This window comes from Gasterosteus aculeatus, chromosome Y (genome assembly GCF_964276395.1).
Source record: "Gasterosteus aculeatus chromosome Y, fGasAcu3.hap1.1, whole genome shotgun sequence".
In the NCBI taxonomy this organism is placed as follows: Eukaryota; Metazoa; Chordata; class Actinopteri; order Perciformes; family Gasterosteidae; genus Gasterosteus; species Gasterosteus aculeatus.
In genome coordinates, this window is record NC_135709.1 from 3906517 (window position 1) to 3970593 (window position 64077).

Here is a 64077-nt window from a genome sequence, read left to right on the forward strand (position 1 = left end):
ATAGTTATACACTTATTCTTGGTCTTCTTGGTTGTAGACAGTCAACACAGATCACCATGCTCTGGGTGTCTGTCGGTCAACTGTCCGTTGAGAGTGCGTTTGGGGACCCTGCGGTGCCTGTTGCCGCCTCTTGCTCCTGATCTTTCAGGACGTCCTGGAGTGTGCAAGCTGGTTCCTCTGCAGTGGCATACTGTACCAGTGGTACCAGGTATCACCTTTCCCTCTCAGCCTCACTGCATGTGAGGTTCTCTCCTCCACCTGGTACGGTCCTGTCCAGGGGCTCTGACCACTTTCTCTTAATGACCCTCAGGAGGACCCAGGCTGCCGTGTGATGGTTGTGGGCGTTCTGATCCCCTGTTTTGTCTCGCACCTGGTCCGCAAAATCTGAAACGAGAGCTCGTATTTCGTTATAATGACTTGCATACTCACGTGGCGGAGTTTCCGGGTTGGGCCTAAGTTTCAGGCCGGCACTGGGTCCAGGGAACTGTCTCCCGGTGGTCAGTTCGTACGGGGTGAAACCTGTACCCTGATTTACTGAGATTCTAATGGCCATTAACACGAGTGGGAGCACCTGAACCTAGGTTAAATTTGTCTGTGCACAGATTTTAGCCAATTTTTTTTTCATGTTTTGGTTCATGCGTTCTACTTTGCCTTGAGATTGTGGGTGATGTACTGTACCAAACGTGTGTTTCAGGCCCAACATCTTCTTCACTTCTTGCAGGTCTTGATTCTTAAAATGGGTACCATTATCCAACCTGATCTTTTCTGGGAATCCGTGTCTTGGTATGTAATGGTTTACTAGACATTTGATCACAGATTTGCCATCCTCCTTTTTCGTGGGCCACGCCTCTGGCCAGCCGGTCAGAGCGTCCACGCATACTAAGAGATACCTTTTTCCTTTTTCCTCAGAACGCAGCTATGGGAATACCTGGGGGGTGTCTAATGAGTTTCAAGTCACACACAGGATCTAGAAGACGCACCTCTACCCCTGCTGGCGCAGAGAGGGATGACACAGAAGAGGAGAGACCACCTGTCAACAACCTGAGCGACGCCAAAGGGAACCGTGAGCAGTGACCAAACAACCGCCATCTCGCTGAGAGGAAGGACTTCCTCAGCCCAGAGTCTGCTTGACCACCGTGCAGGACCAGGAGGAAGCATCAGGACTGACCACAGCAGAACCAGCACCGCAGAGAAGCAAGACAAGCACCGTTCTAGGAGACCAGAAGCAAGACTAGGTACGATTCAGAAAGGGTCCAAGCAACCTCAGTCTCCCTTTTGAGGGACAACACAGTTCCAAGACCACCTCACACTAATGGGGGACAACGACAGCCCAGCACAGGCATAACCTCAGACCCATGGGTCACATCAGAGCCATCGATTTCCAGTACAGAAACTTCCAAGTTCCCGAGCCCCTCTACAAACACTGCCCCATGGACAACAACAACAACCATTTAGCATAAGAGATCCTGAAATGATCGAGAAAACACCCGCACACAAAAATGGAGGTGAACCACTGCTGAGAGCTCTCACTGAAGAACCAGCAGAGAACAGTGACATTGCCAACTGCTTCTCGGGCTTATTGGACTCATGATTTAGTAAATACAAACAATTGTTTATTTCTGTGATAACAGTCTCCAGTATGGCCAGCATTCTATTCCTAGGTGGATGGGGAGGACATAAACAACTTAACTGACTGTGTCACAGAATACATCAAGTTCTGTGAACACACCACCGTTCCATCCCGGACTGTCCGCTGCTTCCCCAACAACAAGCCGTGGATTACCAGGGACATGAAAGAGCTTCTTAACAAGAAGAAAGCAGCTTTCAAGTCTGGGGACAGGGAGGAACTCAGGAGAGTTCAGCGCAACCTGAAGGTGAAGATCAGGGAGTGTAAGAACTCCTACAGGAGGAAGCTGGAGGCCAAACTCCAGCAGAACAACGTGAGGGAGGTGTGGGTCGGCATGAAAGAGATCTCAGGCTTCAAGGGAAGACGGAGTCAACCAGGCGGCTTCCTGGAGAGGGCAAACGAGCTGAATTGCTTCTTCAACAGGTTCATCTCACAGCCCTCATCTGTCTCCTCCTTACACCTCACCTCCCAAACACCTCAGCTGACTTCCCCCCTCCCCCCGGTCCCCTCTGGTGAGCTGCATGGACACAAAGCTCCCAACTTCAAAGGGCTCCTCTACCCCCCCACACCTCCGCTGCCTTCCTCCCTCCCCCCTCTATCTCCCCTAGTGAGCGGCATGGACTGTGAGGCCACTTCAAGGGGCCCTTCCCCAACTGACGCCGTGACCCCCCCCCCCCCCCCCCCCTCTCGGTGACGACTGACCAGGTTCGAAGACAGTTGAGGAGACTTCACCAACGCAAGGCTGCAGGACCTGATGGCATCAGCCCCAGGGTCCTGAAGACCTGTGCTTTCCAGCTGGCTGAGGTCCTTCAACCCCTCTTCAACCTGAGCCTGAAGCAACAGAAGGTCCCGGTGCTGTGGAAGACGTCGTGCCTGGTTCCGGTCCCCAAGAAGACGACTCCATCTGGCCTTAATGACTATCGACCGGTCGCCCTCACATCCCATGTGATGAAGGTGCTGGAGAGGCTGGTCTTGGCCCGCCTCAGGCCGCAGGTGAAATCTTCACTTGACCCGCTGCAGTTTGCATACCAGCCTCGTGTGGGAGTGGATGACGCCATCATCTACCTGCTGCAACGAGCCCAGTCGCACCTGGATGGAAAGGGTGGCTCTGTGAGAATAACTTTCTTTGATTTCTCCAGTGCCTTCAACACCATCCAACCACTGCTGCTGAGTGAGAAGCTGCGGTGGTGGGGTTGGACTCGTCCACCGTCTCCTGGATCACTGACTACCTGACAGGCAGGCCACAGTTTGTCCGACTGGGCAGCGTGCTGTCTGATTGTTGTCAGTGGTGCTGGAGCTCCACAGAGAACTGTTCTGTGTCCCTTCCTGTTCACCTTATATACCACTGACTTTTAGTACAACTCGGAGTCCTGCCATCTGCAGAAATTCTCTGATGACTCTGCAGTGGTAGGGTGTATAAGGGATGGACGGGGGGAGGAGTACAGGGCAGTAGTGGAGGACTTTGTGGTGTGGGCGGGCAGAAATCACCTGCTCCTGAACGTGGCCAAGACCAGAGAGATGGTGGTCGACTTCGGGAGGAAGACGGCGGCTCTGCTACCGCTGAGGGTTCTGGGAGAGGAGGTGGCCATGGTCGAGGACTACAAGTACCTGGGTGTCTCCATTGACAACAGACTGAACTGGAAGACCAACATCAACGCCGTCTACAGGAAGGCGATGAGTCGACTCTTTTTCCTGAGGAAGCTTCGATCCTTCCATGTGTGCAGCAAGATCTTGGAGATGTTCTATCAGTCTGTTGTGGCCAGTGCTTTGTACTTCGCCGTGGTCTGCTGGGGGAGCAGCCTTGAAGCCGGTGACACCAACAGACTTAACAAACTTGTTAAGAAGGCCGGCTCCATCATTGGCTGCAAACAGGACAGCTTCGAAAAGGTGTTGGAGGGGAGGTCATTGAAGAAACTGTTATCCATATTGGATAATCCTGACCACCCCCTCCACCACCTGCTACAGGGACAACGGAGCACGTTCTCCAACAGACTCCTTCAGCTCCGCTGTCACAAGGACCGATACAGGAGATCATTCCTGCCCAGTGCAATAACACTCTACAATAAATCATCCCTGGCTAAATAATGACAATAATAACCCTGTACTGCTGTTATGTTGCTGTTCTTTCCTCTTCCTCTTCTCCTTTTACAAATTATTATTATTGTCTCTTTTGGAAGGTTATTCTTTTGTTTCAGTTTATTTAATTTGATTTAATTTAATAATTTAATATTTCTCTTATTATATTGTATATAATGTGTATCTTTTTATTCTATTTTCTTCCCTGTACATGCTGCTGTGATACCAAAATGTCCCTCTTGAGGAATCAATAAAGTATCTATCTATGCTGTTGCATCCTCTGCATCAGGACTCTTATCATTAGAATCATCAGTGAAGACCAGCCCCGTGATGCCATAAGGTTTGGGTCAATTTATACTGTACACATGACATCTGTGATGAAATGTTAAATCCTGGGAGAAGATCTTTCAATCTCTCCGACAGATTTCTTCCTCGTTTTATTCCCAAAAAGGGTTTTCGAGTTTTTGTTCTGTGCCAGGTACAAGTTAACAAGTGGTGTCCAGATGCACATCTTATGTTTAGAATGTGTAGGATCAAGCGTGTCATATTGGATCGAACGTTATGCTAAACAAATAGAGACGACACATCTGACAAAACTGAAGAATTTGATGAACCGATCCCTGTTTTTTACACCAAAATTGGTGTAAAGGGATGGATTGTAGGATATCAGAAACATTGACGATCCGGTTCATAAAATTAATAAAAATGCATATAGTGTAAACCAGAATACAGCCATGATTCTGGAACTGTGTAATCAATAAAGTAATGACAATATTGTAAAACCACTGTAATTCTGAAACTGTACTAGAATAATACCAATGTACAGGTATGATTGTATTTGATGTAATGTAATTAACTGGAATGCATGCATGTAATACTTGCACCACAACTGATATTGACAAAGGGCCATTTGAAATCCGAGTTACATTGAACTCACCAGAAGACCACTCCCAGAGGTGTGGACACTGACTTTCACACCTTTAAGCATTGTTATAAATACCTGTAGCAACCATTATATTATATATCTCGGGTTCGCTGGTGGAGGCTACAGACGGGCACTAGGGATGGTCAAAAGGACTGACCTGGGGCCTGTTGGTTGCTGAGACCAGCGGACCAATGTTCTTTTTACCACAACACCATTACTTTTATTAAAAACATTTGATTTTAACCTTTTGATCAGCGATGACCTCTGTCCGTCCGGCGTTTCTTCATTTTTGAACACAACAATACTCTATGCCTGAAGAGGAAACATTGTGTAACTATTGATTTTTTCCTTTTCAATGTAATCTGAAAATGACCAGATGTAGTCTTGTGAATGATATTTTGGCTCATGTATGGTATTTTGGGAGGCTTTAAATTTGGAATAGTACATCAGAATGTCCTGCTTATCCCTGGGTGAGGCCTTGGGGATGTATAGGCCTACTATTAGTCTGAAGTGAAATCATCATGTAACTATTGATAGTTTCCTTTTAATTCTGACCTGAAATTGACCAAAAGTAGTCTCGTGATGGAGAATTAAGGAAATCTGCCCGTGTATGGTATTTTGAGAGGCTTTAATTTTGGAATAGTAAATCAGAATGTCCTGCTTATCCCTGGGTGAGGCCTTGGGGATGTGTACAATGAACCTGAAGTGGAATTATCATCATATTAAATACCATCTGAAATTGATTATAAGGCTGGTGAATGAGATTTAAGGGAAGGTTTGGTGATCTATGACATTTCGCATCGCTCCACGCGGTTAACGACAACTGACAACTGTGGTTCTTGTGCACCGACTACGGACCGCAACGACTATTTTACGCTTCGGCGAGTTTGAATGCGGCTTCGTTAGTTTAGCTCAGCTGTCACGGTTTAGCTGCCTGTTAGCGGGCTGAAGCCGCGCTGCTTCACAGAAACATGAAGACCCGTTTAACAGACTGTCGGACCTTTCTGCTCTGTTCTCTGGCGACGGCAGGCAGCGATTCCTCGCTGGATGAGACGCTCCGTTACAAACACGTCTAACATAATAAAGTCATTGCAGGTTCTGAAGCCAAGAAAATAATATATTGCACCGATTGTAGGACGTTACGGTCTCTTTTGTTGGAACAGTGGAAACAATAAAGGACCATGAAGTTTCAAAAGCATTGCAAGTAAACAGACAAAGACAACAAAGTGTTGCGTTTAGATCCCTGGTCCTCATGAAGTTGTTACACCTTTGCCAATTTGTTGTTAAAATCCAAATCCTTTCATGTAATGATTTTTCACATGTCATTTATAGTCGCTCACACAAACACTTCAACCCTTTGTTCTTGGCTCGGCTCCTCCGTCACATTTTACAACCCATTGTGGCCCGCGAGTCAAAAAGTTTGCCGACTGCTGCTATAGACCTGTCCTATGAGGGACATCTAATGGACAACCAAGTACTGCAAGCTAGACTATTATGCAGCTGTAGACACAACACAGGGGGTCCCTGGGCCTGAGAAGGGAAGAAAAGGAGTTTAATATGGCTATTAAAACTAGACTAAAATGTAATTGTTTTAGTCTAGTTTTAGTCGACCAAAACTAGACTAAAACTAAGAAGGATTAAAATGACTAAATGTGACTAAAACTAATATGCATTTTTAAATCAAAAATAGCTGCCAAAATTAACACTGCGCTGCTCGCAGCTTTAATTATTTTTGTAATTTAAACATGTATGTTAACTTAACGTAATCGTTTTATAAATACATTAAGAATCAGAAAATATACCACTTTTTATGTTTCACTTCACAGATCAGAAGGCAAACAGCAAAGTAATTTGTGGGTTAATACAATACAAATATATTCCTATTAATTAGTACGTTGTTTTGCCTTGCCACAAAACCACAAAAACTGTCATTGTGATACATGTTTCACAATGACAGTTTAAGTTAAATGGTTAGGGGATTTATACATGCATATAGAGGGATTTATTTGTCTGGAATTTATTATAACACATTACACAGTCTGAAAGGTATGATGACCCAATTTTGCTTTGAATGTGTTTTTTGACCCCAGAATACTATTAACTGTCACACGGACACAACAGACAGTGGGTGCAACCTCGCCTGATCTTATGTTTCATGAGCACCGTAGAAAATATTGACATCCTCATTACTGACAAACATGAAAATGATTCCATAGAATCAGATATCGACGAATCCAGCAGACGCCCAAGTAAATCACAAACTGGAGTGAAGGAATAAAAAAGGTGATTTAATCTCTCACCAATTTAAGCCGTTTCATTAAACAAACGAGCCAACGTGGATTTAGAGGTCTTGTACTGCCCTTCGTTGTAGTCTTATTGAGCCAGAACGGTCGCACAAGGGCTCTTGTTTTTTGTGGTGTGTGGAGAACTTCTGGCGGTGTGCTTTAGTAGAGCCGGTCTGCATTGCGTCGAAACCCTCCAACTCCTCCTCCCCCTCTTCCTTCTCCTGACGCCTCCCTCCCCTTCCCTCTCATTTCCCTCCCCTCCCTTGCACTTGGAATGCTCAGCAAAACTTGCGTGATATTGTGGAGAAAACATTTGGACCTCAATGCTGCACCTGACTGTCCCTCAAACTGTCCGTTTTGATGTATTTTATTCGGCCCGCCGAGCCGCGCGGAAATGCGTCCTGGATCTCATCTGGTCCGATCGCAAAAAACAGCAGATTTCTGCTGATGCAGTGATGTCTGGAAATGTCAAACGCTCGCTTATTGCCCCTTAACGTGTCTCCCCTTCTGAATTGCTGTGCAAGATTTTTCTCCTGCGGTACACCGAAAGCTGTTCACACCACGTGCCGTCGCGCAGCCACCGACGCTGCAGCTTTGCGTTTCTCTCTTTTCTCTCCTTTTTACCTCCGGCTTTCCTCTCCAGGTTCCCTTGATTTTCATCTTGTTAGATCTCATCTTGCTTCACCCGTCTACAGGAATCTGAGGGCACTTTGTTGAGGAGACAGTTAGGTTGGCAATGAGTAGAGTAAGTTTTTTTATTTTTATAAAAGTATAGGTGCAATGTGAAGTTAACCACATGAGACCCACGGCTGCGCTGCTGTTGGATGCTTTTACTCGAGGAAAGGACGCATTCAAGACGATTCAAGATCAGCCCAAGGTGAGCCCCGAAACTGCTGACTTATACAATAATGATGTCGGTCAGAACATTTTGTAATCGACAGCTGCAGTTAATGTGAAGATAACAAACAGTGACTGCATTATTTTTCTATCTCCTGGGTGTATTTCTGTCATTTTTGTCCCTCAGTATAGGCCATTCACTGTATGCATGTAAACATCAGTTGTAGCAGATGTTATGCGTCACATCATAGTTCAGGCTGTTTTGAGGGGCGTAGGGTAAACCACAGGCATGTGCCTCTGAGACGTAGAAATACAATATTTATCATTTAAACTAAAGTTCAGGAATACAATATGAGTGAATCAGAGAAACAGTTTAATCACTCAGGAATGTAATAAATGCCATGTGGTGCAAGTAGATTATAACATAGTCAAAATTACTATGTACATATATGTATATATATATATATATATATATATATATATATATATATATATATATGTATATATATATATATATATATATATATATATATATATATATATATATATATATAATACATGTCTTTATTATATAAGAAGTCACAGTCACTATTGTAATTGCACTAATGGTTGAGCAAAGTAAGGAAATATATGAACGGCAAAAATTGCTGAGCCGGGAAATGGGGCTGTTTGATTCCATTATTTCCTCCCTCTCTCTCTCTCTCTCTCTCTCTCTCTCTCTCCCTCCCTCTCTCTCTGGGTGACAGAGGCAGCAGTAACAACAGCAGCAGATGCTTTGGAGAGCAGCAATGGTCAAGTCAGTGAGAAACGCAGTGGAGCCGCACTGAGGCAAAGCAGCCAACCGCCCCCCTCCCGTATCTGAGGGACGTCTCTGACAAATTAAGGGGTGTGGGAAGGTGAGGAGTGGAAAATTTGTCCTGAACCTGAATGCCTGCTCAGTCAGACTAACTGGGAAACCCGACTCATCTCATCCTGCTCTTTTCCCTTCCGCCTCTCCCTCCTCCCAAAAATGACCGTGGTGGCAGGAGATAACATGGACGAGACCTCGGCTGTCCCCGGCCACCCTCAGGACGCCTACCCCCCAGACCCCAATGACCACGAATGCTGCGAGAGGGTGGTCATCAACATTGCTGGCCTCCGGTTTGAGACACAGCTGAAAACTCTCTCCCAGTTCCCAGAGACGTTGCTGGGCAACCCCAAAAAGCGGATGCGGTACTTTGACCCTCTGAGAAACGAGTACTTCTTTGACAGAAACCGGCCCAGCTTCGATGCCATCCTCTATTACTACCAGTCTGGGGGCCGGCTAAGAAGACCAGTGAATGTCCCCTTGGATATGTTCTCAGAAGAAATCAAATTTTACGAGCTGGGGGTGGATGCGATGGAGAAGTTTCGGGAGGACGAGGGTTTCATCAGGGAGGAAGAGCGCCCTTTGCCTGAGAAGGAGTTCCAGCGCCAGATTTGGCTCCTCTTTGAGCACCCGGAGAGCTCAGGCACAGCGAGAGGGATCGCCATTGTGTCTGTGATGGTGATCCTCATTTCAATAGTCATATTTTGTTTAGAGACTTTACCACAGCTGAAAGAGGACCCACGGGGTCGAATGATAACAGTTGGGAACACTACTGTTTATTATAAACCAAATATCCTAACTGACCCCTTCTTCGTCGTTGAGACACTCTGTATAATCTGGTTCTCCTTTGAGTTGATTGTACGCTTTCTGGCGTGCCCGAGCAAACCGGCCTTCTTCAAGAACATGATGAACATGATCGACATAGTGGCCATCATCCCATACTTCATCACGCTCGGCACCGAGCTAGCCGAAGACCCAGAAAAAGAAGGAATGGGGGAGCAGGCAACATCTCTGGCCATACTCAGGGTGATCCGTCTGGTCAGGGTGTTCAGGATCTTCAAGCTGTCGCGACACTCCAAAGGGCTGCAGATTTTGGGACAGACCCTCAAGGCCAGCATGCGAGAGCTGGGTCTGCTGATCTTCTTTCTGTTCATTGGGGTCATCTTGTTCTCCAGCGCTGTCTACTTTGCTGAGGCAGAGGAGCAAGGATCCTACTTTGGCAGCATCCCAGATGCATTTTGGTGGGCTGTTGTGTCCATGACAACTGTGGGCTATGGGGACATGGTCCCGGTCACTATAGGAGGCAAGATTGTAGGATCTCTGTGCGCCATCGCCGGAGTGTTGACGATTGCGCTCCCGGTGCCCGTCATTGTGTCCAACTTCAACTACTTCTACCACAGGGAGACCGAAGGAGAAGAGCAGGCCCAGCTGCTCAATGTCAGCAATCCCAACATCCCCTCTGAAACCAACTCCAGCCGCCGCAGTTCATCCACCGCCAGCAAGTCAGAGTACATGGAGATTGATGGAGACATAAACAATAGCATCGACAACTTTAGGGAGGCGAACCTCAGAACTAGCAATTGCACTATAGCCAACCAAAACTGTGTAAATAAAAGCAAGCTGCTTACAGATGTTTAGACACTAGTTAGGAACTTTGGGATCTCTATGGGACTGTCATATGTGGAGTAGACCATCAGTTAGGAATGCTTCATTTACCTCCCCAAAGGGCCCGATGGCATTAGGCCTACAACTATGCTCCGCTACATGGAAAGAAATCAGAAAAATTCAAACAAAGCTCTCAGAGTATGTGACAAGTAGATAGAATAATTAATTCTTCGGATCCTACAAACATATAATTACATCAAAAAAAAAAAGAATCAACTATTCCGCTTACACACAGCTCCCCGGAGGACGCATAGCAAACACTGTCTCATCAGACGATGGAGTGATGATTCAAATCTTAATCTGCAGAGACATGCAAGCACCTGCAGCCCAGTGGTAAGAAGGTAGGTGACCCCCACCCTGCCCCCCCCCCCCCCCCCCCCCAAACACCCCTCTGCTCCCTCCTCTCTCCCTACTAAGGATATCTACTATTCAGCAAAGCACCTTATAGGAGGAAGTCTGATCTCTCTGGTTTGGATGTAAACACACGCTGATCTACTCGCTTCACGGACATCCGCGATGCTGCTGTTTCCCAGCAGATGCTGTAATTGTGAAATCACCAAGTGATTCAATGCCATGCCCTTTAGACGCAACACAGCACAATGTTAAAGTGAGCTTCACATGAGCATGATTAGAGACTTTCCATTTTAATATTGGCATGCACGAGACATATCTCACATAATGGAAAGGATGTTATTTTGAATACCTGCCTCCACCCCTTCCTCCCCTCTCATCTGTTTTCATTCAAGTGCACTGGGTGAGTTTTTAATTTGAAATGCTAAATATTTAAAAGTATAGAAATTGAATGTTAAATCTTAAGGGAACAGTACATAATTGAGATCATAGCATGAGAAAAGTAACCTGTTTCTCAACGTGAGGAACATGTATTGTACTCTGCATGTTTACCAATTCAATTTAAAATGGAATATCCAAAAGTTTTAAAGAGATTTAATTTATGTCTTAGCTTTTTGTTTGTGCACCATGCATCCTTTCAGGGTCTCTACCTCAGTGAGGTCATTGCAAACTTGCTGCAGAGCTACAAGCTTCAATGCAGGGCTTCCTATAACCATAATGCAAAATGGAACCTTAAGTGTAAACTGCAGACACGCAACATTGAATGTGAGAGTCCCAAAGCATAGCCTTGACACAAGCACTTAGGACAAATAGTGTACCAGAATCCTGCTCCTTCAGTTCACTTAAAGCTACGCACAATCAGAACATTCATATGTAGAGGCTTTAGATGCTTGACTCTCCTATTGAGATGGGATTGGCTGTTTTATATTTGGTTTATTTGAAAACTATGGTATTTAAAGGTACTGTTGTGTCTCCTAAATGTGTTCCAACAGACACGAGAATAAGACAGTGGAAGAGTTTGTTGTTTTTTAATCTGTCACCCTGCAATCCTCGGGCATTATGATGCACGGCAAAAGTGCAGCCCGGCTTTTTGCACAATCATTTGTTTTTTGATGCTTGAACTATTTGTTTTTTACTCTGCTTATTCATATATAGTGCATTGCTTCTCAGCATATTGCTTCAGACTAACTGCAAATAGGTTTCTAAAACTTGTAATGACTACTTGAAAATCTCCAGCTGCTGTACATTAATCTATGCTCACTATTGAGATGAATGCACCCAAATGATTGACAAATTGACAAATTCCTGTAAAAAGATGCGAAAAAGTGCCACCACAGTGCTTCTTGAATGTCATATAGTTGTTTCTACATCTGTGAGATGGCAATTGTTTGTGGTGCTTGTACAGGACTAGGAGTGTTGTCTTGGTACCACCACATGTTATCTTGGACTTTTTTTGTTATTGTTGGCTGGTTGGTTGGTTTTGCGTAATGCCATTTTATTTGGTTGATCTTTGTACTGTACTGCTGAAGAGTGTCTGCCTCAGGCAAGCGAAACATTCAACAGCCTTGCTAGATGTCAGACACTTTTGATTATAGCAAAAAAAGATACACATTTATGTCAGGAAGTTTCAATTTCTATAGGTTTTCTCATACAGAAGGACACAAATAACACCCAATACCATATATGATATTACTTTTATAGATACAAGGGAATTATAGTAGTCTTATTAATGCAGCTGGAAATGCTCCACGAAAGTTTCTTGTACAAGTGATGCTTGTCCTGCGGAGAACAGCTGAGGTGAAGAAAATACAAATTGCATTTCACACATGCCCTCACATGAGCAGTGCTGTGAGGGCATGTGTGAAAGGTGCTATGCATTCAATTAGCCAACAGAAACATGCATTCTCAACAACAATAGAATAACAGACACTGAACCGAGCTGTTTCTTAGATGCTTTTTGTAAAAAAAAAAAAACACACACACACACACACAGAGAAAATTTTCAATGTGGGAGAAACTGCGATCTTGACTTGATGGATAACTTACAACAGGGCTGTTTATGTACCAACCGATTTCCCTCCGTCCTGTGGTTTTGTAAAGTCAGTGGAGTCAAACAGTTTATTGGAAGAAAACCTTGAAATTTCCAAATATAGGCATCGTAATAGTGGCAGTCCCCATTAACCACCCAGGTCAGACTGGAGTTGTTTTGCAGTCATGAGCCTGCAGAAGGGTTCAGACGAACACAGTCCCAAAGGAACAACCCATAATGCACTAAGAGAAGATCTATCGTCAGTTCACTGTGCTCAACAGATGCGTGAGAGAAAGTATGAGAAGGGATCTAAATTGTTTTGAATATTACTTACTGTTAGATGTTAATGCTTCTGCAAACAAACATGAGTGAGAAGAAAAACGATTACGACATTAACGTTACTAAACAATAAGAAAACAAACAAAATGCAATTTAGCTACAATAACAGGTAAAATAACCACTGTATACAGCAATTATGTATGAAAAACTATTTTAATGTGTTTTAATTTTCGCCATTTTTCGGGTGACACTAACGTGACTGATTTAGGCAGAACATGCCATATACGGGAATATCAAAGATAATATGTTCCTTTGGCAAGCCATCATATGAAACTACAGATTCAATTGCTATACACAAAATTATATGGACAAGAAGTGTACTATTTTAGAAACAAACTAGTTTTTTTTGGTTTTAAGAAAAAAGGATTCATTGAAACACCATGTTTGCATTTTTTTTCAATCTCCCCTGCTGAACGTGCTGCAAAATGTATCTACAGAAACCTACTAATCAAAAAAAACTGCATGGTCGATGGAAGACTGCATGAGTTTTGCCTTTCAAACTGTGGATCAACTATAATACGGTTGCCTCATTTAAAAAAAAGAAACCCTTGCTGTCATCTGCACCAAGGCTTCCTGCAAGGCCCTGTTTAGAAGTTGGGAAGAAGCGCCTGCTGGATTTCTTAAAAAGCACCTTAGCGCTGACCTCTTCACCAGAGACGGCGTTGGGTATCTGAGCCGTGCTCAGCTCCGGCGTGCGATTTCTGGAGTTGCGTTCCCCAGGCTCTGAATGTGAGCGAGGACATTAAGGGCTAGTTTCTCAAACTCTATCTCTATTTTTCGAGTGACATTTTGCCCCATTCCTAGACTGTAGTGATACGGTGTAAAACATGCCCATCATATCTACACAGGGCCATACACACTCCTCTGTGCTAAATTGGTTTCAAGGCATTCTTGTTTGCTAAGATGAGAAGATTGTGTCTGTGTTAGAAGTGCGACGGCTATGGGTTTGTCTTTCCGGTCGAGAATGTATTTAATCGCTTGTGGAGTAAGTTTTGGAGCAAAGCGCAAAAAGGACTGCTGAACTCTTTCTCTCCGCTCTTCTTTTCATCCTCAAGCAAACCAAACTCTGATTGTGTTATCGAATCCAGCCATCATTGTCATGTTGTGTTTACCAAGGATTATGCTACAATGTGCTCAGTCAGTCAGATGATGACAAAGGCATGGACTGTGATCTATGCAAGGGTTATTTTGTTTGTTTTATCTTATGTTACTTAGGATTTCAACTTACATTAACTTCAATAAATTTTCAAGGATCTGCTGGTGTATCCTCATTTCGGGTCAGGTTGGGGTGTGAACGGTGTATCTGCACAAAAAGCCACACAAATCTAAAAAACACCTGCAGAAATATGCTGCAGTGTGCATTCTGTCAGAATCTGAGGTTCTGTGATCTGAATGTGCTCTAGCTCTGCGCTACAGTACCCTTTCACTGAAGCCATTCACAGTGATTCACGGGGCAAAGGTAATGGTTACACACTAATCCTCCGGTCCCAGGGGAGGCCCGCTTACCTCTGTCATTGCCTCAGAGTGGTTTCACCTCAGGGGCACCAAGAGCTCCGCTCCACTCTGGGACTCTTCCGGCGTTCGCACGCATGCCTAAAACATTAGAGCGTGACTCTGAGGCGGTGTGCCTCCGCTAAGTGTGGGATTATGAAGCTATTTGCAGCTAACAATGACTTTCCTAATGGATAATCACACATTTTGAAACATCAACATCACAATGATCTGTTTTGTTTAATTCACGCGAGAACAGGCTGCAAACAGCAGGTTTGCAGCCTGGGTTTGCTGCACGGTGAGCTTAACAGAAGTGAGCCTTCTTCTGGCTTGTCCTCTGCATTGCCCTCAGGAAATGCAGCACTGCTCACTCTGCAGGCAACAGCAGTAAAGGTGGGGTGAGCTGGCGCCAGTCCCACTCTTCTTGTGAACAAACACACACACACTCTCTCTCTCCTGATTGCTGTGAGGCTTCACTGGACCGCAATAGTACAGAGCATCGTACCAGTTAGTTTTCTCTCTGCGTTGCTATTTTCAACTTACCTGTATGCACACACAAACGCAAGAGATCAAACATACAACGGTAAGATACAAGTCTAAATGCTCAGGTTCTTCCATGTCCTCCATGACCATTTGTAATTTTTCTTTTTAAATGCTGCACCGGTTAACGGGATATGAAAGTCAAATCCACAGAGAATTACAACCGGACACGCCGATCACAAGCAACGTAGCGTTGTTCAGCTCTCTGTTTTTGGTTTAAACTTCTTTAAACACGCTGTGTTGGTTCAGTCTCCCTGATCTCAACACCATCCCCGACAGCTGTTCACAGTCTACCTGCTTGCCACCAAACAGAAGACGGAGTCAGCGAGTAGATGGAGAACACAGTGGATCGGCCGAGGAGACAGATGTTTCCATCTGGAGCGAGTGAAGATCCAAACAGAGCTGAAATGAGAGGGAATATTGGATGTTCATTTGCCTGAATGTCCAGAATCACAAACACAAACTGTTGTTTGTGTTGCTGTGACAACAACACAATATCAGTATTGTGTCTACGGTTTGTTCTGCTACATTCAAGTGGCACCAAAAAAAACTAAGCTTCAACTAATAACATTACCTATGAAGAGTTCTAATTGAAAGTCATCTCTCTCTTTCTTCATGAAACAAGGAATAATCTTGCAAAACTTGATGTTTATTTGATTTGTTCAGTCATAAGTCGTACGATATAGTCCGGATCAACGAATCCGCTACCTTTGATTTATGTTTGAATGTGTTCCTGCAAATGTCGTAATGTCCCCTGTTGATCCGATACTGTGATACGCTTTGATGCAAGGTGTTATAACGCGGTACTTAATCACAAACACGAGCACACTCTTCCATGTCTCACCTCACTGGGTTGTAAACTTTAATAAACTTCCACGTAGCATGTACGGTCTATCTTGCTCGGTCTGGTTACAAGACGGTGTTTCCCCAATAACAGTCCGTGTGACTCACGGAACTAAACAATGGTTCCTACCTATAGTTCCTATTGTTATATCCTTTCTCTTTTGAGAGTTAGAGCTGTTATCTCAACATTTGACTGTGGCCAACAAGCAAGATTATAATACTGACACTGACACTGCTTATTGCTAAATTATAAACAATTCAATATGCTCATCAATCAAAATCTTCTCTCAGCAACTGATGAAAATAGCCTATAAAAAAACTGAAAACACAGCATCACCAATTTCACAGTGAGATAACACTCAACCATTCACTAAGAACATGAAATGTGCAAATGATCACAACAATATCAAATAAACCATAACTTTTGCGCTTGTACACTTTTCACGTGTCAGGTGCATGTAAAAATCAGCATTCATCTGCATGATACCACACAGTCCTTATATCGCTGTGGCTGCACCACTGTGCGCCCGGCTCTGGTCGTGACAGGGGTGTCTCCGCCACCAGTGTCTCGGGGTGTATGTTCTGCTGCGACACCCTGAGGGACAGGAACAGACTCTGCAGATTCATGTCTCACAGCCTGTGGCTGACTGGGAATGCTGATCTCCATATCGAGAGGGTCACTAAAGGTCACACCAGGTGCACGCCTGAGGTGTCTGCGATTTCTCCTAATGAAACTTCCAGATTGCAACTGAACCTCATAGGACCTCCCATCAACTGGCTTCAGCACCCTGCCTAGTCTCCAGACAGAGTGGGGTGGGAGTGGTTGTATCCTCACACAGTCACCCGTGGCAAGTGTGTCCAAGCCTCTAGCTGATCTGTTGTAGTATGTACGCTGACATTGATGCCTGTTCTTCAGCTTCTGGCTGACCTGAACGACTTCCGGCCTGAGCAGGGTTGCTTTCGTTGGCAGCAGTGTTTTGGTACGGCGACTGAGTAGTCGCTGTGCTGGGCTACTATCCAGGCCCTGTGACGGTGTGTTGCGGAATGCCTTGGGGGGCAAAATGAGCTTTCAGTTTCTTTATCACTGTGGTAGATTTGGTATCTACCAGGTAGTCTATTTCCCAAAAGTTTGACCAATAATCCACAGTGATGAGATAGTTCTTGTTGTCAAACACAAACAGATCTGTGCCCACCTTCGCCCATGGCCTGCTTGGAACCTCATGTGACATCAATGTTTCTTTTTGCTGTTTATTGTCCATTGACCTGCAGATATCACACTTGGCTATATACGTCTTAATCTGGTCGTTCATGCCCAGCCAGTAGACACACTCTCTAGCTATACGTAGGCATCCTTCAACACCCAGATGCGATGAGTGTAATCGACCAGTGATGTCTGATCTCAGCGTGTCAGGAATTACGGCACGCTCACCCCTGAAGACTATTCCATCTTGGTGGCTTAATTCTCCTTGTAATGAGAAGTAAGGCCTGATTTCACTCGGTACCTGTGACTTGTCCTTGGGCCATCTCTGGCTCATTGTTTTAATGAGAAGCTGCAATGTGGTGTCTTTTTCTGTGGCAGACCTTATGTCATGAAGTCTGTCTGAGGAGATCGGTAAGTGTTGCACCATGTTGACAGTCTCTAGATCAGCTTCCACCGGTGTACTCTCAGGAAGATAGGCTCTGCTGAGAGTGTCGGCCAGTAACATGTCTCTTCCAGGCACATAAATGACATCCAAGTCATATTTTTGTATGCGCAGCATCATGCCCTGCAGCCTTTTGGGTGCACTCAGCAGGGGTTTGCGTACAATGGTTTCTAACGGCTTATGATCACTCTGTACAGTGACTTTGCGGCCATATGTGTATTGGTGGAATTTCTCCATGCTGAAAACCACTGCTAAAAACTCTTTTTCTATTTGGGCATAGTGCCCCTCAGTTTGTGTAAGTGCCCTGCTTGCGAAAGCGACTGGCTTCCCCATCTGCATCAGTGCTGCGCCCAAACCTGTGTCTGAAGCGTCACACTGTACTGTCAGCTCCTCCTCAGGGTTGTAATATCTCAATACTGGAGCATTCGCAATTGTCTCTTTCAGGTTGAGGAATGCCTCCTCATGTTCTGTTGTCCATGTCCACTCACTGTGTGTGTGTGTGTCAGGTATCTCAATACCTTGCATTGGTCTGAGTGGTGTGGGCAAAACTTGGTGAAGTAATTATCCCCATCGGCATCCTCCGCCATCTGTACCTTCCAAATGGAGTGGCAAATGTTGTCAAATAGCTAGACTCCTCCTCCAGCTGTACATGCCAGAATCCACTCTTGACATCACACACTGTGAACACTTTAGCTTTTGACAAGTCTGGTAAGATGTCCTCGATGGTTGGAAGTGGGAAGTGACTGCGTTTTAGTGCTTTGTTCAAGGGTTTGGGATCAATACAGACCCTTGGCTTGCCATTCTGTTTCTGTACTACCACCATAGCACTGATCCAGTCTGTGCTGCATTCTACAAGAGTGATTATCCCTCTGTGTTGCAGGTCTCTAAGCTCTTCCTTCAGTGGTTTCATCAGGGCCACTGGAACCCATCTCTTTGGCAGCTGCACCGGCTTCACTGTGCTGTCCACCTCCATCTTGTATTTTCCTCCAAGGCAGCCATCTCCAGTGAACACGTCAGCATAACTTGTTTTGATTTGTTCCATCGTCCCCCCTGTTGTCGGTTTTCCTGTTGTGATTATACTGTCTATTGTTATGATATTCTCATGGTGCACTTTAATCAGTTTCATCGCCTCACTGGCTTTCCGACCCAGCAGAGGCTCTGCACCGTCTGTGTTCAGCACTTGAACTCCAAGCGATATTGTTTGTGATTTCTTGGATTTCTTATTTTAATGTTACATTTCCCCATTGGCCTCAGCTTGCTTTTGTTGTACATAACTAGTACACTTTTAGTGTGTTCTAGCTCGGTGTCTGGATTCAGCAGATTAATGGGGATGATGTTGCAACTAGCACCACAGTCTATTTGGAATTTGACCATGTCTTTGCCTAGTAGCATACCAGCATAGAGTAGCTGAGTGTCCTCTTTAACAGTGTTGTTATCTTTCACATCCTGTTCTCTCTCTGGGTCTTCATCTTTGCCCAAGTCTGTCTCCACTGCATCCACTATCTCAGTGTCTGTCACAGTGATACATGTTATATCTTCAAATTCATCACTCACATATTCTGTTGCTATTGTACTCACATTTTTCTTCCTCCTTTGGTCTGGTTTAGCTTTACATTTGGCTGCAAAGTGGTTCTCTCTGCCACACTTTGCACACTTCTTTCCGAACGCCGGACATTTCTGTTTGGTCCTTTCATGTGTTCTTCTGCAGAATTTACACTCCACTGTGTCGTTACCTTTCCACTGGTACTGCGCCCCTTGAACAGCATGCACCTCTTCAACCATCGGCCCGGTGATGGTTTTAACGTTCTCCTTGGAGAGCTCTGCTGCTCTGCACAGTTGTAAACTTGTGTCCAGTGTCAAGTTTTTCTCCCGCAGCAGCCTTTCTCTCATAATTGTGTTGTTACCACCACACACAATCCTATCACGAAGGAGCGAGTCTCTCAAAGTCCCAAAGTTGCATGTTTTGGCCAGCAGTCTCAGTTCAGTGACATAACTGTCTATATTTTCACTGGCGCCCTGATTTCTCGTGAAGAAACAATAGCGTTCGACAATCTCGTTCACGCTGGGGTTGCAATGATCATCAAACTTGTGATGTGATGATGTCCTCTATCTTCCATGCATCCCTAGCTGTGTCGCCCATCAGGGTATCCAAAAGTTCTCTGCCACTCTCGCCGACAAGATAGCTGAACAGTTTTACCTTCTGTTTATCGTCAGCTTCAGCCATTGTCAGATCCACATACAGCACAAACTCATCCCTCCAATTCTTCCATGTTTTAGAGAGGTTGCTGGAGCCCAAACACAACGTCTGTGGCGGCTTAAGTCCCTCCATGGAATCACACGGCAGTCGCGCGCTAGCGGCTCAACCTAGCAGCGGTTAACTCTCTTCAGACCGGAGTAAACCAGTACGCACTCAGACCGACTCCTCCTCCGCTGCCAACATGTTATAACGCGGTACTTAATCACAAACACGAGCACACTCTTCCATGTCTCACCTAACTGGGTTGTAAACTTTAATAAACTTCCACGTCGCATGTACGGTCCATCTTGCTCGGTCCGGTTACAAAACAGTGGTTTTCCAATAACAGTCCGTGTGACTCACGGAACTAAACAATGGTTCCTACATATAGTTCCTATTGTTACACAAGGGAGTGAAAGCACCAGCTGTATTACGCTGTTGAATGATATCTCATGGTCAAAATAGTTCTTATTTTCCTTTCGATCTTAGATCGCTTTTCCCGGGTCTTCGCCGCGAGATCCGTTTGCCTGTGGTTTTATTTCGTATCGCGAGCCACATCGTTGGTTTCCGTAACTGCACAAATAAGTCCGACCATACTGATTCACGTTGCTGATCTAAGTTCCGCTGGTCGCGGGTCAGAATCCCCTCGCGCCGCGTCTAAGTATTTACCCCCCTTCCTTCGTCCAAGCCGTGGTCCCTAGCAACAGATAGCGTTGCCATAGCGGTGCAATTATCATCTTCCTCTTTGTTTCACTACGTGGAACACTTCCCTGCATTTCGCTCTCGCTCGCCCCTCGCGTCGAGTAGTCGCATTACACCGCCTAACGTTCCCGTCTTCCTCGGTGGTTTGATTTAACGGTCTCACTCCCGCCCCGCTGCTCTCGCTCGCCCCCTAGTGTGATAATCGGCACTCCGCTTGTTGTTGCGCGCAACCGCACCGCCGTTCCTTCCCTGCATCCCCCTCGTCTCTCCCCCTCTCTCTCGCACCCTCCTTCGTGCTCACATCCACACCCACCCACAAACACACCCACCCACACACACACACACACACACACACACACACACACACACACACACACCCACACACACACACACACACCCACACCCACACACACACACACACACACACACACACACACACACACACACACACACACACACACACACCCACACACACACACACACACACACACACACACACACACACACACACACACCCACACACACACACACACACACACACACACACACCCACACACACACACACACACACACTGTTTAGTGAGTAGGTTTAAAATAAGTGTTATAGGGATTGTTGGTTGCAGTTATAGGTGATCTTGATCGGTGTTTCTGTGAGTTAATAAACCCTGTTATACTTTAAAGAACCGTTTTCCTGTGTTTACTTGTGCATTTATATGGTGGTGACAGTTGACATACATTGCCAGTGCTCGAACTTAACTCCTTCCAACATCTTCACTCTCAAGGACTGAATATCAATTATGAGACTTGATTTATAGTATTGGTTATTAGTCAATGTTAGCTCAGGGTGGTACCCCGTTATTTATTTATTCTGAGAAGTATCTTAGTGATTATTAATAATTCCATTAATGTCCATAAGTTAGTTCCTCATTTGCTAGTAACCTAATACGACCCCCTAGCCGTTCCTAACAAAGCTATAGACATCAGCAAGTTAGCTTAGCATAGCACAAAGAGAGTTGTTTTCCTCTTAATTTGGTGTAAAGAGCTAAATGAAACTTATCAACCAACGTATCAACGTATCATGACACAAAACCCATGCAACCACAACATGCCATAACTTAAAAGATACACAATGTGTTTACCAGTGGGCTGAAGAAGTTTTTTTTAACTTTAGCCAGGCTGGCTGTTTCATTACATTATATTACATTACAGTATCCTTATCCTTTATTTAACTGGACATTTCACGACAGCCATCATTGATCTCCTTCAACGCATCACTCCAATCTGACTGATTTGGTTCATTTATTAAAATTCCTTTGTAGGTCTCAGTTTGTCTAAGAACCAATTTTAACTTGTACTATTCAGCTATTTGAAAGCTCAGATTGAATATGAATTTCCCATTGAATGATGTCATGTCTACACTGCATGTCTTTTCACTGAGGACAAGAGACATTGTTGGATAAATCCATCCATCTATGTTGCAGTACATATAGACACTTCTTGCCGGAGACGCATTAGACACCGTGCAATGATGGAGTGACCAGTTTTCAGTGTCCAGGACACATTAACTGGGCTGATGGTCGAGTTTACAGTAAAGGCTTGTGTGCACTCCTCAAAAAATATCAGTCAGCCAGTGTTTGACTGAGTCTGTATTCAAAATATGGTTTTGCAAAACAATGAAAAGACAATAACGAGAAATAATCTAAAGTTGATTTTGGTTTAAGAAAATGTAAAGTTTGGGGGAACTTTTTTTAATCCTACAAGCATTTTTACAATTGTTTTTAATCTTGTAATTAGATCTTTAACTAACTGCTGTTTTTTATTCTTCATGAAACCTGCAATTATTATCATGATTAATCAAAAGATTTGCATATGCCATTAAATAAAATCATGTTGCTGGAATATTTATATTAATATAAAGAAAAAGATCACCTCTAGTTTCAATACTGCATATGAGGTAATTTCTTGCTGTGCAGACAGCACCACTGGTGAGAGCCTGTAAAAGGCTGACAAATGGAGAGTGCTTTCTGCTGAGAGTCCCCATTTCTGCCTACTGGCAACCATCATATATATATATATATATATATATATATATATATATATATATATATATATATATATATATATATATATATATATATATATATATATATATATATATATATATATATATATATATATATATATATATATATATATATATATATATTGTAATGGTAAAAATATGTTATAGCATTGTTTTGTGCTAAAGCCGTGTCTCAAGTGTCCTGTATTTGACCCTGATGTGCAAAGAGCAGCATGATACAAAATGTTAGTTTGCAGCTGTGCTCTGAGAAGGGAGGGCGGTCGACTCAATCTCATAGAAGCTTCAAAACAAAGGACTTCTGTTCATGGCCTTGGTTCATATCTTATTCGGTACGAAAGTTCCGGATCCACGTTTTACTTTCATGTCAATTAATTATGATTTGCACCGGCCACTGAGGAGGATCTTGTGTGTGTGTGTGCTACCCTCAGCTTCACCTGGGTTCTTATCTCAACCTGCTTTGCAGCTTCTCGTAACTGGCACGGAGAATGTTCTTCACATGTGTATAAAAACTCAGCGTTTTCACTGCTCGGAGACGCCATTTCCACAGAGCACTGTGATACGTGCCTGTGTATTTGACCTCCTGCTTGCAAGCAATAAATGGACTTTTTGCAACTTTGATCATTCATCAAGACTCTGTTTTATCAGACAAATCATTCTCTTCTACCGAGCTTTTATTGAAATATTCCACAACAATATATATATATATGGAAATGAAAATGAAAGTTGTGGTTGTCCATAGATGCTGAGGAAGGTTCGGAGTTGAATTGCTGATTGCTTAAAATACAGTTTGGGAAAGACAAAGAACAACAAAGTCTCATAGTTGGTGGCTACGCTGTGTGTATATTAAGTAGAAGGGGAAACCCAAACAAATACAAAAAAGGGGTTTAGAGAAGCAAATAAGATCAGTACTCCTCAAATAATAATAAATAAAGGTTTTAGAAATTGAAAGAGGGAGTCAGGTGAACATATTACCACGGCTTTTTCAACTTATTTCCCAAATGAATAATTCTTGCCTTTCATTGATAAAGTATAAACTGCAAGCTTTCCTCGACTGTTTCTCTATACACAATATTCTGTGCAGTCTTTAGTCCATAACACAGTGCGGAGGATGTGTTGGTGTGGATCTGTTGTGGAAAGTAGCTTAAGGCCGTTCTTCATCTCCAGTGTGAACCAAACACAGCAGCACCCGCGAGATCTGATTCACCTGCTAAATGTCACTGAAGCAGACGCTGACCGCCTACACACTATACATTATTCTCATTATTTGTTATCTCATAATCCATCGGTGCCTCTCGGCACAGGCAGCTCATTCTCACAGGCAGCCACTCCAGCTTCTCTGCCCTCTGCACATGCCCTCACAGCCACAGTCCTCAAGGAAAGCCATATTTCAGCAGTTTAACGAGCTGAACCCCTGCATAAGACGGAGTGAAAAATCAGGCCTTTTTCTGCTTGTCCCGATGAAACACCTGGCCACGGCAAAATGCTCTTTGTAGACATTTATTTCCTAATACGCAGCATTTCTGAGTTATGCCGTTTAAAAGGAAGGGCATTGTAGGTCCAAAGCATTAAAAAAAATCATTCAGTTACTCTTAATTCATGACAATTTTAGTCAATTTTGGTCTTTGCAATATGCAAATTGGAGCTGGTATGTCTCAATGAATTATATCCAACCTCTTTTGCTTCATCATTCATCCTCGCTCCACAGTCCTTTCCAACATGCAGTTTCAGAAAAACAAGCAAATCAGTAAACAAATCAATTGTTTTAGGCAACGCTGGCTGCCACATTGCAGTTAATAACTGGAACGGTGTTATTTTTTTCTGTAGATGTAGAAAAATAAACCGATGCTATTCTTGTCAGGTGTGGATCATCCCAAAGATCCCTCCATTATGTTTCAATGCAGCGTCTGCTCGAGTGTGTGTTTGTCCGAGAACACTCTCAGCCCCCCCCCCTTCCCTTCCATTCCCTTCGCCGCATCTGCGTTGGTGCTGACTCATTGGCACAGCTCCTCAATCTGCTGCCTGCTTGCAATATTCACACACACTCACTATTATCCGCTCACGTCTACTCTGTACCCGCAGCCGAAAAACAGAGGGGCCTTAAACTACAGAACCTCATGCTGGAGGGGATGTAAATTAGAGGAGGCTGAAACAAGAAGGTCTGACCTTAGAGATGGGTGAAGCATGAGGTCGAGAAACTAGACGTACGGTTATTGGAGAAAACCGAAGGGCCATATATTTGCCGGCATATATTTTGCCCTACCGGAAACCAGGAGGGCAAAAAAAGGGGACTTAAAATCAAGGTGCTGGAACTAGCGGGGCCATCAAAAGCCCGAGTCAAAACAAAAACATATTATAGTTGATGAGAGTAAAAAAAATCCTGGACTATTGAATAATTGTATCAGTCATTTACAACCTGGATTCTCAATTTGGTCAAGTGTGCGACTACAAATGAGTTACTTGCAGATTAGTTGATAATACAAATGATCATGAACAGCAGCCGTAAGCAGGAGCATGTTTGCATCGGCTTCTTGGGACGGTAAAGACAAATCCTGTGTATCTTGAGTGCCATGATTCAGACACCGGAGAGCAGAAATAGTGCGCCCTCTGTACCAGTATCCACAGGAAAGAACGAGTCTCTACTGCAGGTATCTACTGCTGCACTGGGCTAGGAGAGTGCAGAGCTGCAAACCGAAGGACTGCGATATGCACACACATGCTGGGATCCCACCGAATAGACAAACGTGCGGCTCTGAGCGAAGTGACATCACCTGGTTCCTCTTTGCAGCATTGTCGTTTAATGTGCTTCTAATATACTTAAAACAATCAAATAGATTGTTAATGTGAAAAAAACTGGTAGATCTGGAAAACTGTAGCATCACTAACTGGAACGTCTTTGTGTGTTCGACTGCAGAGCTTCATCACTGACAGGAATACGCGCCCCTAGAGGAAGACATTGGAACAAGAAAGAATTATTTAGAGTGACCTTCCTGAGCGCTTTTACAAAATACGTCGGTGGTGACTACTTTAAAGTTGAAATATTTCAAGTGCACATGTTTGAATCAAGGTGTTGAGAACACAACAGAAGACAAACACCAGCTCCAGAGTTTTCAGTTTTATTTACGGTTCATTTTTTCAGACCTGCAGAGGACAGTTCACTTTCTTTAAGCGTCTCAATTTTGTTTTTGTTTTTTTTCCCCCGCGCAACATCATGTTAAAACCCACGGAAGGACTCTGTTGGCTTCTCCTGAATGAGTTTGTTCATTTTTGTGAAATACTGTTAAATAGGGAACAGCAGGAGGGGAGGTGTAGGGGAGGGGGGCAGGGGGGCAGGGGGTTAGGTATGAGAGAGAGAGAGACAGAATATCAGAATTAAGACTTCAATAAAAAAAAATTAAAAAGGAAAAAAGCGGTGGTCGGAGAGGTTGATCTCGAATCCTAGAGGCTGAACGCTCCCTAAATCACTACTACAGTACGTGGTATTGTCTTGCAGCACCTTACTTTGGGACATACGGTCACTGCAGTCACATACAATATTGCATATTTCCCAGCAACCATTGACGCTAGACTCCTCCTGCCATCACTCCTGCCTCTCATCTGTCCATGTTAAGGCCTCGTTCAAGCCCCCGTGTGCCAAACAAAGGGACCTGCTTGCTGCCCTCGTTAGTCATTTCTGACGTATCCTCCTCCAAGCAGGCATCGTGCCATCTACATGGTGGCCGTCCGTGTCAGGGCTAGTTACTGTAGGTACCACACAGTGGCACTGTGAGCAAGACTCCAACCCTAGTGCTGAGAATGTGCCACAATCTCCCAGAGCCCGGCGCCCCGCGGTTAGGCACTGCTCTATCCTCTGATACAGAGGTTCAGCAAAATCTCCTCTAGCGGGGCGGGGCCTCTAACTGCAAAGTGGGCCGGGAGGGCTCTGAAGCCGGCCGCCTGTCTCCCTACCTGACAGGGAGCTCCGTACATAGCCTGAGCCCTGGGTCCACCGGTACCGTCACCATTCGCTCTCTGATTAACCAGTTCTCAGCTGTGCCAAAACCTATTTCTCTGAGTGTGTGTGAGTGTCACCTCATCAGCTATGAGGGTTAAACACTCTACAGTCTCCTGTTAAGGTGGGTGGGGAGGATGAGGGTATTTGGGGCAAAGCTTCAAGAGCAGATTCACAGCTTGCTTCATTCCTCGAAAACGCATCGTGACTTCAACTTTCAAAAAACACAAAATGTTTTTCATGAATAATCATTTGCTACTTTTTTTCAAAATGGTCTCCCTTCAGTAATCTGTTTCTTGGTCAGTTTGTAGAGTTAACTCTTGTGTCACTGATGGGCGCTCGAAGCCACACCGTTTCTTGTGCTCTCCGTTAACAGCGAGCCGAGCGATGAACCCCGCGTCACGCCCACAGATGTGTCTAATGAGTTGTAATGGTGGTAGCAGGTAAAGGTTACCAACACTTGTGCACAAATAAAAACAAACAGGCATTCGGAGCAGACAAAAGGAGGAAGAGAAAAGAAGAAAGTGTGTTTGTTACTTTGTTAATCATTTTCCATTCTCTGCAGATTGGTGTGTATTGCATTGAGGGGAGGGAGGCGGGGTTACAGAGTGAGTGGGTATAATGTGGTAGTGGGAGTGGGGGGGTGTTTGCTGGAGTCTGTTCAGTGACGGTCCACAGGGGCACTCTGTAGCAACTCTGTGGCGGGCTGTCCCGGGGGTCTGAAAGCGGTCTGGAAGCCGGGTGGAGGTGAGTGGAACTGGCTGGCGGGATTGGCTGTGGTCGGGGCCAGGTAGGGAGCCCAGCCGCCGGCGGCTCTGTGGTGGAGCGGGAGGTGGGCGTCCAGGAGGCCGCTGTGGTTGGGCTGGAGTGGAGTTGGCACCGTTGAGCTGGCCGGGCTGTCCATCTCTGTGAGCGCCTGCAGGGACTTGAGCCAGTGTGGTGGGTTATCGTCCTGGAGACAGTCTAGACTGTTGCCTGCTGAGGCCGGGATGCCTAAGGCGGGGGTGGGGCAGATAAGCATAACAGCATTGTAGTAAATACAAACAATGTGATCGATTTACATGACACAAAAAAGTGACTTTATGTCAACTCATTCAAAACAACTGTACTTAAAAAATAATTTTGACTGTGTAAAGTTGATTTTGGTTTAAGAAAATGTAAAGTTTGGGGGAACTTTTTTTAATCCTACAAGCATTTTTACAATTGTTTTTAATCTTGTAATTAGATCTTTAACTAACTGCTGTTTTTTATTCTTCATGAAACCTGCAATTATTATCATGATTAATCAAAAGATTTGCATATGCCATTAAATAAAATCATGTTGCTGGAATATTTATATTAATATAAAGAAAAAGATCACCTCTAGTTTCAATACTGCATATGAGGTAATTTCTTGCTGTGCAGACAGCACCACTGGTGAGAGCCTGTAAAAGGCTGACAAATGGAGAGTGCTTTCTGCTGAGAGTCCCCATTTCCAAACTCGACTGTGTAAAAGATTTATCAATTACTCAAATGTACCAATTATTGAGCAAACGTTCAGTCACCTTTAAAATTATTGTTTAATATTAAGTCCAAAACAAAATTTTACAAAGAGCTAAAATGACTCACTTATTAATTAATAACCTGTTTTTAGATGCTGAATCTGACCAAATGTATAATATTTGATGGGTCCAGTGGCTCCAGTATAATAATTAGTTTGCTGTTGGCTTGTATTTTAGTATACTCAACGTACAACTTTGAAGTGCTTGAGGAAGTTCTGATGAAAAATGCTCACCATTTACTTGCATCTTCATAGACCAAGCAATAAATTGAGCAAATATGCAGCAGATGGACAGCTATGAAAATAATATTTGCAACTAAAATTGTATTTACTATTATATAAAACAGCAGCTGCATCCGACAAATGATTGGCATTTTTGCTTTATAAATGATTTACACAATAATCCAATATCCAAAATATTGTTGTTTGATTTTCTTACTCATTTAAATAAAATTCTCTACCTGTGATGATAGCAGGGTCCATCCAACTGGCTGAGCTGTCCCAGCTCAGGCTGTGTGAGATGCCTGCTGGCCCCACCGGCCCACCAATGTGGTTTACACTGTTGGAGGACGAGGAGGATGACGAGGAAGAGGAGTTTGGGAGGCCCCCGAAATTGATATTGATGTTGGGCAGGAGCGCTCTCAGGCCGTCCTGCCACTCTTTCACATTTAAGCCGTCTATAGAGCCACTATTTTCTGCATGAGGAGAAGAAAACAAACAAGGTTGTCAGTTCGGGTGCAGCAGCAACACATCTGATCTCCATTTTAACGTGAGACTGCTCACACAGGGCAGAGAAAGGTGCGGTGGCAACATAGATGTCTGGTACCTGAGATGGGGATCCCTCCCAGCCCTGTGTTGTGCTGAAGGGGCAGATTCAGGTCCAGGAAATTACTGTGTGAGGCAGCACTAGCTGAGTGGTTCAAGTGTGTGAGGTTATTCCGTGTCGGGACGCCCATCCAGGGGTGTCTGGCGGCTGGCTGCTGCTGCTGACTGGCCGGGCTGTTCTGGCTGCCGGGGAAGCTGAAGGAGCTGTAGATGGCTCTGTGGTGGAGCGGGGGCAGGCGTGGCATGCTGCTGGGGAAGTGGTGTGGGGTGCCGGGGTTGGGGTTGAATGGAGACAGGCCGAGTCCATGGTTGTTCCCACCGTGGGGGAGGAGCCCCGGGGAAAAGGGGCTCTGATCCTGCACAGACAGCTCCTTCTCTATCAGGTCAGCCAAGGCCTTGCGAGTGACGTCGAAGGGGTCGAAGCCCAGATCGTCATCCTGCTGTTTGCTGGACGAGCCGAAGCCGAAGGCCGCCTGCCAGTCTGTGGAAGAAGACACTGGTATTGTGTCTGCGAGGAGAGACACACACACACGTTACAGGAGCTGTCTAAGTGATTAGTTTCAATGGAGCGTGTTCACATTAAATCACACATGTGCAGTCTGTTAAATTAATGTGTCGTTTTCAGCTGTGTGCAAGTCAAGGTGTTCAGAAGGTTTCCGTCCATAACCTTTAATGCCCCACAGAACACATAGAAGTAACTGGAGCAAAGGAACGTTGCATCCAGTCTGTCAGTCTGCGAGAGGCTTCTTTCACAGAAATAAGCAAGTACATATGTGAATATATGATGAGAATATTTAGTGACTTCTTTATTTGCTTTCATGCTTTCACAGCTGATAGACTAAAATATTGTGACAGACGCCGGAAGAAATGAACAGAATACACATGTGACTATAGTCAGATGTATCTTAATCTGTATCTAAATTAAACTGCTATGAATTTATCCTGGATTATGAATTTAACTTCTTCACACTTGTGGAATATTATCTAACAAGCTTTGATAGGTCAGTATGTGCTTCCATGTGGGTCAATCTGTTATTTCATTTGTGGAGCAGGTGAGGTGTTCATCACAAGTAACTATGGTGATCTACCCCGGCCAGATGTACGACTGAAAACAGTGAGTTAACCCTCAAGTTACTTCGCTACAACCAGAACCTGCTTCATAGCACAGGCCTCGAATCAATTCCAGACACACTTCATTGGTTTTTAAGAGGGCAACTGAAATTCCTTTTAGAGGCTCTGATCTTAGAAGGATCCTGATAGATAGAATATAAGTGGCTTCATAATATTTAAAGCACATAATTGCGCTCTCTTGCACTAAAGTTGAATGTTGTGTTTAATCTTCCCTTACCTGATGCAAAGAGGCTCTGTGGTTCGGGGGTCATAGGCCAGTCAGAGTTGCCGCGAGGGGAGCTGGGGAAGGGGGGCAGGCCAGCGGGGAGCGGGTTAGGATGTCTGAAGTTACTGTTGTCTGAAAACAGCGACTGGGACTCAGCGGCTGCTCCCTCGAAGGGTGAACGGACTGCGAGGTCTGACACGCTGATGGGCACCACGAGGCTGGGCTTGGTTAAACCAGGGGGAGGAGAGGGAGAGTCGCTGGTGGGCACCTGGTAGAAAAAAAGAGAGGAGAGGCATTTGTGAGATTGCCCTGGATCACCTTCACTTCAAAGTAAAAAAACAGGAGTTGAGGCTGTTCACCTGTTGTAAAGTCTCTCCATTCACCATACCGATGGACTCTGGGAGTTTGTCACTGGGACTGTGGATAAACAAGCAAAGAATTCAGATATCAAGATATGATGAGCAAAAGCAATTCCTAAAAAACAATTTATAGCCATACCAAAAGAATCCCTTTCAATCATTACTCATGACCCACTATTATTGGCCCACGTCTAGTTGTTTTGATTCACAGCTCTGTTCTCACTAATGCCGATCCCACTCTTGATTCACTCTCTAACTATCGCTGCTCTCGCCTTTACTTCTTGAGCCAGACAGGAAGGGGGAATTAAGATTAGGCCTGTCGCAATATGCGATAAAATGACATATCACACACTCTCTGAAATCGCGTGCAATTATTTTTGGTGCTGCGATATTCATTTTACGTGTAAATGAACGTCATCAACACCTAAGGTGACACTGACAGGTGAAGAGAAGCAGTGAACCCAACTAAGGTATAATCTCGCCTAAAACAACAACCATCTGCCCGTCTTTAACCTGAGCTACTGTCGGTTCCTCCAGAGCGGAGCGCGTCACCCTGCTGGCGGTCGAAGCCCCGCGTTAAACCTCCCCGGCTGCCGCGGCGTGCCATTCTGCCGACACATTTTCTGGAACCCGACCGCATCGCACCAAGCCCGATGCTTCGCCCGCTCCGTGTCCCTTGCACTTATTGTTGGAATGCATTAAGCATTTCAAGTATTGTTCTTGGAATCTTCATTTCAACATCTTTTTATTATTCTATTTCTTCCGCGCCACCTTTCAACTGCTTCACACTTTTAAAACCATTCAGCTATTAAAACCATTCAAATATTAAAATATTCAGCTCTTTCCCGGGAGGGGTGCTATGACTTTTCAGCTTTCTAGCTATTAAGCTTGAATTTATATAAATCAGTAATCATGAATATTTCCTTTAAATGGTCTTCCAATGGAGATCGTGTTCAAATCCTCTTAAACTTCTTCAACTTTCAGATTTTTCAGCTTCGCCAATCTTTCAGCTACAGACACCATTTAAACTTTCAAATATTGACACAAGTCTCAACTATTTTATGTTTATATTTTATGCTTGTTGAAATCTATTCTACTTTTTTCATAATCACTGATTATGTTTCACTAGTTCTAGTTCGCTCCGTTTCTGAGTTTTACATGAGTGTGTATTGCGTTTCTTAGAGTGAGAGCTGAAGGGCTAGAGTGTGGGGCAGCGTCAGAATCTGGTTTAAAAAATATGGAACTTTCTTCAGATTAATGAGGGCATGGTTGTGCTGATTGGATTTATGTGTTCATGGAATCCCAGAGTTCTTTAGTTTTGGATTCCTGAGTGTTAAAGTGACACAACCTCTGCTAAAAGCCCCATAGGCTCCAATACAAATCTGCCGACATATTTCTCAAAAAATCCAGAAAGTACACGTTTTGTAAACTGCGACATGAGCCGTATTTATTACCGGACAGACATAAAAAAGAAAAACTCCATGCGTTCGGTAGAGTCTTGGGTCTCGCACAAACGTCGTATTTTTTAGATAGCTGTTATAGTTTTGCGCTGAATGTCATTTGTTTGAGGTGTGGATTCTGTGTAACTCGCTGTCCTGTCTCTGCCCTTTGCAGCAGCTCGTTAATGAGCCCAGGTGCGTCGTTGCCGTGGTTTCTCGCACTCACACGCTGCAGGATCTCTGTCTGTGACTCACAGCTGCTCCTATTACCTGATTAGTGGAGTCACATGACGCAGCTATGCTTTCTGTCAACAGACCAACATGATGAAGACGCAATGAAAGCCTCAATGATTATCTGTACCTTAACCATGAAGCTCAGAATGAAACGTTTTTGTTGAAATACGTATTGCTCTTTCAAATACTACTACAACCACTACGAATATTACTAGTACTTCTAGTAGTACAACTGATACTTCTACCATACTACTAGTATTTCTACTGCTATTAATACTACAACTACTACTCAGGAATCAGGATCAGGAATCAGGAAACATGTATTAGCCAAAATATGTCAAACATACAAGGAATTTGTCTTGGCGGTTAGTGCGCGACAGTAGACAGACAAGACAACAGTGCACAAGTAATAAAATAAAGTGGGATGAAATGCTAATGCAATGGGTTAGTAGAATAAGGCTAAGGCTATGGGTTAGTATAAAACAAGGGAATAAAGTTAAAAAAATTTAAATATTAAAAAGTTAAAAAGAAAAATATTAAGCATAAAGTGCACTAACGAACAAGTAACAGACAAGAGACAAAGTGACAAGTGACAAAGTGATGAATTGCAGTTAAAGTGGCATGTGCAGTATGAGGGGGAGTGACCGGTGGAGTGTTATAGTCAGGCAGTGGGGGACCGGGCTCTGTTGATGAGCCCGACTGCCGACGGGAAGAAACTGTTCGTGTGGCGGGAGGTCCTTAGTCCTGATGGACCTCAGCCTCCTCCCAGATGGAAGGGGCACAAACAGTTTTTGTCCGGGGTGAGCGGGGTCGGCCGCGATCTTTTTAGCTCGCTTCAGAGACCTGGAAGCGAACAAGTCCTGCAGGGACGGCAGATTGCAGCCGATCACCCTCTCTGCAGAGCGGATGACCCGCTGAAGCCTGCCCTTGTCCTTGGCTGTGGCTGCAGCGTACCAGATGGTGATGGAGGAGCAGAGGATGGACTCGATGATGGCCGTGTAGAAGTGGACCATCATCGTCTTTGGCAGGTTGAATTTCTTCAGCTGCCTCAGGAAGATCAACCTCTGCTGAGCCTTCTTGGTGATGGAGCTGATGTTCAGCTCCCACTAGAGGTCCTGGGTGATGATGGAGCCCAGGAAACGGAAGGAATCCACAATAGTGACAGGGGAGTCACACAAGGTGATGGGGGAGGGTGGGGCTCTGTTCCGCCGGAAATCCACAACCATCTCCACTGTCTTTAGAGCGTTGAGCTCCAGGTTGTTCTGGCTGCACCACGACACCAGATGGTCAGACTCCCACCTGTAGGCGGACTCGTCCCCACCAGAGATTAGTCCAATGAGGGTGGTGTCATCCGCAAACTTCAGGAGCTTGACGGACTGGTGGCTGGAGGTGCAGCTGTTGGTGTACAGGGAGAAGAGCAGAGGGGAAAGAACGCAGCCTTGGGGGGAACCGGTGCTGATGGTCCGAGAGGCTGAGACATGTTTCCCCAGCTTCACGTGCTGCTTCCTGTCAGACAGGAAGTCTGTGATCCACTTGCAGGTGGAGTCGGGCACGTGCAGCTGGGAGAGTTTGTCCTGCAGCAGAGACGGGATGATGGTGTTGAAAGCAGAGCTGAAGTCCACAAACAGGATCCTGGCGTAGGTTCCTGGGGAGTCCAGATGCTGGAGGATGTAGTGGAGGGCCATGTTGACAGCATCGTCCACAGACCTGTTGGCTCTGTAGGCGAACTGCAGGGGGTCCAGGAGGGGGTCAGTGAGGGACTTCAGGTGGGTCAGGACTAGCCGTTCAAAAGACTTCATGACTACAGAGATCAGGGCGACGGGCCTGTAGTCATTGAGTCCTGTGATCCTGGGCTTCTTGGGGACAGGGATGATGGTGGAGGCCTTGAAGCAGGCTGGTACGTGGCATGTCTCCAGGGAGGTGTTGAAGATGTCAGTGAACACCGGAGACAGCTGGTCAGCACAATGCTTCAGGGAGTGAGGGGAAACGGAGTCCGGACCGGCTGCCTTACGGGAATTTAGTCTTCTAAAGAGCCGGTTAACGTCTCTCTCCAGAATAGAGAGGGTCGTTGCTGGTGGGGGAGGGGAAGGTGATATAGATGAAGAGGCGTGAGCACCTGATGGGCTGGGGGAGGGAGGGGAGGGGGAGTGCAGCAGGTTGGTGGAGCTGTGGGGGATGGGATCAGGACATTGTCTTTCAAATCTGCAGTAGAACTCATTGAGCTCGTCTGCCAGGCGGAGGTCATTCATGGAGTGGGGGGTTTTTGGCTTGTAGTTGGTGAGGTGTTTGAGGCCTCTCCAGACCGAAGCAGAGTCACTTGCTGAGAACTGGTGTTGGAGTTTCTCAGAGTACAGTCGTTTAGCATCTCTCACCGCCTTGCTAAACTTGTATTTTGCCTCTGTGTACAAGTCTTTGTCCCCACTCCTAAATGCCTGATCCTTCTGCAGGCGTAGTGTTCTGAGCTCCGCTGTGAACCAGGGTTTGTCGTTGTTGTAACTCACCCTGGTGCATGATGGTACACAGCTGTCCTCACAGAAGCCGATGTAGGAAGTTACAGCCTCTGTGAACTCATCCAGACTGTCAGTAGCAGTCCTGAAAACATCCCAGTCTGTGCAGTCAAAGCACGCCCGAAGATCCTCCAGCGCCTCACTGGTCCACTTCTTGAATTCCCTCACCACAGGTTTGCAGAGCTTTAGTTTCTGCCTGTATGCAGGAAACAGATGGACCATGACGTGGTCATAGTGTCCCAGTGCAGCAGAGGGACGGCGTGATAAGCCCTGCCTACTGTGGTGTAACAGTGATCCAGCGTGTTCTCCTCTCTGGTGGGCATTTAATAAACTGTCTGTATTTAGGAAGTTCGTGGGTGAGATTTCCACCATTTGGGTGTTAAAGTCCCCGAGGACAATGACTAAAGAGTCCGGGTTGGTCCGCTCCACACGCCGTATCTGGTCGGCGAGTGTCCGCTGTGCCTCGTGCACGTTGCCCGGCGGCGGCATGTAAACACCGACCAGGATGAATGAAGCGAACTCACGGGGGGAATAAAAGGGTTTGCAGTTGATGAAAAAAGTTTCCAGATCAGGAGAACAGTGTTGTAGGATCACCATTACGTCGTTGCACCAGCTGTTGTTGAAGTAGAAGCAGATTCCTCCACCCTTTGTCTTGCCGGAGAGCTCCGTGTCGCGGTCCGCTCGGAGCAGCTGGAAGCCCGCCAGCTGGAGCGCGGAGTCCGGTATCGATCCGCAGAGCCACGTCTCCGTGAAGCACAAGACGGAGGATGTAGAGAAGTCTCTGTCTCTCCTCATCAGCAGCTGAATTTTGTCCAGTTTGTTGCACAGTGAGCGCACGTTGGAGAGAAAGATGCCTGGCAGCGGAGTGCGAGAACCACGCCTGCGGAGTCTCACCAGCGAGCCGGCCCGTTTTCCTCTCCTACGGCGTCTCACCACGTGACGAAAGGTGAGCGCACCTTTGACTATAATGTCCAGTAATTCCACGGAAGAAAGCAGGAAAGTTGGAAGTAACTCCGCTGGAGTTGTTCCACGGATGTTCAAGAGCTCATCTCTGGTGAAAGAGCTCCGGGAATCGCAGCAGCAAACGTAATTAACAACAAAAACAACAAAAAACGAAGCGCACCGAAGCACCGTGGCGGCCATCAACGGCGCCATCTTGGAAGTTGAAAGTACTAATGGATTGGAATTGGAAGTACTAATGTTATTACAAATACTACTATGGCTAATAGTATTAGTATTACAGCTGTTTCTACTGCTATTGATACTAAACCTACTATTACTTCTTCTACTGCTAGTACTATGAATACCACAATTAAAACTGTAACTAATACTACTACTATTACTACAAACAATTTAAAACCTCTTTTTATTCATCTTAGGTTTTGTTATTTCTGTATTTTTTAAATTCATTTAAGCTCCTGCAACTTCTGTATTTTTTAGAAATTCTATTGAAATTTAGCTTCACATTTCTGTATTTTCAGCAGCATCAAATAATTTCGGCTTTTCTTATGCCTGTATTAACAGCAATGTTTTAATATTCATTTCTGTATTTTTTTGCAATTTCTCAAATTTGTTTCAGCTGTTTTCAGCAAATCTATTGAAATTCATTTCAGCTTCTCCCATTTCTGTATTTTCAGCAATTTCAAATTAATCTGATTTTCTATTATCTGTAATTTAAGCACATGTATTAAAATTCCCTTCAACTTTCTGTATTTTCAACATATTTCTGAAGTTCATTTCAGCTTTCAGCAGAAAATGCATTTTCTAGTTAATTTTTTTGTTTTATTTAGATAGGATATATTTTTTCACATTCTGATTCTAATGTCTAACTATTTTGCGACAAATAAAACATTCTTTGTAATTTGAAACAGCGCACTTTTATTACTATGCTATTATACTGTCAGTATACTGTTCAGTGCCATGAAATGTTTTGAAGATTGCAATAATATCGCAATAAATGTTGGTGCAATAATCGCACAACAAAAATTTGATATTGTGACACCCCTATTCATGAGCCCTATTCATGAGCGAACCAATAATATGATGAAATATTATTCCTTCAACAGAACAAGTTTTTGTTGGAGCCATCGTCCAGGAGGAGGTCAGATTACCTGTTGCTGTCACAGTTGGAGGAGAAGGGGGACAATGCTGAATGCTGACCAGGAACTAGATCCGTTTCTAGCCCATCTGAAGTGAGAACTTCTTGGTCTAGATAGTCTAGCAGCGGAGGAGACTTGCGGTCCTCTGAGACTCCGTTGGCCATTTTGTTGTGTCCTGACAGGGTCGGCCACCCATCTTTACCGTTGGTACTGTTGGATCTGTCACAAAACCCGGAAAATCTAACTCAGCACAAGTGGACGCATTAAGAAAAAAAACACTTAAAAAAAGAAAACTACCTCTGTGTGGAGTTGGGTTTACCCTTTGACTTCTCTGTTCCACATGCGGGAGGTTGTAAAAAGCTAGGGTTAATTTTATAGAGGTCTTGGAGGAGTTTCTGCTCATACTCTTGATGTTTCCCTGCCTAGAAAAAAAAAAAAAATTAGGACACAACATGAATCAGCAATAATCCTTTCAATAACACACAGAACCTCGACGACAAATATGCACACAAAGGTAGAGCAACGATTGAATCCATATTTTAGAGAGAGAAAAAGATTTTACCTGCATTTCCTCTTTAGTAAAGCTAGCTGCTTCATCTCCCAGCTCGTGTAGATACATACAATCAGGTTTGGGGCACTGCATACTTTTAAGGAAGTAACTGCAGTACTTTGTTGTGCCTAAAGAAGCCTGTAACAGTGAGACCAAAGAGAAGAAAGGAGAAGCAATGGTGATGTAGAATTCTTTTAGGAACTTTTGGTTTAATCTTAATATTTTTAACATTACAGGTTGTTTAATAACAGGAAGACACAACTTTTATGCAAATGTGATTGATTACCAGACCATGCATTTGCTAAACTTCTCACCTTCAGTGTTCTGCCATCAACAACCACATTGTTCACACATTGTATTGCTCTCAAAGCATCTTCAGAGCGGATGTAAGTGACATAAGCGCTGGCACTGGGCCCCTGAAAAAACAAATGACATAAACTCACAAGTTCAACACATCTACTGAAGCGGTTATCGTGAGATTGCAACAAAAAATAAAATGAAGCACTGTTAAAGCTGTTGGGCGGGATGGGCCACATGCATGCACACTCACACACATGTCCCCACATTAGTGACTCTAAAAAAGGAGATAACAATCTGACGTTATAAGCCCAAAACTTCCCATCATCCAATCATCCTCCTCCTGTTCAGAGACTCAAAATGCTGTTTGTGTGTAGACGAAAGCCTGAAGCGCATCTAAGCAGCTAAATACTGGTGTTTTGTGGACACAGCTTTAGTTCGAATATGGTTTAAAACATATAGAGTGAGAGCACATCCTGTCATCTTTTTTTTTTTTTTACTCACTTTTTATTTTGTTTTCAACAACATGACAACGTGCATTTTCAAACAGTCACTTTCTATATCCATTTTACAGTTGTATGTAGTCTTGGTACACATGATATTCAGGTGTTATGTACAAAGCACAAAAAGAACATCAAATGGCGGTCACTCCAACAGAAAGGTTAAAATAAAAACAAAGAAATAAAATCAGGAGATGAATAAATAATAGTTGTCCACCCCTGAACGTTGTTTTGTCGGTGCCGCATATGCGCACAAGATATGTGCACAGAGAAAGTTAGCAGGTCACAATTCAGCTGGAGGGCTGAGCAACATACGGTAATAACCCTCATTGTATCAGTAATGCTGGGACAGGACCCCATCGTTTTGTAAAGATAGGCTTTTGGAGCCGTAATGAATATGTTATTTGTTCCATTTGATAGATGTCCAATACCTTTTGGATCCATATATCGTATGTAGGGGGATCCAGCTGTAATCATCTGAGAGTTATACCCTTTAGTGCTGCTGTGAGCAGTATGTTTAGAAGGTATTTTTTGGCTCTCCCATCCAGCCCTTCAGGTATTGCTCCCAATAGTGCTACGACGGGGTCTTGTTGGATGTCCTGTTGGAATATCTCTCTGAGGGCATCAAAGACCTCCCTCCAGTAAGCACTTAACTTGGGGCATAGCCACAATATATGTGTATGATTGGCAGCATGTGTTCCACACTTCTGCCAGCACAAGTTGGAGTGTGCCCATCTTGGCTAATATGTTCTGAAGAATCTGGTAATTATTTTCCATTTAAATATTTGAGTTTGAAACCAAGTGTGCCTTTGTGGTGATTTCCTCCCATGTATTCTGTGGTATGATCCTGTTCATCTCCACCAGGGAATTATGTGTATTCATAGATAGAAAGAGGTTATATAGCTCACTTATTGTTTTCTTATATTCGTTTCCCATCTGTATCTCTATTAGAAATTACTGATTATGTTTCACTAGTTCTTCGCTCCGTTTCTGAGTTTTACATGAGTGTGTATTGCGTTTCTTAGAGTGAGAGCTGAAGGGCTAGAGTGTGGGGCAGCGTCAGAATCTGGTTTAAAAAATATGGAACTTTCTTTGGATTAATGAGGGCATGGTTGTGCTGATTGGATTTATGTGTTCATGGAATCCCAGAGTTCTTTAGTTTTGGCTTCCGTTGTGTTAAAAGTGACACAACCTCTGCCAAAAGCCCCATTGGCTCCAATACAAATCTGCCGACATATTTCTCAAAAAATCCAGAAAGTACACGTTTTGTAAACTGCGACCTGAGCCGTATTTTTTACCGGTCAGACATGAAAAAAAAAAACTCCATGCGTTCGGAAGAGTCTTGGGTCTCGCACAAACGCCGTATTTTTTAGATAGCTGTTATAGTTTTGCGCTGGTTCCCATTTGTTTGAGGTGTGGATTCTGTGTAACTCGCTGTCCTGTCTCTGCCCTTTGCAGCAGCTCGTTAATGAGCACAGGTGCGCCGTTGCCGTGGTTACTCGCTCACACGCTGCAGGATCTGTCTGTGACTCACAGCTGCTCCTATGACCCGATTAGTGGAGTCACATGACGCAGCTATGCTTTCTGTCAACAGACCAATATGATAAAGACACTCGCCCCCCCTCCCCCCTCCCCCCTCCACCCTGACCTCTTCTCACTGTTTATCACTCAGTCAGTCAGTATGTCTGTCTAATTCTCCTCCTCTCTCTCTCCCTCTATCTCTTCCTCACCACCCCTCCCTTCCTCACCCTCTCACCCTCCATCTATCTACACCCCCCCACCCCACCCAATCCAATAATTTCAAAATAAAAGCCCCATGGAGGGAATTCTTACTGTAATGTTTGTGATGAGGCCTATTAATTAAAAACTTCTTAGTTTGAATAACAAACATTCTGTCTCCCAACCCCCCTCACCCAATTCCATCATTTCAAAATAAAAGCCTCAATGATTATCCGTACCGTAACCATGAAGCTCAGAATGAAGCGGTTTTGTTGAAATACGTATTGCTTTCAAATACTACTACAACCACTACGAATATTACTAGTACTTCTAGTAGTACAACTGATACTACTACCATACTACTAGTATTTCTACTGCGATTAATACTACAACTACTACTAATGTTATTACAAATACTACTATGGCTAATAGTATTAGTATTACAGCTGTTTCTACTGCTATTGATACTAAACCTACTATTACTTCTTCTACTGCTACTACTCGTAGTACTAGTAGTTAAAACTGTAACTAATACTACTACTATTACTACAAACAATTTAAAACCTCTTTTTATTCATCTTAGGTTTTGTTATTTCTGTATTTTTAAATTCATTTAAGCTCCTGCAACTTCTGTATTTTTTAGAAATTCTATTGAAATTTAGCTTCACATTTCTGTATTTTCAGCAGTTCTTTCAAATAATTTCGGCTTTTCTTATGCCTGTATTAGAACTATTTTTTGGCTCTCCCATCCAGCCCTTCAGGTATTGCTCCCAATAGTGCTACGACGGGGTCTTGTTGGATGTCCTGTTGGAATATCTCTCTGAGGGCATCAAAGACCTCCCTCCAGTAAGCACTTAACTTGGGGCATAGCCACAATATATGTGTATGATTGGCAGCATGTGTTCCACACTTCCGCCAGCACAAGTTGGAGTGTGCCCATCTTGGCTAATATGTTCTGAAGAATCTGGTAATTATTTTCCATTTAAATTCTGTCCAAGTGTTGGAGTTTGAAACCAAGTGTGCCTTTGTGGTAATTTCCTCCCATGTATTCTGTGGTATGATCCTGTTCATCTCCACCTTCCATCTATGCTTTATTTGTAGGGAATTATGTGTATTCATAGATAGAAAGAGGTTATATAGCTCTTACTTATTGTTTTCTTATCTTCGTTTCTCATCTGTATCTCTATTAGAAACCTTTCCATAGGCATACAATTCACACAATTTCTCCAACCTTGGTGTGTTGTTAGAAAGGTTCTCAGCTGTAGGTATCGGAAGAAATCTGTTTTAGGGAGATTGAAATCCTTCTTCAGCTGCTCAAATGTCTTAAGGTTGTCATCATCAAATAGCTGGTGGAGGTAAGTCAGTCCCATATCTGACCACTTTCTAAAGCCTGTGTTGAAATTGTTAGGTGAAAAAGTCTTTATCGATCCAATGCTCGTTAATAATGAAATTAACTTTACAACCTATAAAGCTGACTGTATTTTGCTCCAGATTTTAAGCGTGTGCTCAGTTCACTCTGCCAGTACTTTTATGGGCGCATCTGAAAAAGGTAAAACTTGCAAGGGCTCTGAGCATGACCCTTTCTCAATGTTGAGCCAGCGGTTGTATGTGTATCCTGTCATCTTGGATCCATATTCTCACCTGTGAACCTGCGTAGGATGTGCTATTGTTGATGACCACTTTATGGATTTTCCCAAATCTCCCAAAATACTCTGGTCGTTTTAGGACCTGTGGACATAATGCAAAAAAAGAAGTATGTATACCACTTATTATAAGGTGCACTGTGAACACAAGACCAACAACTACATCACTCTAAAGGCTTCAGAGGGAAGTTCTATAAAGGGAGACGTGGGCTTTAAAATAATTAAGTATCAAAAGTTATTCGCAATGTTCAAAATAAATCTGGCAGCTGCTGCCTTCAGTTTGTCATCTCAGTGTACTCACCTCCGGCTCGGCGAGTCGCTGTGAGAGCCCAACCACAAACACTAGGTTTCTCTGGACTACTCGGACACTGGCCAGATGCTTTCGGTTTTCTGTCACTTTCTGCTTCTTTTCGTTCTGTTTCTGCTTCTTTTCGTTCTTTATCCTCTGGATCTCTTCCTGTGAGAGCGGCTTGTACACAGCGGGGTCCTCTGGGTACGGCTGCAGAAAAACACAGAAAGGATGGTGATATCCACCACTCTTGTTGTTTATGTGTGGAGTTGTAAAGGATAGTGGGTAACTGAGTAGTAAATATGGAAGCTCAACAGGGCTACCCTGCGGAGGCTGTGAATTGTAAATGATGAGCTGATGATTTAATAAATAGGGATACTCCATAAGTAGTATATCAAATATTTTCTACCCCCTGGTTTTAGCATTGGGAGACTCAACATCCTTGTTCCTTCTGAAGAAAAATCCGAATTCATTGGTGAGGAGTTTCATCTCCTCACCTTTCTGCAGGCAGGGCAGAGGCCGTTCTCATCTGTGCGGATGCGATGCCAACAAAAGCGGCAGATCTGATAGCCGCACGTGCAGGGGAAGAAGTTGACGTCATCAATCTCCAGCGGCTCCATGCACAGAGGGCACTCCATGGGGTCGTCCTTCAGTTCAGGGCTGTGGGACATCCTATGGTGTGGCTTAGGAGAGTGTTGTAGCTGGTCACAGAGCACAGGGCTGAGAAAACAGAAAAGGTTGAGTTCAGGAGCTCCATCATGACATCATTAAAAATAACATCAAGTGAACTGAACTTGATGATTTTATAATAATAATAATTGGCCACCATGACAACGAAGGTCACACTGTTGGGACAGCGATATATATGTACGTTCATCAGAAAAAGAAACATTACACTGACTGTATTGGGGCGACCTAGCTTAACTCCCACTGTCTACCAAAATACTATTGGAATTTAATGACGGATATATAATGTTGAGTTCTTAACAGAACTTGTTACAGAGGTGTTCAATCAACAGAATGATTCTTTGGAAGGTTATGGCGCTGTTGAACTGCACTGAGATTTTTTTCTAATGTTTGGTCTTAAACCACAGAGGATAGATTACATACCGGTAACTGCCCAAAGTATATTTCCGAGCTGAAACAATTAAGAGCTCGATAGAAACACAATTTATGATCATAGGATCTCTTTAAGCAGCATTTCAAAAGATTTTTATTTAAAAAAACATCACATACCTTCATTGCCTATGGCGACTGAGGCTACGGATCACTGATGAAAGCATAACAATATGTATATATTTATAAGCTGGGGGTATTTTTTGATATCTCAGAAAAAATGCAGTGATACGATTTTACTGTAGACACCCTAATTCTTATTTTACTACGGACTCAATTTTAAACATAACAATACATTTGAAGAAGTCCCTGGTTGACTGTGGGAAACTGAAAGGTCAGAGTCCAGCCTTCAAAAATGATCATGAAGTTGACAAGGACTCATAAGGGAAATGCTTCAGACTGCGTTTATTTACCAGCGAAACCTTTCGTTGTTAGCAGTTAAACGCCAGTTTGTTTTCAGCGTGACAACACTGTTACCAACAGTTGAACAAATAACAAACCCAGAGTAATCAAACCTCACCTTTATATTAGATAGCAGAAAAGACTAACATTACGAATACATTTCGCTGACAGATTAACACGTACGGGAGTGTCGCGGTTTTTGCTGCTTCTCTTGCAGAGCTGGTTGGTAAAGTCCTGTGTGGAACCAGAACACCTAACGTTATTTAAGGTTAGCCGGGCTGGTAACTTTAGCGGCACTGTCCACTGGATCGTAACGGTACATTGTGACAGATGTTATTTGACTAACGTTTGGCTAAGCTAACATTAGCCGCGAAATGGTAAAAGAAGCCGGTCCACCGATAAACACGTACTCGGGAGTAATTGTAGGTAACATCACAAACTTGAAATAGACAGAGGTAGTTATTTACTTTGTATTGGCATTAAACGTTCTAAGATATAAATGCCACAACGGTACACCTTATTCTATTACACATAACGCTAGCTAGCATGCTACTTTATCATCGAATGCACAGGATTTTCATGCCAAGCTTAGGATGCGGCCTACACAAGCTAACGGTGAACTAGGAGCAAGTTGTTGGCACTATAAACAACTGACATTGCCAACACGGCATTAAGGTTACCTGGACAGCGATCTGATACACCCGCAATCACTCTAAAGCCGGTCTGAAAAATCGCAACGGACAAAACTGCCTTTTTATTTATCAAGCGAATGGTAGCTGGCTAACCCAGCTAGCAACTTGGCTAACGTTAGCGTTACTTACCCTGTCCGTATTTAGCTTAGGATTCCACTCCAAGGGAGTCACACCGAATTGGGCGGGGACTGCGAGCCAATGTGTCTGAAATGTCAAATCTTCTATAGCCGGTCACTTAAGATAACCGCAGTATTGTTGTTCTGTTGTGATTAAAAGTCTATAGAGAAGTTTTGCCCCTTTCTTTTCTTAGCACAGGGGAGACCATTTACGCTCAAACCACCATCTTAGCTAGCATTAAAGTAGGGAGGAGGGAGCTGTGCAAGTGTTTAGAGCGACGGAGTCTGCGCGCATAAACAGGTCCCTTCTGGGAAATGCAGTTTTTGGCATCTTTGAGCGAGAACGATGGACGTCCTTCCTATAAACGTTTAGAATTTGGCATCTACAATATAACAATGCATCTGTAGCAGTATAGAGGTGCCACCCTTTTGGCAATTAACACCAGGGAGCTGCAATTAGGCGGGCCGCTTTAAAAGTGGCACGCCTCCACCAGCTCTTCCTTTTGCGCCTCTATTCTGTGAGGTGCGTCATTTCCGGGCGACAGAGCGTGCTGCTCTGTGCTCCCGTGGCTCCAGTGGCGTATTTGCTTGGTGAGTGTCCCTCTCAACTTGGTGTTGTGGATACTATCTGATGGCTAACCCTAGTGTGGTCACAGGTAAATGCCAGCGACAGCCAGTGTCCTCTCCCTCCCTCCTCCTGTGTGTAAGCGTGTGTCCTAGAACAGGTATGTGTGCTTTTACGCGAGCAACCAGTTTTACTCTGAACTACTAACTGCACTTTTTCCGTAAGTAGAAGTTGTGTTGATCAGCAGGATGGGGTCGCTGCTGTTTTGTCTATAGTGAAGTTTGTGTCTCCATGCACTCGTCTCCGCTGAAGCTCCACCTCCAGGGAAGCTTCGTCTCCGCGGCGTTCTCCTGACAGCCTTTATCTCCCCCCCTGGAAGCGTTGTCCTACCACACTGCGCTTTGTAGTACTGCGTGTGGTCTGTCTGCAGCTTGATGTGCCGAATATCGGCCGCCACGCCTGGCATCCCCGCTTCATACCGGGCGCCAGATCAGTTCCTTTTTAAACCCTTGTCACGTCTGTGTTTTAACCAGTGCTGTGTCCCTTTTGTATTGTTGCCTGGATGTTATTTTATTGTAATTTTGGAAATTTGTTTTTGTCTTTTTATTTATTTGCTGGAGACTGGTGGTGGCAACGCGAACTGCGTCTCCTGCCTAAAACGAGTAAACTTACCTGTGGGCCTTGTACATTCCTCATTATTTCTCGGGGTGAAATTCCCAGAGTGGCGTTGTTGGTTTTCCTTTAGTTGCATTCCCCTTTTCCACCCTATCCTCGCCACAAACTTGGCGTTGCTGGCAGGACTACTCTTCCTAAAAACAGCTGAGACGTATGTTCATGGTTTTGTTATGTGGTTTAATTTGTTTTAGTTTTTTTGTTAAAGTGTTCGGAGACAGGCAGCGGTTGCCTCTGCATATTGGGGAAATTGGAGACAAAACAGCAGTGGCTCGTAGTGGATCTCCATGAGTTTTTGGTGAGGTGCCTACTACAGGTTTGACTTTTGTGGTTCCTTAGCATCATTTGTAGTGTAGTGCAGTGGTCCCCACCCTTTTTTACCTCACGGACCGGTTTCATGTCAGACAATATTTCGCGGACCGGTCGAGAAAGTCCGGTGGGGGGGGGGGTGTAGTAGTCACGCGCTCTGTGTTCGCTGGTCGGCCGTGCGCGGTAAAAGGACAAGAAAAACGCCTGGTGACGCGTGGGGAATATGTCAGAGGGACGAGGGCACATAATTAGGAGAAAATCCGGTCTTTAGTTCACTGCGCCGTGAGTTAAAGCAGTTGGTGCGTCATCAGCCTAATTGCACCTTGCTTGATGTGAGGGCCGAGGCGATTCGCTGGGAGCGTGAGGGTTTGCCTGGTGGTGTGAGAGGCCGCAGCCAATCTGTCCCGTCAGTATATGGTGTCCAGTATGTTGTTCAGGGTGGCCCACAGGCTGCTGTTCCATCCTCCTCGATGTCTGAAATTAGTGAAATGAGAGAGATGTTAAAGTGTCAGCAAGAGCAACTTAGTCAGCTCATGGGAAGCATTGCTCAGCTGCAGAACTCTAACCAGTACCGTCATCCACCACGGTCTGGCCCCTTGCTTTGTAGGCGTTGTAATGAGCCGGGACACTTTGCACGTGAATGTGATAGGGGGCGTGGTTCTTCTCGTTCCCACTTTCCGTCACGCCCCCTTTTGACTTCTGGCAGGCAGTCTCGCTCCCCTCCGGTGTCGGAAAACTAGTGCCCACCGAACTGCAGAGCCACAGTTTGGGTGGGGCCGCTATTGGCTCACAAGCTGCTTCACGCAACCTGGATGCTTCCAGCTTGATTTCCTCTTGCCCCCAGTTGGATGTGGACATGGGTGGCGTGACGATTCCTTGTCTGGTAGACACCGGCTCCATGGTGTCTAAAATTTCGGAGAGCTTTTTCCATCAACATCTTGAGCCTTGGGGCCATTGGTTGGAGCTTAGAGCTGCCAATGGTCTGACTATTCCATACCTTGGGTATTTGGAGCTGGACGTGCAACTTTGTGGTAAATTGATGCCCGATGTGGTGTCTTGGTGGTGAGGGACCCCCCTGGTGGTGCGCCTTCTTGTGTGCCTGGTGTCTTAGGGATGAATGTGATTCGTAAGTGCTATCAGAAGCTCTTTGGCCAATATGGCGGAGCTTTGTTTTCCCAGGTTTGTGTATCTGCAGCTCCCAAGCCCATCGTGCAGGCACTCCAACAGTGCCATCATGCTAGTGATCTAGCTTCTCAGGACGTTCTAGGGAAAGTGAAGGGCAGGGGTAAGAGGGGTTGGCAGATTCCTGGTGGTGTGATGAAACTTGTGGCTGCCACATGTTCTGAGCAGTATTACGGTTCTTCGGTACTGTTTGAGCCTTTGGAGGTTGGTTCGCATGCGGGGCTTCGTGCTTCCCCATCTTTAGTTCGTGTCATCAGAGGCACAGCGTACATACCTGTCATTAATGTTGGCTGCAACAATGTTGTTTTGTACCCCTGCACTGTTGCGGCACACTGGATTTGGTGAATGTGGTCAGCCTTTCTTCGGGAGTGAATGAGGTTCCATCAGGTGTAGCCACCGTGTCTTCCCAGTCAGCTTCTCCTAGTGTGCAGGAGCAGGTGCGGAGTGTGGATTTGTCATTGTTGTCTGCAGAGGAACAGGGTCCGGTGAGGTCCTTGCTGGAACATTACTCTCAGTTTTCTCAGTTAATGACAGGGATCTAGGTTATACAAATCTAATCCCTCATGACATCCCTTTGATTAATGACACTCCAGTGAAGCAGCGCTATAGGCGCATTCCACCCTCTGAGTATGAGGTTGTGAAGGAGCACATCAACCAGCTGCTCTCATCCAAAGTGATCTGTGAGAGTAGCAGCCCCTATGCGTCCCCTATTGTGTTAGTACGTAAGAAAGATGGTAGCATCTGCATGTGTGTTGACTATCGACAGCTCAATAGTAAGACCCGACGAGATGCCTTTCCTCTGCCCCATATAGAGGAATCTCTGGATGCATTGTGCGGTGCTCGCTGGTTCTCAACCCTCGACTTGGCCAGTGGTTATAATCAGGTGCCTGTCACTGAGGCCGACCGGCCTAAGACTGCTTTCTGTACACCCTTTGGTTTGTTCGAGTGGAACAGGATGCCTTTTGGGCTCTGTAACGCGCCCTGTACATTCCAGGGGTTAATGCAGCGTATCTTTGGTGACCAGCAGTGTCAATCGTTATTGATATATCTTGATGATATTGTCGTGTTTTCCTCTACAGTGGAACAACATATTGAGAGACTCCAGGTGGTGCTGGAGCGTCTAAAACATGAGTGCCTCAAAGCCAAGCTCAGTAAGTGCTTCTTCCTTCGTAAAGAGGTACACTATTTTGGCCATATATTATCAGCTGACGGTGTCTCCACAGACCCAGGCAAAATTGAAGTGGTTGCCAATTGGCCGATTACCACTACTACCGTGGAGCTTCGATCTTTCCTTGGTTTTGCCAGTTACTATCGTCGGTTTGTGGAAGGTTTTGCCAAGCTGGCAGCTCCTCTGCATAGGGCTGTGGCTGAGTCTGGTGGCACAAAGACCCGTAAGGTCGAGCAGCAGTTTTCCAGGTGCTGGACTGACGAGTGTAACCAGAGCTTTGAAACACTGAAAGCTAAGCTCACTACAGCCCCGGTGTTGGCGTATGCCGACTTCACTCTTCCATTCGTTCTTGAGGTTGATGCCAGCTATGGTGGCTTGGGTGCGGTCCTTTCTCAGGCTCAGGCAGGCAAGTTGAGGCCGATAGCCTACGCCAGCAGGGGCCTGCGACTGACCGAAAGGAACATTGTAAACTACAGCTCCATAAAACTCGAGTTTTTGGCCCTTAAGTGGGCCATGACCGAAAAATTCAGAGAATACTTGTTGGGTAATAAATGTGTTGTGTACACAGACAACACCCTAAGCCATTTTTCTTCTGCCAAGCTGGCTGCTACTGAGCAGAGGTGGGCAGCCCAACTAGCCTCTTTTGATTTTGAGTTAAAGTATAGATCCGGAAAGAGTAACACAAACGCTGATGCTCTTTCTCGTCAGCATCCTCCGGGTCCCCAGGATGTCGCAGCAATGCTTCCAGGCACTGCAATGCCAAAGCATTTACAGCAAGCTTTGGGGTTGGGAAAGAGCCTGCAGCCTGGCCACAACAAACTTTCCCTGAACTTCGTCTTTCTCAGCAGAGCTACCTCATACCATACTGAAGGAAATGGTCAGTGTGAGCTGTCACGGCTGTCACCGTGGTCTGTATTTTTCTGTCTTGTCTTGCCTTTACCAAGTAGGCTGTGCGGCCCTGTGGACTGAAGCCCCGCCTACTTCCTGGTTTCGGTGGATCTGTCAGGTTCACTCCAGCTCCACCCATTGGTCCACCCTGTCCCAGCGCACCCAATGGCACGTCACCACCTCAGCCTTACCTCCAGCTCTTAAGGAGAGCCCACCAGTGGTTCACGGCAGCTCGTCATGGCCAGTTGACTTGTGTGCCTCCTATGTGTGTATTTGTGTGCAAGTACTGCGTTTTGGTTCTTGTGTGTTTTTACCAGCACGGGGCTGGCAAAAGGGGGGAGTTAGGGCAAGAGTCGATACTGATTCACCACACATAGTTTTTGTGCCTGTTAGTTTCATAGGTGTAGTGGGTGCTGTGCTCTTTGTGTTTTTTGTTTAAATGTATATTCGGGCATAGTCTTCCTTTTGGGGATCTCTTTTATTTAACTTGGTTTGTCTTTTTCACAGCACCCTCATCCACCCTCCTTTTGTTTGTTGTTACCTGCCTGTCTACCTCTGGTTCCCAATAAACAGTCCCTTTTACAACCGACCAGGTTCTGCCCATATGTTTATGGTCCCCTCACCCCTAGACCACCCGGGGGTCGTAACAGAGCGCTTCAATCGGACGCTCCACAACTTGCTGCATACGCTGCCCGTGTCTCGGAAGAGGGACTGGCATGTGTGTTTACCTCACGTTGTTTATTGTTATAACACGACTCCCCACCAGTCAACAGGAGAGTGTCCCTTTTTCTTGATGTTTGGCCAGGAACCAAGACTGCCAATTGATTTTTTGCTGGGTAGAGTCGAGGCACCCGTTGGTGGGTCAATCCATGAGTGGGTTCAAGAGCACCAAGCGCGTTTGCAGGTAGCCTTTGATGGTGCACAGGAATGCTTGAAACATGCCGCTGATCGGCGGAAGCGGGTCCATGATCAGCATGTTAAAGATTGGCCACTGCAGGAAGGGCAGTGGGTGTTTTAAGCGTGATTTAAGTGCTAGGGGGCCCCAGAAAACCCGATATCGGTGGAGCTCTGAGGTATCGGGTGTTGAGGATGCCTAAAGAGGATGGCTCGGTGTACACTATTACGCCAGTGGATGACGAGACAAAGGTCAGATGGGTCCACCGCACTATGCTTAAGGCTGTTGTTGGAGAGGACTCGCCTGGTCATCATTCTTCTCATGACTTGTCACCCAGGGAAGAACCACCCCAAGAAGAGGGGCCTTCGTTTGAGTATGACTTGTTTGCCATTGACCAACCACCTCATGGTGCCACTCTTGCTATGCCCGCTCTCCCTGTTGTCACCCGCCCCGATTCCGGCAATATGGGCTCACGCCGGACCACACGTCAAACTGCTGGTCAGCACTCGAATGTGCATCGTCTGCCACGGTCCACTGGAAATGCTCAAGCTGTTAATCCCTCTGCCTCTGTGTCTAACTCAGTTTTGGCCTTGTTTAGACCATGGAGTTAGCTCGTCATGTTTGTGTTTTGTTGATCGTCGGAGCGAAGATCCAAGGAGGTGGGGTAGAATGTAGCAGTATAGAGGTGCCACCCTTTTGGCAATTAACACCAGGTGGCTGCAATTAGGCGGGCCGGTTTAAAAGTGGCACTCCTCCACCAGCTCTTCCTCTTGCGCCTCTATTCTGTGAGGTGCGTCATTTCCGGGCGACTAGACGCATGCTGCTCTGTGCTCCCGTGGCTCCAGTGGCGTATTTGCTTTGAGAGTGTCCTTGGATACTATCTGATGGCTAACCCTAGTGTGGTCACATGTAAATGCCAGCGACAGCCAGTGTCCTCTCCCTCCCTCCTTCTGTGTGTAAGCGTGTGTCCTAGAATTGTAAGAATACGTGTTCAAGAATTGGAGCCTGGTTGGGGACATCTGGAAGGATTCAGCCAAACAACTTCTCTCGTTCTGGTAGATTTATTTGTCAGATCACAGGTCAAGTATCAGCGCTGCGTTTGCAAAGGCAGGAGCAGTTCAGGCAGCACACCGGCCGGAAGAACAACTAACTAACATCAGCAAGAACATCATGTTTTATAACCCTTGAAAGACAGAGAAGGAAAGATTTCTATTGGCCCTAAACTGGCGTAGAGGAGGACCTTCCACCTCCCGCATCTAAAGATCCGGTCACATCCAATGTCCGGACTCCTAACGTAACATAAACATCAACGAACAGAGTGTGTATGTTGAATAGTGTTGGTGTGTCTCTAAACCCCCCTTTGGCTGGCACATCTGCTAGTTGACCTGCAGATCTTGCATTCCTCAGCCAGGACAGTAACTGACTCCCCATCCTGTCAGACTCGTGTCTGCCTGCTCGGCACATCCTGCTCCCCCCTTACCTAACTCTTAAATCAAGAAAAGACAGCGAACCCCCAACTAAGCCCATGAAAAGAACATTTGATTATGAATTTCCCCTTTTTACATAATTCATTATGTAAACCCCAAAAAAATCAAAAGAAACTACTAATCTAAACGCTAAAAATCTATATCAGTGAATACGGGTGAATGCAGCAGTCATGGAAATCCCTAAACAGTACAAAAAATACTAGAAAGTCTACACTACACCGAGTATAATAGACACAGAATACATCCTAGCCTAAAAATATAACACCATCTACTTGTATGCATCCACTATATATGATGTGTGCAACAGTTAGCAGATCACGCGGACAGGAATGTTGAACCTAAAAGGATTTCTTCTTCAGGTCCCTCGAAGTCGGTTCTTACCATACCTATCTCCTCTCCAATCTCCTCCGGCCCTAACAATTGGATCCTTTCATGTAACAAAGCCATCTGGTATGGCAGGGGTATTTTAGCATCTATTGCAGAGGTGATGCATCGGAGACATAGTTGTCTGATAAAGGGGATGCAGCAGCATCCACAAAGGGCAAAAACCACTATTGCGATTACTAAGGTCAGAAAAACTGACAGGAAGAAACCCTTCCATTGTCCAAAGTATTTACCCAACCAATTACCGTCTATACCAGAGTGTTCAGCTAATTCAGTAGACATGTCTGTGTAATGCTCTAATAAAGGATCCATCTGGGGCGGTGTTATTGGGGATAAAAGTGCAGCACGCTTGGCCAAACATTGCACACACTCCTCCTTTTTCAGCTAATAACATATCCAAAGCCATTCGGTTCTGGTAAATCATCAATTAGGTGGCCGATAGTTGGCTGTGCACCCCATCCAGAGCATCTCTCGTCATATTGGTGAGGCGCTGAATATTGAAATGTACATAATTTAGTCGATCCACATTTTTGTTTACAGTTATAAAAGGGAACAATGATTCCCATCCGGCTGCTATCTGATCTGTTAACTTGTATTCATCAGGTACCCCTCTCGGCACCCCAATAGCATCAAAATAAACAGGGGATCCTTCTGTTAGGCTAAATTCTCTTTTACTGCGACTGCAACGAATTACGCCTTTTTGCCTCGTTACTCAATGTTTCAGCGGTTATTGGAACTATTTTAAGCGGAACGATGAGGGAAACTGAGGTGCATTTCCCCTGCCACTCAACTGACAGTACATTAAGTAATCTCCTACCGCCGCAGTACCAGTAGATATCAGAGCGGGCCTGGGTCAATTTGGTCATATTTGTCCAGGTGGTTACATCAATTGTCACATTGCACCATGAATCGGTTAAGGAACCTAGGTTCAGTCCCCCTTAAGATGCTTAGTGAAACAGGTATAATCGCCAATTATGGGAGTAAACATGGGAGGGATTGCTTGTGGTTGTGATCCTGGAAAAATAGTTACCCACGACTTGCAACCTTCACTTGGATTCTCTTTAGTATGTAATTGTATCAGGCAGTCAATGTTACCGGCTGGCTAAGGACCGAGAGCACTGTCCATAGGCTGGGTCTTGCACCTGCACAGGCCACACAGTCAGCGGAGTCCATTTGCTGGGACGCAGTTGTGATCCAGTCCACCCAGTAATTTGTCTGGGAGAACCCCGTCTCTGCAGAAAGTTTGTCGTGGATCACAGCTAGATCTTTTGCTATATTTTGGCCCTTGGTGTTCTCAATGACTTCTTCAGCCTCAGCAGTAGTGGGTTCCCCTCAATCTCAGGTGACACGTATTTAAATTTAATCAAAGCCAATGGATCTTTATCGGCTACATCTACTCATATAACCATGTACCACTGAGTAGGATCACTCTTCTCATGACTCATACCGTAATAGGTGCCCACTGCTCTTGGCGCAAATGGTGACTCTGCTAATCCGGTCACAGAAATAATTAAAGGATTGTGCCCTGTATCCCGAGCCCCCACTTGAATCAGTGCAATGGCCTTTTGTAAAACCACCCCCAGAGTTCTACTACCCCACTGTCTCTTGAAAGAAGGCGATGTGTAAACATATGGGCCTGTGTTCCATCCTACCATGTCCCAGGATGTACACCAATGTTTTATGAGCCTCCCCCAGGGGAACAGACACATGTATACATCATATCCCCTCCACTTCTGTTCATTTGGTCCACATCCAATCAGTGAACACAGAACTACTCGGAACTCTTGGGTTCTGTAGGTTTTATTCAATTCTAATGTCACAACACCGTCCACCTTGCAGTGTGTACCCACTGCTCTAACCCTCCGCTTGAGTCCGCTGCTATTTTGGTCAGCAGCGGTCAGATTGTTAACATTTTGTTCAAAGTTTTTCAGCTGTAATTCCCACCAGAGAAAAGGCAGAAACACTATCAGAGTAATGAGAAGGAGTACTAATCCTATATTAGCCCCAGTACATCCTAGAGGAGTTCTCCTAGTTTTATTGAGATGTAGATTACTATTACGGGTATGATTATTAAAGAGATGCTTTCTTCTCCCTCAAGGGATTATTTCCTTAAGGGGAGCCTGAAAACGACTCCCTCTTTTAGCAACGAAAAACGGAGTAGCGGCTCTTTAGTTTACTGACAACAACGTTCTGAGTCTCATTTACTCTATATTCCTCGATCTTAACCAATATCTGGGCTCATCCCCCTCCTCGGGCTCTTCTTCTGGACGAACAATGGGTTTGACACAATCTGACTGTACTTCTTTGGACAGCAGGGACAAGTCTTTCCTGACTTCAGCCAGGGTTCTTTCTGTTGGCGGGAGTGAGCGAGCGCAGTACGTTATATGTATCCAATTACTTAATTTGTCCTCTTTTAACCACACTTTCACACAGTGCGTGGTTAGTTCTGCAACTTTGTATGGACCTTCCCAGCGGGGATCAGTCCAACTGAATCTGGCTACTTTCCGTAGTACCCAGTCATCCACCTCCACTGGTGCACACTCTTCTTCTTCTTCTCCAGAAAGGATCTCTGTCACCTGTTGAGAGATACTCTTCACAGTATTATTCAACATTCTCATATAGTCATATTTCCACATGTTGGTACAGCAATGGGCTGACAGTGGTAGGCAAAGTGGTCGATAACGGACAAGGCATCTTTCTTCCCGTTAATACCTCATGGGGGCTTATCCGTAATTTAGAGTTAGGACATGAGCTTATCCCATACAGCCCTATTGGCAGGGGTGCCACCCACGTCAGCTTCGTTTCAGCACAGACTTTAGCCAAACCTTCCTTTATGGTTCTGTTAGCTCTCCCAACTAGCCCTTGAGACTCAGGATGATAAACTGCCCCCAAATGTTTGTCCCAAACGTTTCCTCTATTTCTTGTAGTTCAGCGTTCGAGAAGTGGGAACCATTTTCCGATCGTGTGACTTCTGGAATTCTAAATCTGGGTATTATTTCTCTGGTCAGCCATTTTACTACGTCTGCTGCTCTTTCTGATTTTGTGGGGATCGCCTCCACCCACCTAGAAAAAGGATCAACGCATACCAACAAATACCTCTTGCCCTCAATTTGATTCTTCATTTCCATGTCTGTGAAGTCAATTACCACCTCTTTCCATGGTGCCATAGGGGCAGGGAAACTTCCAAGTCCAGCCTTCAACGCCACCTTCGGGTTGTGTTTACAACAGATCTCACATGTTTGGACATAATATTTGGCTATGTCGGTCAGGAACGGATGCCACCATTGTTGGGAGATTAACGTTATCATACGTCCACTGGCACCATGTCCACGACGATGGGCCTCCTGGCACAACATATTCAACAACACCGCCGGGGCCACTACCTTCCCCTCGTGGCTTCTCCACAAACCTTCACTGCCTTTGCTGGCTCCCTTGTTCAGCCAGGCTTGCTTCTCTGTAGGTGCAGCTTGTTCTTGCAACTTCACGACATGCTGTAAGTCTAGCTTAGCACTTTCTGGATCGTCTGCTTTTTGCATCATTTGGTTTCTTGGCGTGTATCCTGCTGTGTGCTTAGCCGCCTGGTCTGCAGCATTATACCTCTGGCTCTAGGCTTCTGTCTGATGTCCCTTGCATTTCATTACTGCTACTTGCTTTGGTTTCTTTAGTGCATGGTATAAATCTAGCAGTGGCTGCAGGTGTTTGACAGGAGTTCCATTGCTAGTTACAAATCCTTTTCTCCTCCAGTGGCATAAATCAATGTGGACTGTTGTAGAGTGTAGGCAGTCAGAATAGATATTCACTCTTTTGCCTTCAGCTGCTTTGCACTCCTCTGTCAGAGCCATTAACTCTGCGGTTTGTGCTGAGGCAGGCTGAGGAACTATGCCTGTTGTGATTGTTTCCCAGCTTCCCCTTGACCTGTGTACCACAGCATACGAAGCAACAAGTTCTCTGTCTGGCGTCTGGTGACAATGGCCGTCGCAGTAGTCAGTGTCATCAGGGTCAGTTAGCGGCTCCTTTTCTAGCGTCGCATGAAGTTTAATTTCCTGGTCTGTTAACTCTGCACACACATGCTCCTCCCCATTTCCCATCTGAGTCGCCATGTTTCTGGTTGTAGCCTCATAATGTATGTGTGTTTTGGTCAATAGGCTTTGCAAAGCTGATTGTCTTGCCGCGGAAAGTGTGAACGCGTTTGACTGTAAGAACGCAACTATTCCATGTGATGTGTGCACAACAGTCTTGTGTTCCATTGTTATATGGGCCGTTTTAATCAATGCTCTTCCAATAGCAGCTATGTTTCTGACACACGAGGGATGCCCTATTTCCACGTTATCCAGCTTACCACTATAAACCTTACGATCTGTGTTACCCTCCTCCTTTTGAAACAGAACGGAATACACAAATCCGTTCTTTTCATCAACATCCAGATGGAAGGGTTTTGAGTAGTCAGGGGGGTGCAACGTGGCTGCGCTGGCCATGGCCTGCTTGGTGGCAATAAATGCAGCCTCCGCCTCCTGGGTCCACACCAAAGGCTTCGAGTAGTTTTTATAGCCTGCACCCAATATCAACGCCCTCAAGGGGGCCACCTGCACCGAGAAATCAGGTATAAAATTCTTGCTCCATGTTACAAGTCCTAAGAATTTCATCATTTCTCTAACCGTCGTGGGCCGAGGATGTTGCAAAATGGACGACTTTTGTGTTTCAGTCATAGCTTGCCCTGATGGTGACACAATTCCCCCCAGAAAAGTCACCTTCTGTCTCCCAATCTGCAATTTCGATTTGGACACTTTGAAGCCGTTTTTCTGTAACCACTGCAGAACTGTTCTGGTAGCGGACATAATCGTTTCTGAGCTAGTCCCTGCTAGCAGGATGTCGTCCACATATTGTAGTAAAACAACTCCTTCTGGTAGTTCTAACTCGACCAAAATGGTCTTCAGAACATGGTTAAAAATTGATGGGAGTCCACATAAACCTGTGGTAACCGCGTATATGTATATTGGCGCCCCTTATACGTAAACGCAAACATTTGTCTCGAGCTCACAGCTAGAGGGACACAGAAAAAAGCATTCACCAGGTCAATGCAGATGAACCATCTTTTATCAGGGCCTATTGCATTTAACATTGTATAAGGATTTGGGGTGTCATAGTGAGTTGGGACTACAACTTTGGTGACGAGCCTCAAATCATGCACCATTCTATAGTCAGGCTTTCCAGGTTTAGGGACTGGGTTAATCGGGGTATTCCAGGGGGACCCCGTCCTCTCCAATACACCTGCCTGCAGCAACCCTTCAATTGTTTCTTCTATCCCTGCTGTTTGTTCCTCCCTTAAGGGGTACAGAAGACGGTAAGTTGGGACCGTTACGGTTTTTAATTCAATTACCACTGGGGCCCTTGGAATCAATCCCACATCAGCTCCCCTTTTTGTCCAAAATGTACCAGGAAAATCATCTAGCATGAGATGTGTGTTCTCATGGTCAGTATTTTCCCTACCATGTGTGCGGCTTAGCAGGTGTTTCTCTGGTATAAGTTTTACTTCTGAGGTATGTGCAATACGGTACATGTCATTAGCCTGAGAGTAATGTAAGTTAACATTTTGAGTGGGCACTCAGTCCGTGGTATCAACCCCTGCTTTAACCATCGGCCCCATGTTCTTGGCTTCTCCTCCGCTTTGGATGAGCAAGGTGATGTGAGGAGCAGAGGTCTCTTGTAGCGCATATAGAACTTGTAACTCAGAGGTTAATCCACCGCAGCTGCCACACCTTGTTTCCCAACATAGATCTCGCGGACCTTAACAGCAGGATGTCCATGGACCTCGCTTTCAAACTCAAGTCCACTCCACAGGGTGTCATAGTTCTCATCAGGAGACAGCGAATAGTTCATCGTGCAATGAGCAGGAACCACATGTGGTTCAGTCGGGTGTAATACCTTGAACCACTGGCCCCAACGGTGGACAGTCTCATGCAGAATAGTTAGATCATAGTCCTCCACTCTCCCCCACCAGACCTCTGCCTCGTCATTCAGCGTCTGTTGAACTTCAGCTTGCAGCAACTGGTGACCATAAGAGTGGGGTGTGGCACATCGTTGTTGTGTCCCATCCGGGAATGTCACAGTGATACATCCCTTCGTCATTTGCATAATGATATTTTGGGAACACAAAATGTCTCTTCCCACCAGGTTAATCAGGTAGGCAGTGGAAACCAAAAAGGATTGGTCAAAACAGAGCGATTTCCATTTACACGGGACTCAAATAGAAAGTGGCCACTCCTCTGATTGACCCGAAAATCCGATAACTGGCACAGAATTCCTTGATGGTGGCAGTGGCGTGTTTATTGTGGAATACCTAGCACCCGAGTCCAGCATACCTCTGTAATCTCTTCCGTTGATTGTCAGAGTCACCATGGGTTCTGGAAACAGGTTACCGTCAGCCGTCGGATCTGGCCACCCTTATGGCATTTGCTGATGACCTGGGGCCTGATGCCGCAGGCTATTACCCTGTTGTAGTGTATGTGGTGCTTGTGGTGGATAGATATCATAAGGGTATTGAGCTGGGTTGGACAGAGGCCTCTGACCCTGAGGTGGTTGGGGGCATGCGTCGGACCAATGTCCAAGCTGCCCACAGCTGAAACAAGTATTCTGTCGTTGTCTAAACTGCCCTCCATTGTTTGGAACTCGGCCACGATTTCCTCCTCCCCACTGTCTTTTTGGTTGCCTGAAGCCACCGTACAGTGGGGCCCCCATCGTGTGTTGTGGTTGCGGGGCATAAGGTTGGGGATAGTAAGCCTGTGGAGGAGTGTACGCGGCCTGTTGTGGCTGCTGGTAGGCTGGCGCACATGGGAAGGGAGGGGGGTCTGGATAAGGGCAATATTGAGGTGGCCCTTCCCCCTGAGATGGCGCTGTTGTTTGGGTCATCTGTTTGGCTTCACTCTTGCCCTGGTTCACCTTCTCTCTGCTTTCCTTCAGCTGTGTTTTTGCCAATTGTAACTGGATATTGTTTAATTCACCCTTTTCCTTATCATATTTGTTTTTGCTCCGGTCCACATAGTGTTTAATCTGTGAGGACCAAGCATCAAAATTCATGTCAGACAACCCCACTATTCCTCTTAGTTGGGTCTTCATTGTCTCCGAGACAGATGACTCTATGGCGCCGCAAAAAAGAAGCTCGGTTTTGTGATCATCCATGACGTCTTCCCCTAACTTGTTGTCCCATAATTCCCTGACTCTCCTTAAATAACTATTTCCAACCTCACTGTCTTGTGGGGGGACATAAGTGAGTTCTGTGGTAGCCACCTTCACAGGATATTGGAGTCTGAGCTTTGGCCAGAGCACTGACACCCAATTTGCCAGAGGCTCCCCGTCAGGGAGGTTAGAGGTCTCGGCTGCCCCCTCTAACTTCTGGAGGTCAGCTAGTGAGGCACACGCCACAAAAATTCTTCTAAGATCCCCCAAACCGGGAACACTACCCGCACACTGAGCAAGGAACCCATGAATCCACGCTGCACCACCCTTCTCTATTTTAGGTAATGTGAGCTTCATCATGCTTAGGTCTGACAATGCGAGTGGCGCATATGTTGTTTTTTCACTTCCGTCTCTACAAATAGCCGTTAACAGTGGTAGTTGATGAGAGGCCGGAGCATTCCGTCTGATTTTTGACTTAGGTTTCAAATCATTACATTGATGCACATTCGCTCTGGCTGCATTCCCCTGATAATATCGGTTCCTATTACCTCTTAACCCCCCTGTCTCATGGCGCTCCATCGGAGTAGATGACTGTGGTTTTTGTGACTCTAGTGCTGCTCCATGCTCCTGAAATTCCTCGTCCCAATCATCTGCAGGGCCAGGCTCATCTTCCTCTGACTGAACCTGCCTCCCCCGCTCATCCTGTCCACGCCGGGTGATTGATTGCCGCTCTGCCCGGGCTATGACTTCTAACAAAGTTTCTTCTCCTGCAACTCTTCCTCCCCCTACATTAAATGAGGTCATAGGTCTGTGCTCGGGTTGCCGCTTCTTTACGACTGTCAAGTGACCCTGTGGTGTGTTAGGATTACTCCAATCGACAGGCTCCGGCTGGGGCCTGTCCTCCAAATATTGTACCGTCTCTGAGAGAAAAGCAGAAACCTTATCCACCCCATCATTCTCTTCATGTGGGTATGGAGTTACCTGTAACAACCCGTTTTGAACCAAAACCTGAGATTCTCCTGGATTAGTAGCTTTCCCTTGCCTCATTAGCCTCCGCATATGGGCCTGTCGAGTAGGGAGGAGGCGCACTAGATTTACAACCGGTCTCTTGCACTTTTTCTTCTCCTGCTTTGGTTGGCGGCAACTGCATTGTCGTTTTACTCACAAATACCGCATTTATTTCTCCCAGAAATGTTCTACAGTCCACTAAGAACTCATCTGCCTTTTCTGCACTTTTCTTCTCTTTTCCAAAAAATCTCCCCTTAACGGCAAGGAGCGCATGCGCTTGGTCTTTTTCTCTTCTCGCCATCCTAAGATGGTCCTGCAGCTGCTCGCCTGTTGGTTGAGAATCTGTCTCCCTTCCAAACATTCCTTTTTCCTGCATCTGTGCAACCCACTTCACATATTTTTTTGTTACACATTTCCTATCTTTTTCTAGGGTTTTATCCATATGTCTCTTATAAGTCGTAAATAGGGCGAAACCGAGAGTGCCTTCTTTACACCCCTCCCATATCGTTATGGTCACAGGTTATTTATTTATTCACACGTGGTTTTTGAACACAAGAGAAAGGACGCAATGCCCAATACTGTGAACCCAATCAAGAACCTTCTACTGTATTAGAGGAATACAGCGCTCGATTGTTGAGGCTTATAACACCAGTTCACTCGTATTTTTGTATTTCTCTCGTGTTTATACCACCATCTTTTAACTATGATTTTCCCTTTTACCCTTTATTACATATCCCCACAGATGTGTAATCCGGTCAAACACTTTTCACTGTCGGATTCTCAGTCCTTTTTCAAGTCTTGATACGCCCAGCTTCCAGGTTTGGTAAAACACCAGGAGTTACACCAACCACCCAGACATTTCCCAGTATAAAAAACAACAAATCTTTCCCTGTGTCCTTATTTCTTCATCTAATATGAAGAAAACAACTACAGACCGGTCTCTCTTCTTCCCTTTTTGTCCAAAACCCTTGAACGTGCTATCTTTAATCAACTCTCTTCTTATCTCCACTGTAACAACCTCCTTGACCCCCACCAGTCAGGTTTCAAGGCAGGCCACTCCACAGAGACTGCTCTCCTTGCTGTCTCAGAGCAACTCCACACTGCTAGAGCCGCCTCTCTCTGTCCTCATCCTGCTGGACCTCTCTGCTGCATTTGACACGGTCAACCACCAGATCCTTATTTCCTCCCTTCAGGAACTTGGTTTCACAGGCTCTGCCCTCTCCCTTCTCTCGTCCTACCTCGACGGCCGCACCTACCGGGTAACCTGGCGAGGATCTGTGTCGGAACCTTGTCCTCTTACTACTGGAGTTCCTCAGGGTTCCGTGCTGGGTCCCCTCCTGTTTTCGTTTTACACCAACTCTCTTGGCGCGGTCATTCGCTCGCATGGCTTCTCTTACCACAACTATGCCGATGACACCCAACTAATTCTCTCCTTCCCTCACTCGGACACCCAGGTGGCGGCTCGGATCTCTGCCTGTCTAACTGACATCTCTCAGTGGATGTCCGCCCACCATCTGAAAATCAACCCCGACAAGACTGAACTACTTCTCTTTCCCGGAAAAGATTCACTTACCCAGGACCCGACAGTCAACTTTGGAAACTCCGTACTAACGACCACTTCGACCGCTAAGAACCTCGGCGTCACACTCGACAGCCAACTCTCCCTGACTCCCAACATCACCGCGACAACGCGATCCTGTAGATACACGCTCTACAACATCAGGAGAATACGTCCCCTTCTCACTCAGAAGGCAGCGCAGGTACTGAGTCAGGCTCTTGTCATCTCCCGCCTGGACTACTGCAACTCCCTCCTGGCTGGTCTCCCTGCCACCGCCATTCGACCTCTGCAGCTCATTCAGAATGCAGCAGCTCGACTGGTCTTCAACCTTCCCAAATTCTCCCACACTACTCCACTCCTCCGCTCTCTTCACTGGCTACCGGTGGCCGCCCGCATCCAGTTCAAAACATTGGTGCTCACGTACCATGCTGTGAATGGATCGGGTCCAGCGTACATCCAGGACATGGTCAAACCCTACATCCCAACCCGCACTCTCCGCTCTGCATCTGCAAAATTACTCGTCCCTCCCTCACTGAGAGCAAAACACTCGACTAGATCTCGACTCTTTGCTGTCAGGAATCAGGAATCAGGAAACATTTATTAGCCAAAATATGTCAAACATACAAGGAATTTGTCTTGGCGGTTAGTGCGCGACAGTAGACAGACAAGACAACAGTGCACAAGTAATAAAATAAAGTGGAATGAAATGCTAATTCAATGGGTTAGTAGAATAAGGCTAAGACTATGGGTTAGTATAAAACAAGGGAATAAAGTTAAAAAAATTTAAATATTAAAAAGTTAAAAAGAAAAATATTAAGCATAAAGTGCACTAACGAACAAGTAACAGACAAGAGACAAAGTGACAAGTGACAAAGTGATGAATTGCAGTTAAAGTGGCATGTGCAGTATGAGGGGGAGTGGCCGGTGGAGTGTTATAGTCAGGCAGTGGGGGACCGGGCTCTGTTGATGAGCCCGACTGCCGACGGGAAGAAACTGTTCGTGTGGCGGGAGGTCGTAGTCCTGATGGACCTCAGCCTCCTGCCAGATGGAAGGGGCACAAACAGTTTTTGTCCGGGGTGAGAGGGGTCGGCCGCGATCTTTTTAGCTCGCTTCAGAGACCTGGAAGCGAACAAGTCCTGCAGGGACGGCAGATTGCAGCCGATCACCCTCTCTGCAGAGCGGATGACACGCTGCAGCCTGCCCTTGTCCTTGGCTGTGGCTGCAGCGTACCAGACGGTGATGGAGGAGCAGAGGATGGACTCGATGATGGCCGTGTAGAAGTGGACCAACATCGTCTTTGGCAGGTTGAGTTTCTTCAGCTGCCTCAGGAATAACAACCTCTGCTGAGCCTTCTTGGTGATGGAGCTGATGTTCAGCTCCCACTTGAGGTCCTGGGTGATGATGGAGCCCAGGAAACGGAAGGAATCCACAATAGTGACGGGGGAGTCACACAGGGTGATGGGGGAGGGTGGGGCTCTGTTCCGCCGGAAATCCACAACCATCTCCACTGTCTTTAGAGCGTTGAGCTCCAGGTTGTTCTGGCTGCACCACGACACCAGATGGTCAGACTCCCACCTGTAGGCGGACTCGTCCCCACCAGAGATTAGTCCAATGAGGGTGGTGTCATCCGCAAACTTCAGGAGCTTGACGGACTGGTGGCTGGAGGTGCAGCTGTTGGTGTACAGGGAGAAGAGCAGAGGGGAGAGAACGCAGCCTTGGGGGGAACCGGTGCTGATGGTCCGAGAGGCTGAGACATGTTTCCCCAGCTTCACGTGCTGCTTCCTGTCAGACAGGAAGTCAGTGATCCACTTGCAGGTGGAGTCGGGCACGTGCAGCTGGGAGAGTTTGTCCTGGAGCAGAGACGGGATGATAGTGTTGAAAGCAGAGCTGAAGTCCACAAACAGGATCCTGGCGTAGGTTCCTGGGGAGTCCAGATGCTGGAGGATGTAGTGGAGGGCCATGTTGACAGCATCGTCCACAGACCTGTTGGCTCTGTAGGCGAACTGCAGGGGGTCCAGGAGGGGGTCGGTGAGGGACTTCAGGTGGGTCAGGACTAGCCGTTCAAAAGACTTCATGACTACAGAGGTCAGGGCGACGGGCCTGTAGTCATTGAGTCCTGTGATCCTGGGCTTCTTGGGGACAGGGATGATGGTGGAGGCCTTGAAGCAGGCTGGTACGTGGCATGTCTCCATGAAGGTGTTGAAGATGTCAGTGAACACCGGAGACAGCTGGTCAGCACAATGCTTCAGGGAGTGAGGGGAAAAGGAGTCCGGACCGGCTGCTTTACGGGGATTAAGTCTTCTAAAGAGCCGGTTAACGTCTCTCTCCAGAATAGAGAGGGTCGTTGCTGGTGGGGGAGCGGAAGGTGATATAGATGAAGAGGCGTGAGCACCTGATGGGCTGGGGGAGGGAGGGGAGGGGGACTGCAGCAGGTTGGTGGAGCTGTGGGGGATGGGATCAGGACATTGTCTTTCAAATCTGCAGTAGAACTCATTGAGCTCGTCTGCCAGGCGGAGGTCATTCATGGAGTGGGGGGTTTTTGGCTTGTAGTTGGTGAGGTGTTTGAGGCCTCTCCAAACCGAAGCAGAGTCACTTGCTGAGAACTGTTGTTGGAGTTT

General features: G+C 45.6%; 2 protein-coding genes and 1 long non-coding RNA gene across 4 annotated transcripts; 1 reads left to right on the plus strand and 2 right to left on the minus strand.

Annotated features, from left to right (window-relative positions):
• Positions 1 to 8631: 8631 nt before the first annotated feature.
• LOC120812591 (potassium voltage-gated channel subfamily A member 1-like) lies at positions 8632 to 10454 on the plus strand. The gene has a single exon (XM_078097352.1). It carries the CDS (start codon positions 8760 to 8762, stop codon positions 10233 to 10235), a length of 1476 nt encoding a protein of 491 aa, XP_077953478.1. The 5' UTR covers positions 8632 to 8759; the 3' UTR covers positions 10236 to 10454.
• A 1834-nt stretch (positions 10455 to 12288) lies between these two features.
• On the minus strand, positions 12289 to 20090 carry LOC144390879 (uncharacterized). Its single transcript, XR_013454681.1, has 2 exons — positions 19077 to 20090; positions 12289 to 15414 (listed from the first exon to the last, which is right to left on the minus strand). It is a non-coding gene; the product is annotated as an uncharacterized LOC144390879 (long non-coding RNA).
• A 5526-nt stretch (positions 20091 to 25616) lies between these two features.
• On the minus strand, positions 25617 to 44605 carry LOC120812702 (CCR4-NOT transcription complex subunit 4-like). Of its 2 annotated transcripts, none has more exons than XM_040168874.2 (13): positions 44184 to 44605; positions 42342 to 42564; positions 41857 to 42054; positions 41554 to 41640; positions 37711 to 37812; positions 37409 to 37534; positions 37144 to 37268; positions 36859 to 37065; positions 30568 to 30625; positions 30221 to 30476; positions 28874 to 29380; positions 28509 to 28742; positions 25617 to 27500 (listed from the first exon to the last, which is right to left on the minus strand). In XM_040168874.2, the coding sequence occupies exons 2-13, from the start codon at positions 42513 to 42515 to the stop codon at positions 27169 to 27171; spliced, it is 2406 nt and encodes an 801-aa protein (XP_040024808.2). In that variant the 5' UTR covers positions 42516 to 42564; positions 44184 to 44605; the 3' UTR covers positions 25617 to 27168. The 2 variants fall into 2 exon arrangements, with proteins under 2 accessions (XP_040024808.2, XP_077953477.1); XM_078097351.1 differs by having other exon boundaries at positions 44043 to 44197.
• Between the last annotated feature and the right edge of the window lie 19472 nt (positions 44606 to 64077).

What these genes read in the sequence shown, in the direction of transcription:
- LOC120812591 (XM_078097352.1), top strand. Translation starts at nt 8,760, where the DNA reads ATGACCGTGGTGGCAGGAGATAACATGGACGAGACCTCGGCTGTCCCC.
- LOC120812702 (XM_040168874.2), bottom strand. Translation starts at nt 42,515, where the DNA reads ATGTCCCACAGCCCTGAACTGAAGGACGACCCCATGGAGTGCCCTCTG. An exon ending in TTGATGGCAGAACACTGAAG is followed by an intron (nt 37,535 to 37,710) that starts GTGAGAAGTTTA and finishes TCACTGTTACAG; the next exon opens with GCTTCTTTAGGCACAACAAA. An exon ending in ATGGAGAGACTTTACAACAG is followed by an intron (nt 30,477 to 30,567) that starts GTGAACAGCCTC and finishes TTTTTCTACCAG; the next exon opens with GTGCCCACCAGCGACTCTCC.